General features: G+C 36.4%; 2 protein-coding genes across 5 annotated transcripts; both read right to left on the minus strand.

Annotated features, from left to right (window-relative positions):
• Window positions 1-913: 913 nt before the first annotated feature.
• LOC132563801 (uncharacterized) lies at window positions 914-2,158 on the minus strand. Its single transcript, XM_060228552.1, has one exon. The coding sequence runs from the start codon at window positions 2,156-2,158 to the stop codon at window positions 914-916; it is 1,245 nt and encodes a 414-aa protein (XP_060084535.1).
• Window positions 2,159-22,282: 20,124 nt separating this feature from the next.
• On the minus strand, window positions 22,283-49,240 carry LOC132563813 (uncharacterized). Of its 4 annotated transcripts, none has more exons than XM_060228566.1 (3): window positions 49,048-49,240; window positions 45,761-46,386; window positions 22,283-23,787 (listed from the first exon to the last, which is right to left on the minus strand). In XM_060228566.1, the coding sequence occupies exons 1-3, from the start codon at window positions 49,058-49,060 to the stop codon at window positions 23,674-23,676; spliced, it is 753 nt and encodes a 250-aa protein (XP_060084549.1). In that variant the 5' UTR covers window positions 49,061-49,240; the 3' UTR covers window positions 22,283-23,673. The 4 variants fall into 4 exon arrangements, with proteins under 4 accessions (XP_060084549.1, XP_060084547.1, XP_060084548.1 ...); XM_060228564.1 differs by lacking the exon at window positions 22,283-23,787 and adding an exon at window positions 29,623-29,807; XM_060228565.1 differs by lacking the exon at window positions 22,283-23,787 and adding an exon at window positions 31,458-32,365.
• Window positions 49,241-72,089: the final 22,849 nt, after the last annotated feature.

The raw sequence follows: 72,089 nt of genomic DNA on the forward strand, positions 1-72,089 counted from the left end.
TGTCAGCATCGTCAGGTGGATTCCAACCATCATCGGCCGTTTCGACCCCTATTCCACGACGTTCTCTGGTTGGCGGGTCAGCAGTGGTGATCAACCACTGCTTGCTCTTGTCTGGGCTCCAGTTTGGCTCATCTCGTCTACACCATAGCCAGCATGATGCTCTCTCAGCCCTTTCAGCCAATGTCTTAATAGCTGCTTTCCTCTTTGCTCCTGTCAGTCCCAATTTCTTGAACATATTCCATACTGACTGTGCAGGGAATCCTCTGGCACCGACCTCTACTGGAAACAGCCATGTGTTCCACCCCTTATGTCTGCACAGCTCTAATAGCTCTTGGTATTTGCCAGCTTTCTTCTCATGTGCCTCATCACACCCTTCTTCCCATGGAACTGTCAGCTCCACCAAGATGACCTTCTGGCGCTGTTGCGACCATAGCACAATGTCTGGTCTCAGAGTGGTTTGCACTACATCAGAAAAGACGAAACGCTTGTTGAGGTCTACTCTCATTTCCCAGGATGGTGCTTGGCCGAGTACATTCACACGATATGCAGTAGCAGTTGGTGGCCCCTTCTCTCCAGCTCTCACAAACTGCATGTGAGGTTTATGAGGTTCTATCATTGACCTCTTCTGTCGCCGCTCCTTTTCCAGAATATCTGCTAGGGCAGCTAGAACCTGGTCATGACGCCATCTGTACCGTCCCTGCTGGGGTGGGGTGGGGGGTGGGGGTGGGGGGGGGGGGGGGGCTACTCTACAGCCTGATAGGATATGTGCAAGTGTGCCTCTTCCACCGCACAAGGAACAAGCTGGATCTTCCAGAAGACCCCACCTACACAAGTTTCTTGGAGATGGCAGCGTGTCATACACAGACCTGAGCATGAATGATATCCTGAGAGGTTCCATTTTCCACAAGTCTGTCTATGTAATCTTGCGTTCAGGAAGATTCCACCGCGTCAATGATCCTTGCTGTCCTAACTCAACTGCTCTACTTTTGCGTTGCTGTTCCTCCTCTGTTCTCACCACAGATACAATTCTGTCTCTCTTTTCCTTGCCTTCTGCTTTGCTCCACTGCTGAAAGTGATCGACTCCCAATCCTCGTCTACCAACATAGATGTTTCCCACGATGTCTTGTAACTCCAGCGTACTCTCAGCTTTGCTGACTGTAGCACCAGCTGACCATTTCCGGCCTGTCTTTGTGACCATACCAGCTTTCTGTACCTTGATGTCTGTGAAGTCCTTCAGGGTCATAACCAATCTACACTTGGCCACCTTGAATTCTTCCACGATGGAGGACAATGGTAACTGCAACTGAGATGTCTTGCTGTACAGGCCAACTGCCGTGAAACTAGGTGGTACTCCCAGCCACGATCGTAACTTCCTGATGGTACATCTCTCCAAGGTTTCAACTGCTGTCAGTGGTAGCTCATACAGCATCAGGTTCCAAGACAGTCTAGGAAGAACACCATGTTGATATAGCCAAGCCTTGTATTTCCCTTGTAGTCCTGACTTGTCGATCCTCTTCAGCCATTCAGTTACTTGCTCCTCAACCTTTCTCACATTCTTCTTGTCAAACGGGGTGTTGTCGTACCATCTCCCTAGACATTTCACTGGGTTGTCAGTGATTGATGGTATCTCCTCCCCCTGGACCCGAATGATGAACTGCTTTGTCAACCGCCCTTTCTTGATGATCATACACCGGGATTTCTTCAGTTTAAATTTCATACGGGCCCAGTTGACCACTTCGTCTAGTGCCGATAGTGTCCAACGTGCCTGAACATGGGTTGTTGTTGTGATCGTCAGGTCATTTATAAACCCTCTGTTTGATGGTTGATAAATTCCTGAGTTCATTTTCGGCCCTCTAGTCTTTCTATCAGCAACTTTCATGATGATGTTCATTCCCATCACAAACAGGATAGGTGTTACTGTGCATCCGGTCACTATTCCCTTCTCCAAGTCCTGCCAGGTTGTGGTAAAGTTATTTGTGGTAAACCTAAGCTGCATACCATTAGAATGCTTCTTCAGGATACTGATAACATGTTCTGGGGTGTGATAGTGATGCAAAGCTACCACAATCAGCTTGTGGGGGATACCTCCATAGGCAATTGCCAAGTCAAGCCAAACCATTGTCAAGTCGCTCTTGTCAGCCTTTACCTCGCGAGTCATCTGACTCAGAACGCTGGTGTGTTCTACGCATCCCGAGAAACCAGGTATCGTCCCTTCTGGGCTGACGTGTCGATGTAGTGATTGCTTAACATGTAATCCGTAAGCCGCCTTGCCATCACAGAGAAGAAGATATTACATTCGACACTGAGCAAGGAGATGGTTCTAAACTGCTCTACTGATGTCGAATCCTTCTCTTTTTGGAACAAAACAACCTTCTGCTCGCTTCCATTTGTCAGGAACTGATCCTTTCTTCCATATCCTTTTCAGGAGCATCCACATTCGTATCAATAATTTGGGGCACTTCTTGTACACACCATATGTTAATCCACTTGGGCCAGGTGCTGACTTTGATCTCGCTTTCCTAACTACTTCCTGCACCTCCTTCCACGAGGGTTCTCTCACTTTAAATAGGGTACTTGGTGGATCCTCTTCTATAACCCTTCGGCAGTCTCCTAATGGTGTTGCTCTTTCTTCGTCACATTGTGTATTCCGCAGATGATGTTCTGTCTGTCTTTGAGCTTTTCAGTTGGCCTGAGCGCTCTTCTCCCAACAGGTCTTTCGTAAACTTGAAAGGATCTTTGACAAACTGTGCTCTTTTCCTAACCCTGGTCTTCCTGCCAGCCCGTAGCCTTTCAGCCTTTCTTAGCCTCCTAAGTTTACCTCTGGTGGTATATCTTATCTGCTGGAGACCGATCCTTTCTTCCTCTGGGACTGTTCTAAATCTACGCTTAAGCGTCTTCAGTTCCCTCCTCATACTTTTTATTTCTCTTTTTCTCCTGTTCTCTGTTTGTTCAGTTCTCGGCGGTTTTTGCTCTACAATATCAAATCTCTCTTTCCCCAACTTATATGCAATGGTTGTAAGGATGTTCAGCTTCTTTTCTACACTTCCCTGCATCGTTGTCTCTAATATGCCCCCTAGGTCTTCCTCAAATATCTTCCATTCTTTCTCATCTGACATTCTCGGCCACTTGACCCTCGCTTTCCGTGGTGTTATATCTTCAGTAGCATGAACTTCCTGGTCTTCCTCCACACCATTCAAGTCAGAGCTATTGCTATGAAGTGACTCATTAGCAAAGAGATCTCCAGTACTGTTGTTTGTCTCCTGACGGGTAACCTCCTCCGTCTCATCAAAAGATTCTTTTGTGCGTTGCTTCTGGGAACCTGCAGAGCAACTGCTCGACCTTGCCTGGTGAATTCGGAGTCCCCGAACATTCTTGCAAACTTTTTCACAAGGGCATGTTGTAGTAGAGACACCTCCAGTAAGTTTTAACTGCAACATCCGGCTTTGTGATCTTGTCAGTGTTCTCGGCAAAACCGTTTCCGATATATCCGTCCGAGTGAGCCTCTCATCCTCCCCCCTCTCGGGAGACTCTGGGGGTGTTGTTCATGAAATTTTCTTTTAGGTCGTCTATGAAACTTACACATTACATATACTATTGATGGCAGTGTGCAAAGCCGATCCGTTGGAGTCCGTCATTCACGGAATGTTTCAACCCCTAACTCGGAACACTCTCTTCATCCACATCCAATTGGTGGCACAGCTGCTTGGGAGAGCCCCTCTAATACTCCTTCCCCATAACTCCTAGTGCGCTGAACATTCTCCATACTGATGTACTAGGAAACCCCTACACCCAACTTCAATAGGAAAGTTTCATGTCTGCCATCCATGTCCCTGAAACTCTGTCAACAGGTCCTCGTACTTGGCACGTTTCCTCACATTGGCTTGGCCACAACTTCTCGTTCCACAGTACAGTCAGCTCTGCCAGTATCATCTTCTTCCTCTCATTGGATCACAGTCTGGTCTGAGAACTGTCTGGACAATGTCCGGGAAAGACAATCTACCATTTAGATCCACCTTCATTGTTCACTTGTCTGTCAATTCCAGTAGTACTCCTTTCTGTGGGAGGAAACCAGAGTTTCAGGGGCAAACCCACGTGGTCGGTATTTGACCCCGTGACTTTTCCCGTCCATTTCAGGAATCGAACGTCGGACGTCTAGATGAAGGCAAGTGCTTTTATAACTGTGCCAGTCGATCACCCAGCAATAATTGATCAATTTCAGTTATATTATTCGAAATATCAGGATGTAATTAATCAATACAATTTCAGTGATCTACGCACTTTCCTTGTAATGTATAAATAGGAATGAAACACATACATAACCCGCGCAAGACATCGTGTGCGGGTTTATCCTGAGAAACTTTTCGTTACAAAGTAATTATGAAACTTAAACGTTTAAATATCGGAATCTATGATATCGTTGTTATCGTCTGGCAGAGTTTTGATCGATAGAATTTATCAATTTCGCCAGCACGCCTCTCTGATCCTGATTAAACAGATAAGACGTCGCTGGTGTTTGCTAGATTCACATCTAATGCATATTTCAGAATATCATTTAAGCCAGCAAAGCGAAAGACACCATCAAGATTGAACCCTGTTGGACAAAACATTTATAAGTAAACGATGTTTTGGTCTTTTGGTGTAATATTGCTTTCAGTCCGAAGTTCAAAATGTGTGAAAATATAAAATAAAATCTTTTCCCCTGATAAATTGTTATTTAATCGTGTTTTCTCGTTTCTGTACATTGTGAGATATTTGAATATTTTATGATGTTGTAGTTTCTGAATGATGACGACATATACACCAGTTTTATGTGTTAACAGATATTCACACAAAACATGGAGTTAGAACAGACCCGCTGCAAGGTGGCGTGTTGCCATTGATTCTTCAAATTATTATCAAATTGGGCGGAGCTACATGTTTTTCTTTCTTTTTTCATCGGGAGATAAAAAAATAAAATGCATCATCTATTACTCATTGATTTATTTATTAATTGAAAACCATTGTCCCTTTTTCATGATTGCTAATAATTGGTGACGTTTAAAGGTCTTCTGATAGGTCTCCATGCTGAAAAAGTTCGGAGAGTTTATAGTATGTAACCATATCAATACCGGTAAGTTAAAATAAAATAGAAAAAAAAGTAAATATAACAATATATGATATACATGTAGTTAAACCCGGCTCAGGCGACAATCAGCATTGTCAACTCACTTTTCTTAACATTCTAACTGATCACGCCCTGTGACAGTGTTGTCTTTCTCCTTGTCCTTACTGATCTGGTAAAACGTATATCACACAATTTACCTCTCCAGCCAGGACGCTATTACTAAAGATATGTTGTAAATATCTACATCAATAACAATTCATTCTCTTAACCAGCATCATGATAGAAGAGAGCAACTGTGCGAACTCCATTAGAAGCGTCAACACCATCAGGATGACCTGGCGCTGCTGTGACCACATGTCTAGTCTCGATGTGGTATGCACAACATTTGTAAAGACGAGACGTTAGTTGCCTATCCCCCTGACCATCCCAGCTTCCCGTACCTTGTTCACTTTTGAACCCTTCAGTGTCATGATCAATCTACACTTGACCACTTTGAATTTCTCCACCATGACAACTGTAGTTGGAATGTCTTACTGTATATTCCTTCCGCTGTGAAACTTCCAGCCACGCAACTTCCTGCTGTCACATCTCTCAAGGGATCCAACCGGTGTCAGTTGTAACTTATACAACATTTGGGTCCAATACAGCCAAGGAAGATTACCATGCTGCTACAGACAAGCCTTGAATTTCCAAGACAGTCCTGATTTATCAATCCTACTCAGACATTTGTCAACTTTTCCCCAACCATATCACTCTTCTTGTCGGACAGGACGTTATCATACAATCTTTCTAAGTATTTAACTAGGCTGTGGACAATATATGGTATCCTCTCCCTTTGTATTAGAACGGTGAACAGTTTTGTCAGCTGCTCCTTCTTGATGATCATGCGCTGTGACTTCTTCGCCTTAACTTCATATCATACGAACCCATGTCACGAAATCATCCAATGCAAATAGTATCCACCGTGCTTGAAAATGAACCCTCTGTTCGATGGGTGATAGATTCCGGAGATCATTTTCCTCCCTCTCTCTCTCTCTCTCTCTCTCTCTCTCTCTCTCTCTCTCTCTCTCTCTCTCTCTCTCTCTCTCAAGCAAACCACTATCTCTCTCTCTCTCTCTCTCTCTCTCTCTCTCTCTCTCTCTCTCTCTCTCTCTCTCTCTCTCTCTCTCTCTCTCTCTCTCTCTCTCTCTCTCTCTCTCTCTCTCTCTCTCTCTCTCTCTCTCTCTCTCTCTCTCTCTCTCTCTCTCTCTCTCTCTCTCTCTCTCTCTCTCTCTCTCTCTCTCTCTCTCTCTCTCTCTCTCTCTCTCTCTCTCTCTCTCTCTCTCTCTCTCTCTCTCTCTCTCTCTCTCTCTCTCTCTCTCTCTCTCTCTCTCTCTCTCTCTCTCTCTCTCTCTCTCTCTCTCTCTCTCTCTCTCTCTCTCTCTCTCTCTCTCTCTCTCTCTCTCTCTCTCTCTCTCTCTCTCTCTCTCTCTCTCTCTCTCTCTCTCTCTCTCTCTCTCTCTCTCTCTCTCTCTCTCTCTCTCTCTCTCTCTCTCTAGTCTGAGCGAATGTTGGATAAGCTCTCTCTAAAGGCTCTCATATTTTACTCAGATATGGCTGCTAAAACGACACTTAGTTTAATTGAAAGTATTGAAAATTGCTTAATATGGGTAAAAATTGATATGAATGGTACAGAATCAAATGATATATTCTTATGCTTTTGTTATATCCCACCAGAAAATAGCGTGTTTTACGACTATACTGATGTAGATCTCTTTCAACGTCTTGAAGATTCCTTCGCTAAGTACAGTACCTCTGGAGATGTATATATCGTAGGCGATTTAAACGCTCGAACTGGTAACCTGGTATTGTTCTGGAGGAGTCTATAATAGACTACAAGAATGATGAAACAACAGTTAAACGTAATAGCATGGATCACATTGTAAATAGATTTGGTCGTAGACTCCTTGAATTATGCAAAGCGTCTGGTTTACGTATACTAAATGGCCGGGTTTCAGGAGATAAAGTAGGAAGTTATACCTTTTACAATGCAAACGGCCAAAGTCTCATTGATTATTTATTGACAAGTGCTTCTAACATTTGTAATGTTTTTAATTTTACATCAGGAAAATTCAATACTTTATCCGACCATTCACCTTTATCATTTAAGTTATTTATTTGTCTACCAATATCTGACGTGCAAATTCCACATCAATGTTTAAATATGGGCGATCATTTTAGATCGAAATGCAAGTCACTTAGATGGAATGAAGAAAACTCTAACCTTATTGTGGATAAATTACGACAGAACATTGAAAATATTGAGAAGGAATTAGATGTTGAATTATCAAGTCAGTTGTTGATAAACAAATGTGTTGCAAATATATGTAATATTATTAATGAATGTACTGTGCCTTATGGTGTGAATTGTAGTAGTGTTAGCGCAGCTAGTGAGTACCGTAATAGAAAGAGAAATGATAAGATTGTTGATAAACCTTGGTTTACAGACGAATGTAAAACATTATTTTTTGAATATAAGAGACAAGAAGGTGATATGTTCTTCTATTTAAAAAGATCAAAGCCAAAACAATTCTATAAATTATTTTCCAAGAAAAAAGCAATAACTAATCCTTCCATAATAGGAAATGAAGATTTTTATCAGCATTTCAAGAACCTCATGGATGGTAAAGATGGCAATGATTTAGAACCTGATGTAGATCAGGAAGCCATATACGATGAGCTTGGTGTAGTAATTAGTAGAGATGAAATTTTGAAAGCCATTAGAAAATTGAAGACAAATAAGAGCTGCAGTGAAGATCTTATTTTAAATTAAGTTTTTATCAAGTGTAAGGATATACTGTTGCCTTGCTTGGAGCGTCTTTTCAATGCTATCTACAGTTCTGGTTTTTTCCCAGAGTCTTGGTCTCAATCTTGCATTGTACCAATATATAAAAAAGGAGATGTTAATGACGTTAATAATTATCGAGGAATTTCACTTGTCAGTTGTTTTGGGAAACTTTTTACCAGTATTTTAAATAATAGGATATTAAAATGGGAAAAACAGTATAGTATTTTAACAGACGCACAGTTCGGATTTAGAAATAGAATGTCCACTGTTGATGCAATTTTTGTTTTACAGTCATTAATTAATAGATCATTAAGAAAAAAGAAAAGATTATATTGTTGTTTCATTGACTTTCGTAAAGCATTCGATTTTGTAGACAGGTCTAAGTTATGGGGAAAGTTACTTAATTATGGTAGTCATGGTAAATTTCTGAAAATAGTATAATCATTATATCAAAATGTTAAGTCATGCGTTAAAAACAATGGATGTTATAGCCAGTTCTTCCCTAATAAGTTGGGCCTCTTACAAGGTGAAATTTTATCGCCAATTAGGTTTTCCTTATATGTAAATGACTTTGAAATTAATTTCATAAGTAATAATTGTCCTGGTATCGAATTACAAATGTTTTTATTTTAATGTATGCGGACAATATGGTCTTATTTCCTGAAACTCCAGAAGGGTTGCAGTCAATGTTAGATTGTCTGAGTGTGTATAACAAAAAATGGAATTTGGAAGTAAATACAGAAAAAACTAATATAGTAGTATTTAAAAATGCTGGAACTCTGAAAAACAATGAAAGATGGACTTATGATAACCAGCAGCTCCGAGTCATCGATGAATTTAAATATTTAGGTATTCTTCTGAAATATAACGGTAAATTCGCAAATACTCAGAAACATATAGCAGAACAAGGTAGAAAAGCATTGTATTCATTAATGTCCTCATTACGAGATTACTCTTTAAATCCAGAAACGTTATCTTCTGTTTTTGATACATATATTAGTAGTATTCTTTGTTATGGAGCAGAAATATGGGGTTTCCGTAAGGCTTATGATATAGAAAAAGTACATTTGACATTCTGTAAAAAAATTCTAGGAGTAAGAAAAAGTACAAACAATGATTTAGTCTCTAATGAACCTTTATTAGTAACTAGAAAATTAAGAATTGTTTAAATATTGGTCGAAAATAAAGAGTTCCGATAATTGCATCTTGAAAGCATGTTATGACGAATGTGTGAGTGAAAATGATGTGTGGATGAGTAATATAAAACAAGAGTTGTCAATATTAGGTCTTGAGTATTTATTTGAAAATGATCTTCCAGCTAGTGCTGCGTATAATAGAATAAAACAGAGGTTATTAGATGTAAATAAACAAGAAATTTTAAGTAGAATTAAAGACTCTTCTAAAGGATATTTGTACCAATATCTTACTGATAACTTTAATTTGCAATATTATTTATGTAAGCCAATTGAAACGAAATACACACGTTTAATTACAAAGTTTAGACTATCTGCACATAATCTTAATATAGAAACTGGGCGTCGTAGAAATATTGGAAGAAGAAATAGAGTGTGCATCAGATGTAATGGAGAAGATATTGAAGATGAATTTCATTTTATTTTAAAATGCCCATTTTATGAGGAATTAAGGAGAAAATATATAAAAAAGATTTTACCACAGACGTCCAAGTGTTTTCAAATTAATCAAACTTTTGACTGTAAACAATGTAAAATATTTGTTTTATGCTACCAAAAAACGTGAAAATCTCTAATAATGCCAACTCTCTTTGCTAGGATCATGTATACAGCTATATATGTATGTATGTTATGTGTTCAGCTCTCCCGATATGTCAGCGTGTGTGTGTGTGTGTGTGTGTGTGAGGGTGTGAGGTGGTGTGTGTGTGAGGTGGTGTGTGAGGGTGTGAGTTGGTATGTGTGTGAGGGATGGTGTGTGAGGTGGTGTGTGTCAGCGTAAGCTACATGCATGTATTATATATTTATATGTAAATGTATTACTTTTGTGCCTATGAGCCGTAAGGCTCCTGGCTAATAAGGAATCTAAATCTGTGTTATAAGAGCTTTTATTGACATTACCAACTTTAAGAATCTTTTCCAAAAAATGATGAACTATTATTTGTATGTATTTTTATTGTTGGTTTAGATAAATTGACTGCAAATTAATACAACTACTAGTTGTCTCCGTCTTGTAATTTGTCTAAGAGTTTTTTGACCACAATTTTTCGTTAATCCATATTTCAGCTGAAAATGGTGCAGTCTCTCTCGATACACAGACGACCGCCGGGAAAACTGGCCCGTCACCTTTAGCTTCATCTGATGTATATGTATATTTTGAATGCGAAACGAGGTCATGTGATGCGTGACGTCAAAGTTTTACTTCGGTGATAGTGATACTCTGTTTAACTAATAATACACTACTATACGGGTCACGTCTGTGTTATTTTTATAAACGTTTGAAATCGTTTAAAGTAACATTTTACTTCTCATACAGTGTAGTGTTACATAGTGATGTATGACAGCAACAAATAATGTTTTGTTTTTTTATTTTTTCTTTGCGAGGCACTGTATGCGTTGTAGCGTCATATAGAATATGATGTAACAGAATTTAACGAAAACGAAAATCGTAGTCAAAATCCTTTTCGATATACGATGCAGTATCCTTTGTGCGAATACATACAGTAAGAGCGATAACTCTAACTGACTTTGTTCTTGGTTTCATAACCAATTTGCACTATGCCCGTATTAGATAGTGGAGGTAAACAGTAATCCGTGATGTGTCTTTTACCTTTATTTTCTTATCATCTGCAATTTAAGTATATCACGTTAGTAATTAAATCAATGTTTAATATACACTTACCGGGCACGTGTAAAGATGTAAATTTCAACATGATATCCACACTTTTATTAAAAAAACAAAAAACAAAAAAGTTTTCTTGTTTTTATTATTTTATTTTATCTTTTAAACACATAAACAGTTAAGATTTTAACATTTAAAAAAAAAAAGCAATAATACAACTATCACGAGAAATACGTTATTCTAATATATATGAGATGTAAAGAGATCTTGGATTGGTCAATGAAAATAATTCATATTTATCCTGCATGACAACTGGAAACAACGCCAATGACCCCGAATGACGACCCCCCCCCCTCCACCCCCCCCCCCCAAAAAAAAAAAAAAAAAAAATAGGAAGACCCTCAACGACTGCCTTATGTTATTGGTCTGTTAAACCTATATAAAAACTGCTTTACTACCTCCGCGACACGTGGCCAGTAAAACTCGGGAAAGAAAAAAAAAACATTAAAGAAAGGTTTTGCTCTCAACATTCACCTCTTTATCACAAGGGGTGTATTAGCAAATATTCACCAATTATCTATCCCGTTTGCTGGTTGATTAGGGAAGATACTTGAATGCTTTATAACTAACACAAATATTTCCAAAATACTAGATCTTAACTCGTGGTATGGAACTGGACGCCACTGGTTAACATTCTATCTTGCGGTTACCAGGATTCCTAACAAGTGCAAGAGAATGACATCGACTGTAACATTTTCATATGGAAAAGATTGCCACAAGGATCACCAATACAACAATGCAAACAAGAATACAGGAGACACAGTAAGATGCAGTTGAACTCTTGTTGTTGCCGCTTTCCTGCAAAGAAAAGTTTAAAACATTTGAAATTATACTGTTTAAGTTAAAACGTGAACATTGCCTTAAAATCGTACTTTCAAAAATAGCGTAGTGTGGCGATATAAGCATAATTAACAAAGACACAAGAGAGAAATCAACAACAAAACAAATGGTTTTAGCTCAAAATAACAAAGAAAAACAAGCAAGCAACAAGATAAAATAAAAAGTAGATAAATAAATTAATAGATAATGACAAAAGCATATTAACGAAAAAGAATCTTTGACTGAAAAGATATAGATCTGTGCGGGCAATGTGACATCTTAAAAATGTTTATGCAAGGATAAAAAAAATCTTGATATTTAATTCACACCTTACTAGTTACGAGAGTTTTATTATCAAAATTATTCCCCTTTATAATTTCGTTTTTATTTTACGGCATTTGCTCATAGATAGAGTTTACACATTATTATTGGCAGAATTGCTTCATATAATGTCAATTATCCCGATTTCATGAATATTCATATCCCAACAACAAACGGAAAGAATTATGCGATTAAAAAAAAAAGTGTTTTGGAAGAGTAAGTATTGCCTTTTCCACCGACATCGTGTAAATGTATTATGTAAATACCAGAAATGAGGGGTTCATATTATGAAAACAAACAGAATAACATTTTGTCTGACCAGTAGATCTTGCTTCAAACGAAATATGCTCTTATGATATCGTGATAACTATCATTCTACTTGTAACTACAAACAAAATGCATTATACAAGATCTATATCTAGTTCTTTAACTTTCTCATATTTATATTAATGTTTTTGATGATGTACACAATATGATGGTGTACACATTATGTGATGAATATGAACACAAAAATGTGATAATGTATATTGTGATGACGATGTACACAAGATATGATGATGTACACATCATGTGATCAAAATGTACGTGTACGCAAAATGTGATGATGATATACACAATAGAATGTATGAGTAATGTACAATGTACACAATATGTGATGACGATGTACACAAGATGTGATGATGATATACAACATATCCCACATAATGTCCGTTGAATCCTTTAATAATATCAAAAATAAGAGAAAATGCCTTTCTTTCATTTTGTAAAACATTCCGGCATGATTTACGGTAAGTTGCGAGTCCTATATTGTCCTTCTCTGCATAGATGGCGGTACAAAGCAAAGTGCAGACTTTGTTTCAAAATGATATTACTTCATATTAATGGACCTTATCAACAACAAGTTAAATATCACATCAGGCATAACCTGTAAATCCTTGTCAAAATCGTGGACGTAACAATGGTGAGTTAGCCAATCGCAACCATGTACAAATCCATGCTGGGAAATCATTAGTGACATTAACAACCTTAAAAGGGGCTGTTTAGTCAAGCTTGTTTATTTATTTATTTTTTTTTTTTTTTTGCTAGTTACAAATTCATCCGAAAAATGTAGTTCTATAATCCTTATGAACTATCCTCGCCGATATATTGATACAAGCGCGTGTTTTCCATCGGTTTTTAATAAATTATGTGGGAAATCCTAATCGTCTGTACAGACACGATAAATGCAAATGAGCAAGCCGCCTATGCACACTTTGCGTGCATTTGTTTGCAAACAGTTTTCTTCCCGCCAGAGGGCGCAGCGTTTCGTGCAATATTTGGATTATCGCTATTTTTGGCGGGGGCTTCCCCAGATTTTAAACTGACCACACTTGACATTGGCTACGTAGGAGAAAACTATTATGTACAGATTTGTTAGTCTGGACACATATACTTTCATATCAGCTGAATAGAAAAAAACTTTGCTTGACTAAATAGCCCCTTTAAACTCACAAGCCTTCACTTCTGACTGAAAGAATATTCAACCATAGTAATCGCCACAAAATGTCGATTTAAACATTAACATTTCCTCCCCCCCCCCCTTTCTTTTTTTTCAAATCGTCACATTTTTTTAATCAGTTCGCAAAAGTATGACTTGCGATAAGGCTTTACATATAGGAAGTTGTCATCGACATATGGATGGTGAGGATGTTTATGATGAAGAAGAACACCATGACCATTATGCTTACAAACATACGGCAAAGTGGTGTAGAAGTTGACTGTCAGCTGTTGTTCTGAAACCGATAAAAAGAATAAACAATTTATCGAAACTAGTATTCAAAATCGTGCAAAGTCAGTAATTATTTTAAGATTAGTTTTAAGATTTTCTACTTTAATAACTAACATGTTTCTTAGTGTTGAGAATATCTCTTTGTCTCATTGATACAAAACACTGATTACCAACATCCTCGTAACATTTCAGTTACATGCTGTATACTGTTGTTTGTAAAATTTGGCAACATTTTCTTCAGGTTGGAAATTTCAAAAGAGTAGAAGTTCTCATAACACAGCCAGCAGAATATTCAGTGTGTGACGTTTCGATGACTACATGGTCACCTTAATCAGACAAATGACCAGTGTTGAACGTACTAGTAATGACGTACGTAGTGTTGGAGATGGAAAGGAATCGACTTAACGTTTCCGGCAGTACTATAGTTCTATGTTAATTAAGGTAGAAAATAGTAAGTGTGACGAGATGGTTGGCAGATTGTAGATGAACACATACTCAAGATGGTAACAATGTACTGTAGTCAATTCGGCTACGCTGTGGTTAACGCTTTGGTAGTTTATGAGTTATTCTATAAAAAAAAATATAAGTAAAATGGCAATGTGTACAATGTAGTTTTTGGAGGTAGATATATTCTGTTGATGTCATAGATCTTAGTGAAATTATATGTTTATTTTTCGTAATATTATCATTCTTATTTAAGGCAGTGAATGTACACTTAATAATGTACAATATATGAAATATTAATTACTTGAATATCACGAAAACATCCCATTCCTAAATCTAGTCCGCTCGGCCGATTCCATATTTAGTCACTGCCAAAACAGATTTACCAATGCAATTGGCAAGATAAACGAATCACAACAAATTTTTGTATTTTTTTTTAAATGTAACGTGAGAAAGAGAATGTCTTAATAAATTAAAATCACACAGAAATATCAATTAAATTAGCATGCTAATTTGTGACAAAGTGTTGGCATAAATGATATTGCTATCAACCCTTCCGGATTTCACAAAGTGCACCGCCTTGAGTAGCACCTCGATAATATCAGCAAAAAACAAATAGAACTAAAATTAATATCTTGTCTCTTTTTTATTTCAAATTTTGCGAGTTTGAATTTCTAAAATTTGTTAAATAAAAACCAAAATAAAGATAATTTGTTATCATATATCCCAGACAAGTCGAAATTTGACAAGACGTAAAGTCAAAATGTGGAGGACAAAATGACACGGAGTAGCCATTTTCTTGGACTATTGTCAAATCATGACGTAATGTTATTTTAAATATTATGACATAATACATCTCTGAGTGGTGCAGGCAATGAAACTTTCTTCAGGGTATATTGCTCAAGAGAAATATAAGCAAAACTGTACTTTAAATGGGCAATTTCACGGGATAACACGCCGGTTGTGTGATAAATATCAATAAGTTTCCCCGTTTCTGAATTAGGAAATGCAGTATTACAGAAGGGCAAATTTAAATATCAGGAAAAATATTACATTGTAGAATGTAAAAAGGGATATGTAGTAAACCTATAAGTTTGAAAAGGACTTTACGATTACTGACTGTAAAAAAATTCCAACTTCAGTTCCGGGAAATAGTTTTACCTCACATCATGATCCCCTTAATTTTGGTCATTTATATACTCTTTTGGTATTGTCTACCGTCCTTATTAAGTGTACTGAAGTCTGTGTAAGAATTTCTTGTTATCTTGAAAGGGATGACTTATCACGAATACTTAAAAAAAGAATCCAGTTATATCAAATCAATTTAATCCACAATTTAAGTCCTTGGGAATGTTTTGCAAACACAGTTTGTTCCATTAATACATGTCGCCGTTTAATCATAAAAAAAAAATTGCAAAAGATTTTACCAGCCTCAAATTTGACTTTGTATGCTTATGACAATGCACCAAACGTGTTAGTACTGGTATTTTGAAGGAGTTATTAGTTTGCTATAAATATACCTACACAGATAGGAGTAGCGACAGTTCAGTTGGTAGAGCCTTGGACCTTTCAACCCTATAGGTGAAGTTTCGAAGTTTGTAGTTCGATCCTTTCAAGTTCAAGAGTCATCCTTAGTTGTGGCCATGGGCAAGATATTTCACTCAAATTGCCCTGGATAGTATCTGTCGTGCCTCCCGCATGATTTTCGACAAAACTTATTGCGGACTTCATACCATGACGCGAAGAAAAAATCATGACCGTCGTTTGTTTCTGTTTGTGTTCTTAATAAAGTATTTGTTTGTTTAAACTTCTGAAGGCAACGAGTCTATATTTACTGCTGATAATTAGTTATGAATCAATATTGAATTAAGGCTAGAGGTTAACATTTTGTCAAAATGCTTCACCTGTAAAAAGTTAAAGTAAAAAAAAAATGGATTTTTTCTTTGTCCTTTTTTTTTTATAGAATTTAATTATGTCACGTGACGACATAAATCATGAATCAACGACCACTTCCCTGTTCCTGGAACTTTGTAAAGAAATCTGGAACTTATTGGAACTTATATATCAAGATGTAAAGTTAATAGACGTAATATATTTCTTTTAACCGAGCTAGTGTCGTAAACATCACGACTATACATTAACAATTAACGACAATTGAAGCATATTTAAAAAACATATCACATGTCTGTAATTTGTCTAAATCTTAGAATAAATAGTTTATCTATCCTATGTCCCGGAGATAGCCATTATTACGCCGACAATACATGCGAGAAGTATGATGGCACAACAACAGATACAACAGTCCTGGGTTTTACAGCCACTTCGAGTCTAAAATCAAAGAAAAAATCGGGATAAATACCGCTTAATTTAGAGAAATTAATAAAGAAAGTGTTAAATTATAAAAAAAATAAACAAAAACAAAAATAAATAAATAAATAAACAGTTGAAAGCCACAGAAAGCGAAATGTAACGTTTTTAAACCGAAATATGACAAAGATTTATACTAAATCATTCTTACATATCTAAACTAGCCAGTCAAGAAATCGTCAACTGACGGACAAACTCGTAACACAAGGTTTCAAAAGACGCATGTTGCTGAAATTTATTATCGTCATAGTGACGTCATTAAGAAATGTCATATTTCTTTGTGAGATATGGAGTTGAACCTATTTGATGCTAGCTAGTTTGCCTGTTGGTTCTGTTGTAGTGTAATTTGTTCTCATTTGCGAACTTGACATTACTTACTTGAATTGATCAAGATTTACTGGCAGGTGTCGTTGAGGAAGCAGAAAACGCTTACCTTTTCGGAACACCTGTTGTTCCATTGTACATTTTTTCAGGAGTCTCCGTGTGAATATTTCTTTTGTTCATATTTTGTTGTAGTTTTATGGAATTTGAGTTTGTATTATGATTATATTGACATATTGGTATTTTCTTGTTGTTTTCGTTTATTAATTTTCTCGTTGACTTTATGTGCTGTATAAAGGTTTCGTGATTGATTTTTGTTTCCGCTTTTGGTCGTTTTTTACCTGTCAATTGCTGAAACTCGAATTTGTGTGTGTGTGTGTGTGTGTGTGTGTGTGTGTGTGTGTGAGGTATATTAAGAAAGTAAAAAAAGATGTTGTTAAAGGTATGGTAAAATGGAATCTCAATGTTCATCGTATCTTTCTGATTATAAAACCTCGTATATTCAACAATAATTCGACAAAAATGATGCATTCAACCTTTCCGTATAAACATCTTAGCTTTAAATATGTAATGTCAGCGACGTCCAAGGTAAAATTACAGCTGTCAGGAAACACACGATGACTCAGAATACACACGTACCTGTTGCCATTAGTCATGTTGGTGTTCCAGGTTAAGCTTATTGCGGGAAGGGCCTAACATTAAAATAACCGGTCCTCAACTGACAAAAATCTTAAGTGTTGGAAATGAAATTAATGTCAAGAAACAGAAGGAGATGACCATTAAACCTAAAAATCAGAAACTCTATTTTTTATGATATCGACATGATGTCGTGTACATGTCTTAATTTTGAACAGTGTCACTATTAAAATGAAGTAAAATGTGACTTTCATTAACACATAGTCTTATTTTTACGGTATAAAATAAAACAAAAAGCAGCATATCAACAGAGCCTCATCTCAAATTAAAAAAAAACAAGTAAACAAGGACTACATATCTACATATGACCAAAATAAAAATTTATACAGAGACAAAAAAATGAGAGGAAAAAATACAGAGCGGATAAGACCAAATATTCTGAAAGGGAGAGGGGGGGGGGGCTATTTTACTTCCTCAATGGCACCTGCAATGTCAGTCGTTCTTAATCCGAGTAAGTAAAGTCACGTTCTCAAATGAATAAAATGATTCACAAGAAGGTTATTTTATATATATATATAGGTAATTTAGTAAATCAATGTGATATAATCTGTACTGGGCAGCAGGCAGATACTACAAAAGCACTCGCCGTCCTAGCAAATACATATATTTCTAAGAATGAGTACATGGACGTGTGTTGAACATTTACTATTGTATTAAAACATTCATATAAAGATATGCTTGACAACAGAATTCGATCATAGTATAATATATACAGGTATCGACCTGTTTTCAATTGAGTATGACCATTAAACCACCCGATAAAGCGATGCAGCCCAAGGCCTAACATCGATAGAAATATTTTCGATTTATAATAAATCAAATTATCGCATGACTGTATTTTTCTCGATTTACTTGTATACTTATTCTGTACCGCCCTAACTTGTTCATTCATGCTCAAAAACAAAAGATAACAGGCTCTTATCTAAATATAGTAACAAGGGACTTCCCCATATTCAGTGATATCAAGCAGATCTCCGCTGATATATAAAGGTTAGATGGTAATAAGGCAAATATTTCCCTTTAAACATTGAATTGATTTAAACGGTTACGTTACAAAAGTTGTCAGCTTCATCCATGACAGCTATGAACATGGTTCGATCGCATCTGATTATATGGATGAGGCAAATTTTCAGCTTGTGACGAAACTTTGGCCGTATTGCAACAAAACACTCCTGATTCCCAGAATGCATTCTCCTCCCCAGGTAACACCGGGTCCTTGGTTTTGACTTCCGATGAGCCAACCAATTGCGTCCATATAGAAACACATCATTTAGTATTCTAATTTCTTTTCCTTTGGATTCTTCTCCATGTGCTTTTTGGCTACACCGTCTGACGTTAAAGCAGAGCCAGATCGTGTTGAATTTCTCGCCGCTCGAGTTCCAGTAGTATATATTGAAAATGACGATAAAAACTGCGTTAGATTTAAATTTTCCAGTTGCGTCAAACTAAAATATTTTCAACTTCCGTCTTTAAATATCATAAAAATATCCGCTCGAGGTGTTTAAATCTTTTTCCATGTTGTATGAAGTCCGTTACAAGCTGAACATTTGTCTCATCAAAATAATCAGATATGTTACCTGCTGAAAGATAACAGTAACCGATAAGCTGACTTGAAAATAGGCAATTCCCGTCAAATCAATCCCCCTCCCTCAATTTTCATTTTTTCAATTATCCTATCATATTTTTACAACTTCCAGCTGATAAATTATGTGACGTAAAAATCGTTTAGGTGTATGAAGGCAAATGTTCTTGCTTTTGAAAGGGGTTCCGCGTCGCCCTTTTCAACATCACGAACATTTATCTTAATACAGCTTAACCTTCACTTTTATTCCAACCAATCATAGTCGAGGAACTCCAGCCACAGGAATAAGCTTGCGTGCTAAAATCGCCATCTAAAGCAACTTTACATTTCTAGTTCGTATTTAAATATAATAACGACGGACTTCCCCGTTTTCCATGACGTCTGAACAGGTCGCGGGGTTGTTTTAGAAACACAAGATTTCATCTGATCTAGAATAAGACAAACTCCTGTGAATTCATATTTTGTCCTCTGTACAATACAGCTAAACTTCGTTATCTCGAGCTTGTATAACTAGAAGACCCCATTTAATTCGAAGCATTTCGTCGGTCCCTACCTAACTTTAAACAATCATTCGAACTCACTTCAATCTAATACTCCGTTATCTCGAAGTTTTCCAATAGTCTCGTCGAGATAACGAGGTTTTTTATATCTCTACCATGTTTACATACCACATCACATTATACACTTGAGAATATTAACACTCTATACGTCACGTGCTTCATGGTCCATTCATTTTACACATTTTGCAATGGTTGACACCAGATGAACATTTCAATTATGTTCAGTTTTTGTTGCATTTTGTTGAAAATGAATGAAAGTGTTTTTTTTTTTTATTATTTATTTATTTATTGGAATAGCTAACCATTAAAACTCAAACCCTCAGACTTACTTACAGTGATTGGGGATACTTATTGGTGATTTCAAAGAAAGTAATTCTGTATTGTTACCGTTCACAAAGCAGAAACTTATGGACGGACTGGCAATGGCCCTAGTAATGCTGTTGGAAGAAACGTGACTGGTCATTCTATAAATTAACATATGTCTGGGCTAATGTGTGTTACTATGGATTGCGACGAAAAACATTAAAGGATCACATAATTACCCGTAGTGTAGCAATAACAGTTTGGAACGAATAAATGAAAAGGTTATCAGTATATAGCGGGACAGGATTACACCCTCCCAACCTGACTAACAAAAATAAATTCATTTAATTTTCATAACTCAGATTATTAATAGATTACTCGGAATCCGGATATATAAAAGCTTTACTAGAAGGATTATGAAATTTTATTAGAAGTGATATGAAAATCATGAATCATTGTTTAGTTGTAAAAAAACGTCAGATAGCACTGAGGTGCTAAAATGAGAAGCTTTTGTTATAGTTTAAACGAGTAAATGCAGACTTGAAGATATTATTTAGCAGCTGAGTAAGAAAATTCGAAAATGATACGGAACGAAATATTTGTGTATCAGATATACGTATTTCATTTGATATTTACGTATTTGTAAAACAGGCTGCACGATCCAAAGGTCAGATATGTGAAGTGAAATACAAATGCTTATTTCAAAACTGACAACAACAATGAGTTTAAAATCTGTTTTTAATATAATTTTTCGTATACTTAACATAAAGCATACAACAGCAGCCTAGTAATGAAATTTATCTCATGTACAACAAGTTATGGAAAACAAACAGCAGGAACATTCCACAGAAATAATGTATTGATACAAGTAACAAGTATCGATTAGAATAAATATATTTGTTATGTGTAACACCAAGTTCACATGTCGACTGAATTTCATCACTTTCTTTATCATAATATTGAACAAGAATTTTCTTGTGTTTAAAATACATAATTGTCACTGATATTATTTTCGGGTAACAAAGTAATCAAATTATGGATTAACTATAAATAATAATTTAAATGATAGAAAATAGTTTGGTTTACAGTAGAAAAATACATTGTCATGAAATTTGCTAACTTAATGTTGTGGATCAAAGTTGTCTTCCTTTATACAGAATGTGATGTAGTTGTATCGTACAAGGCAAAAAGTATTTCTGGCTACTAAATTAAAATCTATTTCAACCTTTTTTTACATTCATAATGGTCTAACAATAGAAGATAAGTAATATTCGTAGGGAATTTAATTTCGCGATACTCGTTTTCATTAAAAATAATGCGAAATTAAGTACCCAGCGAACGTTTTTCAGAGCATCAACATTTCTGAAAATATATGCCTTCACAAATGCATAGACGTGCTCGAAATCTACTCAATTTGAACAAACCGAAATCGGCACAACCGCGAAATATTCGCTTCGCGAAATTTTATAACACGTCACTAATCAGGGCTGCGCTTTATCTAAGTAAGCAGATAAGTATCATTTACGAGAACATGCTGGTCAATATAAATGACAGAACTTTGCAGGCGTGCATTATCGCTTGCGCAAGATCAACATAGTATCTTTGTCTGCAAAAGTCTGGCATTTATAACAACTATGAATGTCATAACAAGACAGTTCGATACTTGCATTCACATTCAAATAAAACTTAACTGAATTATACATTATCTAAAAAGAAATCCGTCAAGTGGAAAAGTTGTTCTGACGGGGGACCGTCGAGGTTTCAAGGGCAACTAGCTTGACGTCGGAATCTTCACGTACTTTACGTCATTAAATGATCTAAAGTACTGGGTTTTTTCAATTACAATGTACTTTTTTTCGTTTCCTCTTATTTCACAGGTTGAAGGGACGTTTAGATATAACAAGATACATAGGGTGTCCTTGATCAAACAGAATCAGCTCCCTTTGTCCCGCGAGTATCTTGTCTCACACTCCTTATACGACTATCAATGATATCTGACTTTTTAATTATCATATTATTTGTTTTCGGTATTTCTTTGACTTTCACCAGATACATATGTATCCATTTGATGTATTTCTGCAACATTAACATACATGTATTTTTTTTCTCAGAAAAAATTCTTAGGCCCAAAATCAGTCACTTATTTGTCGCAGCTGATTAATCAATAAGCAAAATGATATATAGTAAGAAACATGTCTTATGAATTACCTACTGAAAAGACACGTTCGAAGTAAGTGATTCGTCAGTTAAATTACAAACTACACAATTTATAAAAAAAATATCTTTGTATAAGTTTCTATTCCACATGAAATCAGAAATATTCATTTTTAACATAAAAAAGGCACGTATAAGTAAAAAATGCAATAAATAGATATTAAATAGTACTTATAGCAAAATATACTTCATAGGCGAAAGACAAAAGCATGAATTCATACGCAAAACAACGAATTCATATGCAAAACCATGATATTCATAAACCAAAGTATGAATTCATATGAAAAACTATGGGTTCATACACAAAACTATGAGTTCATGCGCTAAACATCGAGTCCATGGGTTCCTAAAAACGAACTGCTTTTCGTCACAGTCGAACATAGCAAAAATATATATGGCAGATGTAGTACAACAATGGCAAGATGAGTTGTCTCTACATCTGGCTTAACTAAGATAAGTTGTATATTTTCTTCTGCCCTTCCTTAGAATAGAGACAAAAATCCAAGTTCTAAAATCAGTGTAATTGAAATGCATCATGTAAACTATGCATCAGGCGAATGAACATCTCCAAGCCAAGACGTATGTAAACAGGTATGATCATAAACAAGACAGAACAAAGTATACAAGCAGTAAGACATGGGAATCAAAACAAAAATATTTTTAAACCATTAATCAAAAGAATCTCCAAACATTCTATTTGACACAATGTTGTTTTCATTCATGATGATAACAGAGATTTCAGTAATTGTCCACGTGACGTTTTAGTCAATTATATGACTAGTGATGTCACTTTTGAAGGCTTCGAGATCCTGAACGCCCGAAGAAGAAAGACCTATTTCTTTACAATGATACAGAATGCGATATTTTTCAATGGATTAGTGAGTTAGAGCTATTACCTTTATATCTATATATTATGTAACCAGCGAGATGTGGATGTACATATATCAAACATCTTTACGATTTTTCTTCTTTCATGATATCATGAAAGTTCATTGATGGAGTAATATGGTTTCGTCAAAGACCGGATGTACAATCACTAGCAATATATATATAGAAAAGACACACAAGAAAACTGTACCATTAGATAGAGATACAGAAAGACTACTTAATGAATTAAGTTACTTCACTCTGCTGTTTCGCTCTAATAGAATTCGTTAGTGATACTTGAGACTCAAAGTTATGTATTTTGGAACATGAAACATGACAAAGGCATGAAAATTATCTAAATAAATGGCATTGTACAGAAGGGAAGTTGTGCAGTAATCACATAATTGAATAATATTTATAATTTTCAATTCTTGGATAATTTCAAATGACCGTCCAAGACATTGCATATTTTCAAACATGCCACTATTCAAATCAATCTAAACATAACATGCATATTAACAAACCACAGTGAAAAATCTAAAATAACTTTTTTTTATCAACATTCATAAAAGCATTGATAATGCCGGCGAAAGGTTTTGAACGTAGATTCTATAAATCAGCTATGACCATTATAACGACAGTTATTACAACTCCAAAGAATATCATAAAACAGAGAATATAAATCCCCTTCTCTACACCAATTCCATTTGTAGAGGCATGTATCTGCAATAAAAACAAAAGGTGACGCTGTATTTTTGCAAAAATGATTTACATATCTATTCAGGGTAAATGGTATACCAAATCAAAACATTTTCACAAATCAAAAAATACTTATTTGAAACATGTACTTCACCTTTCGAAAACAAAATTCTAAATTTCTTTTGGTAGCGACCGGTAAAACTAATTAAGCCTTCATAGCAAAGAACATTATGTGCATTTTTACATGATTATAATTCACGATTTGTTTTGATCACAAAACGGTTATTTTATCATCATTGATGTGTTGATTGTTCAAAAACTAATAAATGATCACATTTTGTATCACAATAAAGAAGAAAAACCAAATGCGTGAATTCGTTTCACGACAAGTTTTGATTCAAGAGAGTATAGGTATACTAGATATTGGCATAGACGTCATTTTGAAATTTCCTCTTCAGTGGCTGAAAGTTGGCCTGTAATTACATGAATTACAAGTTATGATGCCATCCTTTGGATTGTTCCAGTCATTTGCTATGGTATAAGACAAAGGTTGCAAATTTTCTGCTTTAAAGTTCGAAATTGACCTATCTCTCAGTTTCTCTTGTGTGTCTTTAAAACAAATTTTCAAAACTGCTTCAATATTGCAAGTATACATGATTTAATACGAACGGTTAAAGTAGGTAGTAGCAGGGTGTTGTTGTTTTAGATTTAAAATTAAGCTTTTTTGATACTTGGGTTTTTCTTACATTAGAAAACAAAGGCTGCATTCCAAAGGCTGGTAACACTTGTTTACCCTATCAGCACAACAGAGAGAGGTTGGTAACATTCGTTTACCCTATCAGTACTTGTTTACCCTCTCAGTACAACAGAGAAGTTGGTAACACTTGTTTACCCTCTCAGTACAACAGAGAGCTTGGTAACATTTGTTTACCCTATCAGTACAACAGAGAGAGGTTGGTAACACTTGTTTACCCTATCAGTACAATAGAGAGCTTGGTAACATTCGTTTACCCTCTCAGTACAACAGAGAGAGGTTGGTAACATTCGTTTACCCTCTCAGTACAACAGAGAGAGCTTGGTAACACTTGTTTACCCTATCAGTACAACAGAGAGCTTGGTAACATTCGTTTATCTTATCAGTACAACAGAGAACTTGGTAACATTCGTTTACCCTCTCAGTACAACAGAGAGAGCTTGGTAACACTTGTTTACCCTATCAGTACAACAGAGAGAGGTTGGTAACATTCGTTTACCCTATCAGTACATCAGAGAGAGGTTGGTAACACTTGTTTACCCTATCAGTACAACAGGGAGCTTGGTAACATTTGTTTACCCTATCAGTACAACAGAGAGAGGTTGGTAACACTTGTTTACCCTATCAGTACAACAGAGAGCTTGGTAACATTCGTTTATCTTATCAGTACAACAGAGAGCTTGGTAACATTCGTTTACCCTCTCAGTACAACAGAGAGAGCTTGGTAACACTTGTTTACCCTATCAGTACAACAGAGAGAGGTTGGTAACATTCGTTTACCCTATCAGTACATCAGAGAGAGGTTGGTAACACTTGTTTACCCTATCAGTACAACAGGGAGCTTGGTAACATTTGTTTACCCTATCAGTACAACAGAGAGAGGTTGTTAACACTTGTTTACCCTATCAGTACAACAGAGAGCTTGGTAACATTCGTTTATCTTATCAGTACAACAGAGAGCTTGGTAACATTCGTTTACCCTTTCAGTACAACAGAGAGAGCTTGGTAACACTTGTTTACCCTATCAGTACAACAGAGAGAGGTTGGTAACATTCGTTTACCCTATCAGTACATCAGAGAGAGGTTGGTAACACTTGTTTACCCTCTCAGTACAACAGAGAGCTTGGTAACATTCGTTTACCCTCTAAGTACAACAGAGAGAGCTTGGTAACACTTGTGTACCCTATCAGTACAACAGAGAGCTTGGTAACACTTGTTTACCCTATCAGTACAACAGAGAGAGCTTGGTAATACTTGTTTACCCTATCAGTACAACAGAGAGCTGAGTTACACTTGTTTACCCTCTCAGTACAACAGAGAGAGCTTGGTAACACTTGTTTACCCTATCAGTGCAACAGAGAGAGCTTGGTAACACTTGTTTACCCTTTCAGTACATCAGAGAGAGGTTGCTAACACTTGTTTACCCTCTCAGTACAACAGAGAGCTTGGTAACATTTGTTTACCCTATCAGTACAACAGAGAGCTTGGTAACATTCGTTTATCCTATCAGTACAACAGAGAGCTTGGTAACACTTGTTTACCCTATCAGCACAATAGAGAGAGCTTGGTAACACTTGTTTACCCTATCAGTACAACAGAGAGAGCTTGGTGACACTCGTGTACCCTATCAGCACAATAGAGAGAGCTTGGTGACACTCGTGTACCCTATCATTACGACAGAGAGAGCTTGGTGACACTTGTGTACCCTATCATTACGACAGAGAGCTTGGTGACACTCGTGTACCCTATCATTACGACAGAGAGAGCTTGGTGACACTTGTTTACCCTATCATTACGACAGAGAGAGCTTGGTGACACTTGTTTACCCTATCAGTACAACAGAGAGAGCTTGGTGACACTCGTGTACCCTATCAGTACAACAGAGAGCTTGGTGACACTCGTGTACCCTATCAGTACAACAGAGAGAGCTTGGTGACACTCGTGTACCCTATCAGTATATCAGAGAGCTTAGTGACACTCGTGTACCCTATCATTACGACAGAGAGCTTGGTGACACTCGTGTACCCTATCATTACGACAGAGAGAGCTTGGTGACACTTGTTTACCCTATCATTACGACAGAGAGAGCTTGGTGACACTTGTTTACCCTATCAGTACAACAGAGAGAGCTTGGTGACACTCGTGTACCCTATCAGTACAACAGAGAGCTTGGTGACACTCATGTACCCTATCAGTACAACAGAGAGAGCTTGGTGACACTTGTTTACCCTATCATTACGACAGAGAGAGCTTGGTGACACTTGTTTACCCTATCATTACGACAGAGAGAGCTTGGTGACACTTGTTTACCCTATCAGTACAACAGAGAGAGCTTGGTGACACTCGTGTACCCTATCAGTACAACAGAGAGCTTGGTGACACTCGTGTACCCTATCAGTACAACAGAGAGCTTGGTGACACTCGTGTACCCTATCAGTACAACAGAGAGAGCTTGGTGACACTCGTGTACCCTATCATTACGACAGAGAGAGCTTGGTGACACTTGTTTACCCTATCATTACGACAGAGAGAGCTTGGTGACACTTGTTTACCCTATCAGTACAACAGAGAGAGCTTGGTGACACTCGTGTACCCTATCAGTACAACAGAGAGCTTGGTGACACTCGTGTACCCTATCAGTACAACAGAGAGCTTGGTGACACTCGTGTACCCTATCAGTACAACAGAGAGCTTGGTGACACTCGTATACCCTATCAGTATATCAGAGAGCTTGGTGACACTCGTGTACCCTATCAGTATATCAGAGAGCTTGGTGACACTCGTGTACCCTATCATTACGACAGAGAGCTTGGTGACACTCGTGTACCCTATCAGTATATCAGAGAGCTTGGTGACACTCGTGTACCCTATCATTACGACAGAGAGCTTGGTGACACTCGTGTACCCTATCAGCACAACAGAGAGCTTGGTGACACTCGTGTACCCTATCATTACAACAGAGAGCTTGGTGACACTCGTGTACCCTATCATTACGACAGAGAGCTTGGTGACACTCGTGTACCCTATCAGTACAACAGAGAGCTTGGTGACACTCGTGTACCCTATCATTACGACAGAGAGCTTGGTGACACTCGTGTACCCTATCAGTACAACAGAGAGAGCTTGGTGACACTCGTGTACCCTATCAGCACAACAGAGAGAGCTTGGTGACACTCGTGTACCCTATCAGTACAACAGAGAGAGCTTGGTGACACTCGTGTACCCTATCAGTACAACAGAGAGCTTGGTGACACTCGTGTACCCTATCAGCACAATAGAGAGAGCTTGGTGACACTCGTGTACCCTATCAGTACAACAGAGAGAGCTTGGTGACACTCGTGTACCCTATCAGTACAACAGAGAGAGCTTGGTGACACTCGTGTACCCTATCATTACGACAGAGAGAGGTTGGTGACACTCGTGTACCCTATCAGTACAACAGAGAGAGCTTGGTGACACTCGTGTACCCTATCAGTACAACAGAGAGAGATTGGTGACACTCGTGTACCCTATCATTACGACAGAGAGCTTGGTGACACTCGTGTACCCTATCAGTACAACAGAGAGCTTGGTGACACTCGTGTACCCTATCAGTACAACAGAGAGCTTGGTGACACTCGTGTACCCTATCATTACGACAGAGAGCTTGGTGACACTCGTGTACCCTCTCATTACGACAGAGAGCTTGGTGACACTCGTGTACCCTATCAGTATATCAGAGAGCTTGGTGACACTCGTGTACCCTATCATTACGACAGAGAGCTTGGTGACACTCGTGTACCCTATCAGTATATCAGAGAGCTTGGTGACACTCGTGTACCCTATCATTACGACAGAGAGCTTGGTGACACTCGTGTACCCTATCATTACGACAGAGAGAGCTTGGTGACACTCGTGTACCCTATCAGTACAACAGAGAGCTTGGTGACACTCGTGTACCCTATCAGTACAACAGAGAGCTTGGTGACACTCGTGTACCCTATCAGTACATCAGAGAGCTTGGTGACACTCGTGTACCCTATCAGTACATCAGAGAGCTTGGTGACACTCGTGTACCCTATCAGTATATCAGAGAGCTTGGTGACACTCGTGTACCCTATCAGTACTACAGAGAGAGCTTTGTGACACTCGTGTACCCTATCATTACGACAGAAAGGCATTTTCTTCTGTTTTGTGTCGTAAAAGAGTTGTCCAGTATAAAGACTGATAATTTACCGGTCAAACGCTCCTGTGTATGAACGACAATGTATTAGGAAATATTAATTATATTCTAAGTGAACTTCAGGAAACGATGATATAGCAGAGTGCGGCATTACAGATTAATGAAATCTAATGAATAACACAACACACGTAGATAACGATCATTTCACTTCATTTTAATAAATTCTTTTTAATTGTGACGCAAAAAGAAAAACGGGAAAAAGCAATGCATATCACTTTCCTAGGACAAAACAATGTATATCAGTACACACATATAGGTATCTGATTGCGCACACCATCATTCTTTGCCAAGAAATGAGATAAAACGCCGTAATTTTCTTCTGAAAATCATTCATAATAGGTCTAAAACTGGTATCAATTGAAGCTATACTTACAATTATATATATCTTCAAATAATTCTCCAAGTGTTCGAGGAGTACTTTTATGATAATGATTACTCGAGACGGTATAAATGTTACGGAAGAGTCTTGCTTGATTCTAATGAATATTCTTGTCCATCCAATGTCACATCCGTTCTTTGACAATACTCTGAGTTATTGTTTTCTTCCAAACAGGTTATGATAACATACTCAGAGACATATACCTAGAAAACGTGCGTATCGATTTTTGTCGAGTTTTCGATGTAATTGACAGGTAGTTTTATAAATACAACATTAGTACGAGTGAGTGAGAGAGAGAGAGGGGAGAGAGAGAGAGAGAGAGAGAGAGAGAGAGAGAGAGAGAGAGAGAGAGAGAGAGAGAGAGAGAGAGAGAGAGAGAGAGAGAGAGAATTAACGACGAAAACACCAGAACCTAATCTCTACTTCAAGATGGACTTAAGAGTTGTATTGAGTTCCACAGACGGCAACAGTAATAAATAAGGGGTATACAAACATCTTCTAACCATATAACACAAGACGGAATTTTCTTTTGTAGTTTTTTTTTTATTATTCTAATTGTATTCTACAATACGCCTGTTTGAGGCAATAAAGATAAAAAACAGAAGTATTATGAATACGAAAGTTCCACAACAGCAAATACGTAAACATCCATGGTGTGAGGTGTCTTCAGGTGTGGTATTGGCCGGTGTCTGCAACAAATACAAAAAATTTCTCGGTTTCAGAAGACTAGTATATATTATGTTTTTGTACCTATATTTTACTTATTCTTTAAATACTAGTTTTTAAATTGGAAAAATGAGGAAAAATAAACATAGAAGAATAGAAGTTTTTGTAACACAACCAGTAGAAAATTAGAGTTTGACGTTTCGATGACTATATGGTCACCTTCATCAGACAAATAACCAGTGTGGAGCGTACTAGCACTGACGTACGTAGTGTACGAGATGGCAAGAAATCGACCATCTTTTTTCGCTGCACAATAATCTTATGTAAACTAATGATGAAAATATTGTGACGAGCTGGTAAACAGGTTATATAGACAACAAACAAACAAACAAATAATAAAAAAAAACAAAAACAAAAACAAACAAAAACAGACGGTAAAAATATTTTGTAGACAATTTAGCTACGCTTTGGTTAACACTTGGTCGTAGATATGCGAGAGCCTGTGGCCCCTTGTCCCTATTAAGTACTGGCCCGTTCAGCGTATCTATACGGTTTCATTTACAAACTCTCTGAAAAGGTTGTTTTACCTGTCGACTATTTTGTAATTTTCCCAGTCAATGATGTAATTTTGCTTTGCGGAATAATCTGTAAGTGCAGATTTATTTATATGGGACTGAATATTTTTTTTGCCTTCTTGGGATTCCACGTCTTTCTGATGTTCATTGAGTCGGACTCCGAATATTCTTCCTGTTTCTCCGATATATGATGCGTCGTGATTCTTTCATCCACATTTGTATACGCAATCTGCGACGTTTTCTTGGATGTTTTATCCTTAGGATGGATTAGGACATTTAAGAGTGTTTTGTGAGGTTTCATGGCCGCTACAATGCCATGACCACAATAAATCCTCTGAATAGTCTCTTACAGGCCTTTGATAGGATGACAACTTGTCCTTTCGTTTTGTTCTTTTCCTTGGTGTTGCGTCTCTTAGTCTTTTTGCTTATATCAAATTCATTGTTTACTTTCTGGATCGCCTGATCAGGACTGCTTCTTGTCTTTTTCTTCTGTGACAATCGTTTCACAACTGTTCAGCAAGGTTCGCACGACACCCAATTTCTGGTGTAAGTGATGATGCAATCGGAAGGTATTGGCCAAGTAATTAATGTAACGTTCTCAAATGAAAACAAGGTCAACAGCAACGGGACCACCAGAAAACCCCATGAGCCGTTGCTATCAACAGCATAGTGAAAAACTATCCCTGTTGGTTTCTTAATAGGAAAATATAGAAGTAAGCGGTTGATGCCGACGAGATTTTTGATGTCCTCGGTTTCCATTTCTGGTGGGTATATAAGATGGAAAATCTTAATAAATATCTTGCTGTTTAACGACAAGACATCATCAATATATCTGAAAGTGAAATTGAATGATTTGGCAAGGTCTTCTACAATTCCAGCCTCGAATGAAAACAAAAAGAAATCAGCTAGAGTTGGGCAGAGTTTGTTCCAACAAGTAAGCCAATAGTCTGTTGGAATAACTTATCATCAAATACCACGAAGATATAGCTAAAGACTAAAGACACAAACAACATCCTGCTTGTCGCCCAAAAAACCGCCATCTTGGAACAACCTCCTCCTTAAGCTTCTACAGCATTAGCAAAAAAATGAACAACAAACGTTGAATGCTTGATCAGTTTATATCACTTAAGCTAATTGTACAATGCAAAACAAATATTTCATCGAGATCTCGTGACACAAAGCTAACGAATTCTAAAACGTGCAACATGTAAATCCTGTAGGATTCGTACATAAGGACATGTCACCTAGGCGTGAGCGAGATACATTGGTTTGGTACATATTACATAATGTAATGATAATTGTTACTGCTGCAATGCTCATTTATTCAAATGCAATAGTAACTCACACATAAGTACAGACTTGATACATTTTCCCTACCAAGAAAAGAATAGTTTTTAATTACCCTGCTATTTATGGCATGCGACTATATCAGTACATATGTGTAATGATGTTATTTGCAACCACCCCAGTCCCACCCCCCGTTCCATGCAGTTGGTCGTTATAAGATAAAAGACATATTCCATATGAAGTGCTTTGATGTCATTTGCAGTGTAATATCTGTTATTATGTAAATGAACACTTCACACCATTAAAGTTTAATACCTAGATAAGAACACTTATAAAAAGGCACCGGTCAGAAAAGTTAGATACAAATGCAGCTGAATAATGTCAGCGTAAGGCATTTTCAGATTAAAACAACATTTTTTTCATTAAAATAACTATTGAAGAAAAAACGGAAATTGACCTGTATTTGTAGACTTTGTAATCCGACCTGTATTCTTGAATCCAGCATGGCGTCGGATTGGACACTTTGTTTTTCACATATAATATCCTTAGCCAGCTAAACGGCTGGACGTCTAAATCTTTTTTACTCTCTCTATATATATATATTACGAATTAGTTGAAACAACTATGATAATTGTCAAAATTATTATGCATATAAAAGTTCCACAGCATATACGACAACATCCGATATTCGAGTCATCATGTGTTGCATTGGGAGGTGTCTGCAACAAAAACAAAATGTTTCTGTTTTAAATTACTGATTTGATTTAAACATATTTTATTGCCAAGAAAACAAGGAAACGGATTGGGCACAAGTTATTACAACATCATCTAAGCCCTCTCCACAAATAAAAACAAACAGTTATGGCGAAAAACAAGAGAGAGGAAACACGAAATATGTTTCCTACAAGGTTCGTTTTTGATTATTCTCCATATTCCAAGAGGTCAAAATCTACCTTCAAAAATATTTAAAAATAAATCAAAATCTAATGCTGCTTTTGATAAACAAATGTACATTTCTAAGTATTCTAATATACGTTAAGGTATAAGGGAAAGTTGTGGTTTCCACAAAGAAGGATGTAGAGGGTGTAGTCTACATTGGCAAACAGTGTATTTAGTATTTGCCTCTGGTGACCAAAGCTTGTAAAGTTGAAAAGGAAGTGATAAGCATTCTCACAGCGATGACCGCAATTACACTCTGAGCTTTCTACGAGATTTGCCCGAAATAATTCACAAATCATTTACTAGTAATACAAACGTACATGTACCAATATTTTACGAACAGGCTTTTAAAAATTGTAAAAAAACATGTAGCAAAACAGATTTCAAACAGCAGATACTATCCTGTCATCCCTCTTATAGAAAGATAGTTATATAAGGAGTCGCCTATTTCGCAAGCAGAAGGTCCGTATGGCTATCATCAGTCATCCGAGTATTTCGGTATTCACATAAAATATTTGTTCACCATTGTCATTTTTTTTTACATACGGAGAGAAGATTTACAAGTTTTGTGATACTTTGTCTATTATGTTCTGCTCTCTTCGTTCATTTAAGTAAGGGTCCCAACCACCACACACACCCTTCCCCCTAAACACCCCTCACACACACGCACACTCACACCACCACCACACACCCTCACACGCACACACACACACACACACACACCCTCACACACACACACGCACACACACAGATGTACGTTGGGGAATAATAGGGTAAATTGGATAACTGGTGAAGCCGAATATGTAAAATTTGTCCAGGTATCAGGTAGTTATACAAGGATATGATCGCCTTTAAAGATTTAATTATAATCCATTTAAAATTAAGAGCAAATACAATAATCAGATGAAAAAAACAAGTGAATCAAAACCTGAAGTCTGCAGCCATTAAAACTATCATTTTATAACAGCCTTTTTAATTTATTGAAAACTCGCACAAGAATGTTAAATATTTCCATTAAAATCATATCTCAAACGAACTCTATTTAGAAGAAGCACTTTAAAATGAGCGGAATTTAAATCTAGCCTTATACGTTAACGTTGCACAGGAGTCTTATATCCATAGAAAGAGATCACTATGCGCATGCGCGATATTAGCATAACCAGCATATAATGATAATGATCATGGCAAATTAGTTATATACAACATTGACTTAAAATATTATATAAATTAAATAATCCTCGCATGATTATAGATATTAACAGATGTTTCGAATTGAAACAAAAAATATACTTTTATATGCCAAGAAGAAAAAATATTTCAAGAAGTAATGTCTTTGACGAAATACTTATTGAAAACACTTTCCACATATGTGTGTTTCACAATCCTTCGTCAAGCGTCCGAGTCAATGAAAAAGTGAAGAACTAGAAATTTTACCTCTCACCGAGTAAAATCGAGCAATATTTGGACTGGTTCTTATTAGTTTTAAATAATTAACTCGTCCACGCAGTTTATCAATAAAATGTATAAATGGTGTTCAAAGTGCCTTGGTGTCCTTTGAAGTACAACCTTTGTTGCTTATATTTGAAGTGACAGTAAATGAAATGCCAAAACGTGATATGAGAACACGTGTATACAGTCAGAAAACAAGATGAACTAAATGTGCAGGTATATTGCAGGCGTTTCAAGATTAAAATTACAAACATAACATGTATTTCTCGTTACAAAGTACTATATTTATTTAAGAAACAGAATACTTTAGATAGAATTACTTATCTAGACCTTACCTCATCAACTCTTTGTAAAAGTGGGGTGTAGGGTCATTGTTCGTAGAAACATAATGCTGATAATCTCAAAGAGTCTTGTTTAAAGAGGCGACTAGTAATATAATCAAATGGACTGGAAAATGGAAAATTAATTGAGTATAACGAATCATGGAGTTTAGACGTTAATAACCTACCTATATAGTCGTTGCTGTTTATTTCGCCCAATTCGTTTTATTTTTCTCCTAATTTCGCTGACCAGTCCTAAATGTGAAAATGTGTAAAATTTATACAGAAAGGTTCTTTTCGCTTGTTTGTCTTTTGTCACATGGAAATTTATTCTCGGGAACATTTATCGTGCAGAAGCAAAATTTTTGTTCTCAATTTCGTTTTCCACTTTAAACGGCACTTCCAGATACACTGTACTTCCAGCACATCCGAAATCACATCATGCTATAGACTTTATTTTGCAAGGATCAAGCAGGCAACTGCATGAATCAGTTTTTTTACTTTCCAGCGTGAATATGTGTTGTCTAGCTTGTCACTTAATGCCAAGAATCCCACGTTATGACGAAAACATTGAAATGCAATTATGAGCATTAAGAATCCTAAGGACCCGTCTTGGAAATACCTAACATGTGACACGATTACCCATGGATGACCGTGCAATTTACTTCAGTAGCAGTTGAATTCAGCAGGTCTCTCAGACGACATTAATAGGTCCAATCAACCGAGGTCGTCGTCCAGTGAAATTCACCGATATCTATTTTCAGAGAAAAAAAAATATCACTAATAGATACGACGTCTTTCTTGTGGCATTTATCCTAGGTTTTCTGAGAGTTAAAAATAGGACGAGAAAGCTTCACCTGATTAACCTAGAATAATAAGTTGTCTGAAACCTGCTAAGGATGTACTGTACTTGACAGGAAACCTGGTACAAGACATCTGAAGAATCCATGAAGCGATATTATATTCACACCACGTTACCACCCAATCAAGAACTACGCTTTATTAAATTTCAGTGGTCAACGATCAAAAATAAAGGTCAAAGGGCACCCTTGACCCCTTTTGTAACAAAAAAAAACTTGTTCACATGCTTTATCATATACTACAAAAGTAAAGGTCATATCCAAAACATTGCATTGCCACACAATGCGATTACAGTTTCGTAGTCATCGGTCAAGGCTAAATGTCGCCCTGAACCAATTTTGGAGTTTTGCAATTTTCAAGTTTGTGTATCTCATTAACTCCTAAACAGTTTTGTTTCAGTTCATATTCATAACATAGCATCACATTATCACTATCTTATCTTTTGGTGTGGTGGTCATCGGTCAAGTTCCAAGGTCAAAAACTCACTGTTGACCACTTTTGAAACGAAATCCTTCTGAACAAGATGTCCTAAAAGCAGAGCACCAACACTGACAGAAAACCTAATAATGATTCAAATTAACTGGTAAACACGATTTAATCATACATTTGAAATGTACACAGGAAGGAATTGATGATGAGTTGGAAAGGCAAACAAAAATAGATGAATCAAGCATTTGATAAGTTTCTAAATCCACGTTTAAGTGAAATACACAAAATAAATATAACGAGTTTCAGTCAGGAAAGAACTGTTTTCTATCGAATAAATGCACCATCCAATGTTTATCTATGGAATAAAAGTAACCCGAAACATATACATGTGTTTCATTAATCATAAATATATATGTATATAATATTCTAACAGGTATTATGTAGCGTATCTCTGATTGTACTTTGCACCGGGGGTACAATTGAGCTGTTGTCCATCTGGCTGCTGGCCGTGCTCGCCGCTACAGTTAATTTCTAAACAAACATGTATGTAGCGGAAATGCACAGATTCATGAAACGTCAAATTATTATCATCAGAGCATACTTAATGTTGTACATGCAAGTATATAAAGTTATCTTGTTTCGTTAAACCTCTGTCATAATCACTTTTTTGGTTTATTTTGTAGAAACACGTTCTCAACCAAGCTCCCCGGTGACATAGATGATAAATACAAAAGCGACGATGATGAAGATTACCATGGAGACGAAACAAGTTTTCCCTGTGCAAGATCCGGTGTTGTTACTTGTCTGGAAAAAAACAGAAGGATTCAACTGTGCATAAATTCCACATGTTAGCCTAGAAGATATAAACATAGTACCTTAACTCCTCTCAGAGAATACATGTTTACTTTCTGTTTTATTCGTATACATATACCTCTTAGCATCCCTCGGATGATATCTCTTTTAATAAAGTTGTAAGTATGCATGTACTGTTAAATCCTGAATTTTCGTGGGCGATTTGTTTTCGTTGATTTCGTGGGTACTTTAAATCCATGGATCTTCGTAGTACTGGATTTTCTGGACAAGATTTACCCGCAAAATCAAGAGTCCGCGAAAATATGTATTTTTGGGAAACAACAAAATTTGATCCCCATGAAAATCTGATGTAAATTCATTGTATTGGGTATAGGAATCTTCTTAATGTACTACCTACTTGCATTCATTTCGGTATAAAAATCCTAGATGACAAGACTGATATTAAAAAATATTATAATGTAGTCGGCCATTTTATTCTAATCTTGTGAAATCGACCTTAATTAGCTAGTAAGATTTAGAAAACGTATTGTCGACTTCTTCAGTGTACATACTTCGTTCAAATTTTCTATCGTCAGCCTAGCCAGTTCGCAAGATGGGCAGGCATCAGACAGGGGGGTTATAGAATGTACCAACTTTTTTGTGAACAAGGTAATGTCCTGCTAATCATCTCTTGGTCATTTTGACTTTTTCACAACGTTTATCAAAAATTGCATTTTACACCATCACATTTGTAATAACCTATTTTTATTCGTCAATTCCGACTTTTTGTAATGCTATGTTATCTCATCTTGTGAGTAAGAATTGATTGTTACGTCATCAGTTTGCATGAGATAATAACGTCGTTTTTAAATTACGGTTCTCTCACAAACAAAACATTAAGAACCAATACCTTCTATATTGTATACTACTCGTATAAAGATAATGTAAAAATATGTCAAATCACTCAGCAATATATACTTAACTCAAATATACCCCACTCTCTCTCTCTCTCTCTCTCTCTCTCTCTCTCTCCCCCCAACCCCCACCCGTCAACCCCTCTCTCTCTCTCTCTCTCTCTCTCTCTCTCTCTCTCTCTCTCTCTCTCTCTCTCTCTCTCTCTCTCTCTCTCTCTCTCTCTCTCTCTCTCTCTCTCTCTCTCTCTCTCTCTCTCTCTCTCTCTCTCTTTTTTCTCTCTCTCTCTCTTCATATATTAATTGTATTTAAACATGTCGTCTTGTCTTGTTAATATATATTTTGTCACACTTTATAGGAAAGGGCTTATTATAAGTTAGAAAACTTGTGTCCAATCCTACCTGTATATTTGATACCAGTTAAATATATTTAAATCAAAACCAATACCTGTTAACAAGGGCAAATAACTTTGCATAGCGAAAAGACTGAATTATTTTAACATAATGTCACTTTTCCAAGCATTGTGTCGTTTCACCTACCCAGGTTGTCCTTGATACTGACCTTGGATGCATATTAATTTTTTATTGTACAAAGGTGGAAGTGACTGTTTGCTTAGGAAGACAGTATCGAGTAAAACGTTTCCGATTTCGGATTTTTTTCATATATTCTTGTTAAGACAACATTCCGCTTCGGACTTAGAATGTTTGTTTCTTTACATCAATGGCACAAATATTCCACAAGGTTGTTTTAAACTCTAGCAAATGAACAAAACACACACATAATTGACAGTAAAAACTTCGTCGATCTATCATCCAATGTGTCAATTACACAAACAGTGCGTTACGCATTTCACCTGAATCAATATGTATTATATTTTTCTGCTAGTAAGTTGTATGAATTGATTTATGTGTACGCCTGTTTATGTAACAAAAGGTATGCGCCCAGAATTGGTAAAGACTACTTTTCTCGGAGTTCACCCATTGCTTTCTGAAACAAGCATTCTGTGACCCGTTCACTTATTATCATTCACACGTATAGATAGGGAAAAGACTGTACTCATTGGTAATTAAACTGGACTATTGAAGGTAGAGTACCCCACTTCTCGGAGTTGTACCTCCAAGACAGACGAGTCACTTGCCTATCGACAGCAGTATCTCTCAATACTTTAAATTTATTGGAAATTTGGTCCCATTTCCATGCTTTTCTGCCGATCGAACTACACACCTATAATCTTCTACTGAGAATGCGAGGAAAATAAATTATCAGCGAAAATTAATAATTTGACAGTAATGCAAAGAAGAGTGATTATTAACTACTTATATAGATTCAGTCAGACACTTCCTTAGCTTGTATTTTTAATTTTTGATTTCTTTTTTACTTATCAGAATAAAAAAAGCGTTTCTTCTTTCCTTTTTTGATTAAACCGTGTATACAACACATTAATCATATAGCTGACAATATCTGCTATGGTAAACGCTAATGTCCTATATAAATTCGCCCCTCATTGGCTGACGTAGACTATACTCGGTTCGTATTCTGGCTTTCTAAAGATTCTTTACATCGTATTATCAGGTGTAAAGATATTATTGTGACGTGACGTCATGCCATTGTCCCGGTATTTAACCTTTTTGATTTGAAATGCTAAGAGAACGTTAGACAAGTGTCCAAGTCATGCTGAAAGTATTACGCAAAAATGTAATAGAACACAAAATAACTGTAATTCTAAAGGGTCGAACAATATATCTGTTTTACTCGTTCAACGAATTCGTCCCATAAATTAAGTGTTCCGTGATCATAGTGATAAGATTCTCTTTGCACTACACATATACCTAACAATTTTTTGAAATCTGTATTTTTTTTTTTTTTTTTATACTCTTTGGTCATGACTTTGTGCCGTCATGATTAAAAATATATGTCAAGGCAATTTTTAGATATACACGCAACATACAATTTCCGTTATCACACACAAATATAAATAGTCAGCATCATCATACACATCGTTTATTCTTTACTTACATGATAATACCTTCGCAATTTTCAAAATTCTTTTATCGTGTATTTTACGTTCCGTCTATCTATACTTTCCATTATGCAGCTTTTTGTAAATATAGTCCACGCTACATATGCTATATATGTACATATCCAGATCCCCCAACAACAGTTTTAACATCTTTTTAATATGTGTATTCTAGACCCTTTTTAACCATTGTATCTTCTTATTAACAGACATTAGAATCTTTCATACCTTAGATAAAAAACGATAATATCAATTTCGTGTTCCAAAAATAACTACAGGTGATAACAACATTCAAGAATGGTACTATTGCCAACGAAATTCCAATCGTTATGACATCACACGGGGTATTATGATGACGTCACACATTTGTAAACGTAACAGAAACTTGCCTTTACATTGTATCTACATTGCACTATTTCTATATCACGAAAATAGATGTTGCCTTTTGACCTTATGACAAGAGAGATTAGCAAATCTGCTGCACGGTTAAAATACAGTCAAACATACTGATTCAAAGACTGAAGGAGTTTTCACCCCTGAAAAAAAAATCCTGGTTTTCCAACTTTAGCTCACGGGAGATTTGATTAGGGAAAGGACATCATCATATCTTATGTACATCTGTTACATGTACATTACAAAATGAGCAATCAGTGAACAACTGGTGTGACCCCAAGATAACAAAGTGTTATCACCAGGTGGATACAACATCTCAAACAACACGACACACATAAAAAAATTCAAGGAACTTTTATATAATAGCTCCAAGCTTATTTTCCCTTACTTTTTATACACATGTTCTATCGCACAAATGTGTAATTATATCGTGTGCACGATAGAAATACTGGGCGAAGTATGTTATCGCACGTTCGTGCGCACGTTGTGCGGTTATATCGCACAAATGTGTGATTCTATCGTGTTTGATATAAATTTAGAAATGACTTATGGATAAGTGATGGATACTGTTTTCTTCAATTTTCTAAATATATAAGAGTACAACTAAGTATATTGCATAATTAAGCTATAGATATATGAATGATTGTTTCTGCAGCAGGGTTGCGTAATAAACAGAAAGGGGAGACAACTATTAAAATTTTAAGAAAAGAAAAAAAACAATTAGTTGTTAATATTTGATGGAGAAATCTGAACCGGAACCGGACGTTTTGTGTCAGTAGTGACAAGAAGTTACTTTTTTGAGATTTCTTCCATGTTTGTTTGTCTTCATCATCAGATTGGGTGTTCCATTTTTTTAGTTCCTGATGAAATAAGTTTTAATTTAATCAAAATATTATAAAAATATGTTGATCCTTTTATCGACTCTAAGAAAAATATTCCACATTGATTGGTATATATGGTTTATATAATCCAAGTAGATGTCTGTTATGCGAAGAAATGAAATCCTTCGATGCGGAAACAAGACCATGATATTGCAAAAGGTTGTCTTTACATGTTTGAATAAATTCATCTAATGTGTAGAATAGGCCAGTGTCGATATATTCCATTAAAACGTTTATCACAAAAATAATCTATTATCGTAGAATTTGCCAAATCCACCAACCTTCATATTTCTGTTGTGCCAAAATGGAACTTTTTCTAATCTTCACGTGAAATATTTTATCATAGTATAAGTACTTACTGTTAAAAGATGCCATAACTTGAGAACATTTCTCCAAAATTCATATCTGCACTTCTTTACATATATACTGATATATGAATATTATTTAGATATTCAGTTCAGCAAATATTTTGAATGTCAAGTGTTTTGTAACTACTACCATAAAGACCTTTATAAAATGTTCTTTAGCGTTCTCTGAAGTTTCAAGCTTCGGTGGAGGTGGGGGGTGGGGGTGGGGGTGGGGGTGGGGGATGTGGGGGGTTAACATTATACATAAGAAACTGTTCTTCCTCGGAGTAAAGTTTCCAAGGATAACTGATAATTAATCGTAAATTGTAGTTCAGAATCAAGAATGTCTGCAATACTATTCCAAACATATACTGGTGCACACTATTGTTTTTTAATAGACCTAATACAAGTATTAACTATATTAAGGTATTCTAAATCTTGTAAAATGTGAATTATGCAGCTTCCAAGTCCCCTTTCCTCTTTTAAATTCATTTAACACAATTTTTCCACCTCCAGATATATCTCGTAATATCTTATATAATATGTAATATGCTGTTCTCTAAATGTATATACCAGACCATTATTATCAGTATTATCAAATACCCTGTCCTTGGCTATCGGATCATCTCCTTTTTATTAAATAAAAATTGCCCTAGTCGATATTCTGATTTAAAAACAAGGTTAAAATCTCCACAGACAATAAAGTAGGCATTATCAAAAATATTTTCTATATCAGAAATCTTATAATAAAAGTCTGGACAATCTTGGTTGAGACCATAAATATTTTCTATTTCGATAGCTAAAGGGTTCCTCGTAACAGCCTTCTTTTGTTTACGAATTTTGAATTCAAAATTATTATTTTTAAAAAATCGCCACCCGCCATGAGAATTTCCGCGATAGGTTGAGAAATAACGGACATATCATCATTCATTTCTAACAAGTTCTGCGGTATCTAGAATATATCTTATACACAGGACGGCTGTCAAGTAAACGAAAAAATAATGTCACTTATACTTGTTTTTATCGAATCTTCTCCGAATATCATATCAGTGTTACTAAAACATGATAAAAATAAACCCGATGTCCGGACCAATATTTCCGAAACCATGAAGTACATGTAACAGGCGTGTTTCAATAGTGAAACAAGTAACAAGCATATTGTTGCTGCTGTGGATGTAGGGAGTAAGACTACATCAAAATATTCCCCTACATATCAGACCTTTCATGATCAAAGGAAAAATCACACACACAATCTCTCTCTTAAAAAAAAACTTTGTTCAGACATTCTAAAAGAGTAATGTGCTCACTAACGTGTTAAATGTCATGGGTCGATACGAAATATGTCTCAAGAAAGATTTAAGTGTAATGAGATTGATAAATAAACACTAGAAACGATAAAGAGAACTGTAAAAATCATGTGCCATCAATAAATCAATAAATTAATAAATTGATAAATTAATAAATTGATAAATCCATAAATTAATAAATTGATAAGTATATAAAAAAGTACATAAGAAAAGCCTATGGAAAACAAAGCTAGCTACACAATTTAAAACACATGGATTCTAGATGAGACACTTTTATATATGTCAAGGTATATCACCAACAAGCAAAACCTCGTTATATTGTCATAATGTGTTCGAAAGGCTTAACATATAGCAATTCTGTTTAGTTATATTTATCGACAAAGGAAAAAACACTATGTACTATTCTACTCAAGTGAGTATTTTAAGTATGAAAAGGTATTCAACATTTGAAATCTAGAAAAGTTCACCTCTCACAAATTAAAGGACTAGTTTGAAAGTGTTAACTCAAAATGGTGACACTATGTCACGAGACAGATAAAGGAGTGGCATTATATCGAGGTTTTATTGTACATTAATCTAAAATGTTTTCAATCCAATTTTTATCACAAAAACCTCTCTATAAAGGTCCCTTTTCAATTCCCTTTTTTTTTCTTTTTAGATCTTTTAATGGGAGGGGATGATTTCAGCGCCTTTATAGATAGGTCTTAATGCATTTCGAAAGGTCAAAGGTAGCAATCCAAATATATACATTTGTATATATATTTCCTGTATAAGCTAGAGTCCATATAATGTACTGCCATACCTGCCTAAAAGACCACCTGTGTATAACGATAACGTGATTACACACTAAAAGCCCAAAGTTGTCTCGAGACCCAAAGTAAAAACAAATCATTATATGTGAACCTCTGTATAAAGGTCACTGCCAATAAAGGCCACTTTTCTCTTTTCCCTTAGTGATATTTATAGACAGGTTCGAACGAGTGAGTATGTACGTGTAGGTTATGGCATCGCATTCAAGGCGTTTATAACACACTGCGTCATACGTCGGTATGCAATATGTGAGAGACAATTGATCTGATTGGTTGATCATGTGTGTGGCATGTAAGTAAAAGAACTGTCTTGATTGGTAGAAGAAAGATATATAAGACTGACAACTGATCTGATTGGAAGTTTAAGTTAACGTGAGTATGCCTAAAACTAACCCTCTGGCAATAGTGTTTTCCCTTGTGTAGTCGTTTTCGGAGATGGTAAATTGAGTTTTGAAAAAAAATTGAAAGACATTCTTTCGAAAAATACATTTATATAATAACCACAGGTATTGCTTTTCAGCAATCGGCACCTTTGATATCTCCACAAAATCCCATGGCTGTAAAATTACTTTTGTGTTCATATGCCCAATTTACTGAAAAACTGTCAGTTATATTTACCGCTTCACTTGGATAAGCTCTTGCTGTGCAGATATCTGGATTGCTACCATTCCACAACATTTAAAACATGTACGAGCTCATCCTGTCAGCAAAAGCTATAGGCGGGAGCCGTTTCAGTCTGTTTTTTATCATGATATATTTTTATCCGTTAGCAATCTAAAAATAATCTGATTTTTATAAGAGTAACCTCCCTTCCCTTGTGTTTGACTAAATAAAGACATGGATGAGCTCTCATGACAGGGAAACCACCTCGGTTGTGAAATGTCCATGTATATCCTGTGCCTTCATGAGGTGTTTAGTGTAGCGACTTCAAGTTCAGTTGCGTTTAATTTCAAATGCTGGTGAAATTTTAAATTTGTCTAGCTGGAAACACTGTGGTATACTTATAGCATCCGTGGTATATAGCGATTTTGTGTAATCACACTTCCGGTGTCTAATCTGATGACCTACCTACATGTACGTTATACTGTACAAGTGTTGTCAAGTCTCGTTTGATGACGAACATACATGTACGTTATACTGTACAGGTGTTGTCAAGTCTCGTCTGATGACCTACCTACATGTACATTATACTGTACAGGTGTTGTCAAGTCTCGTTTGATGACGTACATACATGTACGTTATACTGTACAGGTGTTGTCAAGTCTCGTCTTATGACCTACCTACATGTACATTATACTGTACAGGTGTTGTCAAGTCTCGTTTGATGACGTACATACATGTATGTTATACTGTACAGGTCTTACGAAGTCTCGTTTGATTACGTACTTATATGTACGTAATACTGTACAGGTGTTGTCTGATGACCTACCTACATGTACGTTATACCGTACAGGTGTTGTCAAGTCTCGTCTTATGACCTACCTACATGTACGTTAAACTGTACAGGTGTTGTCAAGTCTCGTCTGATGACCTACCTACATGTATGTTATACTGTACAGGTGTTGTCAAGTCTCGTCTGATGACCTACCTACATGTATGTTATACTGTACAGGTGTTGTCAAGTCTCGTCTGATGACGTACCTACATGTACATTATACTGTACAGGTGTTGTCAAGTCTCGTTTGATGACCTACCTACATGTACGTTATACAGTACAGGTGTTGTCAAGTCTCGTTTGATTACGTACCTACATTTACGTTATACCGTACAGGTGTTGTCAAGTCTCGTCTGATGACCTACCTACATGTACGTTATACTGTACAGGTGTTGTCAAGTCCCGTCTGATAACGTACCTACATGTACATTATACTGTACAGGTGTTGCCAAGTCTCGTCTGATGACCTACCTACATGTATGTTATACTGTACAGGTCTTGTCAAGTCTCGTTTGATGACCTACCTACATGTACGTTATACAGTACAGGTGTTGTCAAGTCTCGTCTGATGACCTACCTACATGTACGTTATACTGTACAGGTGTTGTCACGTCTCGTTTGATGACCTACCTACATGTACCTTATACTGTACAGGTGTTGTCACGTCTCGTTTGATGACCTACCTACATGTACGTTATACCGTACAGGTGTTGTCAAGTCTCGTTTGATTACGTACCTACATTTACGTTATACTGTACAGGTGTTGTCAAGTCTCGTCTGATGACCTACCTACATGTACGTTATACTGTACAGGTGTTGTCAAGTCCCGTCTGATAACGTACCTACATGTACATTATACTGTACAGGTGTTGCCAATTCTCGTCTGATGACCTACCTACATGTACGTTAAACTGTACAGGTGTTGCCAAGTCTCGTTTGATGACCTACCTACATGTACGTTAAACTGTACAGGTGTTGTCAAGTCTCGTCTGATGACCTACCTACATGTACGTTAAACTGTACAGGTGTTGTCAAGTCTCGTCTGATAACGTACCTACAATTTAGTACGGAGCTGTACAAGTCTTTACTAGAATGACGTACCCAAATTATGGTGAAAAAAATTTTCGTCTGGAAAACATTTTGTATACTTAAGTGCATAACATGGGCATTTCACAACCGATTTGGTTAACTTACCAGTGTACGGGAAGAAGTGTAAGACTTACCTCGGAGTCATTCTGACTAGTAGCGGGTTGTGATTGCACTGTTCCTTGGTTAGAATTGTAGTGTACTGCTACGTTACATTGTTGCTGTGAGGGTACAATCCCACTAGCTGGTAGGGACGGGGGGTAACCTGGCTGCTGCCCCGCCGTTATCATGTAAGTAGGGGCCGTAACTTCGGGCCCGCGGGGCTGAGGTGAGTAAAAGTTTATGCCGCTATCGCGGGCTTGCATACTAATAACTTGAGTCTTTGGTAAGAACGAGTATTGTCCAATTTGTTGCCTTGCTCCACAACTGTGACATGTAATAACGGGTACATGTCCTGGGGGGATGGGAATAGAGGTTGGGCCATCTGTGTCCGTTGTCGACGGTACAGACCCTGCAGTCCCGGAAGTGACGTTTGTGAATGATGTGCCGCCCATGTTTGAAGACGCAGCGACCGTGCTTGCAGGAAAAGCTCCAAACTGACCAAAATTCCGATTCTGTGGATCTGGTGTCGGTGTACTTCCGCCGATCTCACCGAGGAGGGGCGTTGACGCAGGGGTGTCGCCACTATCGTCTGTGGCACTAGTAGGGCCACTTATCTGAAGTCCTTGGGCCTCCTCATAGGATGGAGGAGGAGGCAGTGCACCTAATAATAACATAAACAAATATTTATTTTTTTTATTTGCTTAGTTTTTTTTAATCATTCAATCTTTTGTTGTCTTGATAAAGGGGCAGATCGCTTTGAAAATTTGTGTAAGATTTTCGTCCACACTTTTGATATTCCAGCTCTGTTATGTAACTATTACAGCGATCTAACGAATCGTGGTAAGTTGAGATCAAATGTCCGTATCTGATTTATACAGCGTCGAAATTACTTACCAGAACCTAATTGTTTGTTTGGGAGCTGACTAACTGCCGCATAGCGACCAATTAATAATCGTGTTCCACATCAACATTCAGGCGAATGTCAAACAAATTATTAGAAAAGTTCACGAAATTTAATATATATCATGGCCTCAGATGTAACATCATATTACTCATAAATACAGGAAAATAAAAAAATAAAATGTATTGCACTCAACGACATGTGAATTTTCGAGTCCGAAAATGCCCCATGCATCATATATATGTATAACGTCTAGAGTTGACATCATATACATATATAATGTCACACGTTTACATCATATACATATATATTGTCCCACGTTTACAACATATACATGTATAATGTCTGACGTTTACATCATATACATATATAATGTCCCACGTTGACATTATATACATATATAATGTCCCACGTTGACATCATATACATATATAATGTCACACGTTTACATCATATACATGTGTAATGTCACACGTTGACATTATATACATGTATAATAGATCACGTTTACATCATATACATATATAATGTCTCACGTGTACATCATATACATGTATAATGTCACACGTTGACATCATATACATGTATAATGTCACACGTTTACATCATATACATGTATAATGTCTGACGTTGACATCATATACATGTATAATGTCCCACGTGTACATCATATACATGTATAATGTCACACGTTTACATCATATACATGTATAATGTCACACGTTTACATCATATACATGTATAATGTCCCACGTGTGACATCATATACATGTATAATGTCACACGTTTACATCATATACATGTATAATGTCACACGTTTACATCATATACATGTATAATGTCCCACGTTTACATCATATACATGTATAATGTCCCACGTTTACATCATATACATGTATAATGTCCCACGTTTACATCATATACATGTATAATGTCCCACGTTTACATCATATACATGTATAATGTCCCACGTTTACATCATATACATGTATAATGTCCCACGTTTACATCATATACATGTATAATGTCACACGTTTACATCATATACATGTATAATGTCTGACGTTTACACCATATACATGTATAATGTCCCACGTGTGCATCATATACATGTATAATGTCACACGTTTACATCATATACATGTATAATGTCACACGTTTACATCATATACATGTATAATGTCCCACGTTTACATCATATACATGTATAATGTCACACGTTTACATCATATACATGTATAATGTCCCACGTTTACATCATATACATGTATAATGTCCCACGTGTACATCATATACATGTATATTGTCCCACGTTTACATATACATATATAATGTCTCACGTTTACATATACATATATAATGTCTCACGTTCATAGTATCTACATATACAATACCTCAAGATATAATGAAACCTACATATAACACCTCTAGTGTACGAGTAAAACCTCGATACCATATCATAGTTTATATTACTTTGTAAAACTCGAGGTACCCCCTCGGTCATATTATATTAAAAAACTTGAAAAAAATGTTATGATCATAAAAATGAAATATTCCTTCATATCTTAATGTAACTCAATAACTTAAAACAAATATTTACTGTGTTTACTTATTTATATAATTGACGTGACATATCAGTCTTTTGGACGACGAGTTTTCTTTATTACGGGTGCTGTTTACACAACACAGACACAATTCTGCAATCCTGTCCCATTTTACATGTGAAACAATATCTCTCGTTATATCTCATTACGTTCGTATTGATTTAATATCGGATTATTTATTCGAAAAAAATTCAATATATTAATTTACCAATTGTCCCTTTACAGAAAATTTAAGGTAATGGCAATAATAAATTGATAAATCAAAATTCCCCCTCGCACACACACACACACACACACATACACACACACACACACACGCACGCATGCACATACACTCAGTCTACTCCTCATCACACACTTCCCCACACCATACATTCTTTCAATAAGGCCGTTTACCGCACGATAAACAACATTTTGCTATCATAATCAGTATATTACGAAACAGTATATCTGCAAATGTAGAAGCCATTTTAGATCACTTTCATCTGCTTTAGTAATCTATTTTACATCCATTTGCTTGTTTCAACACGTCCACGTCCCCCAGATACCCCCAGGGGACCCGAGTCACAGAGCACACCACTGACCACGCCACGAAACTGAACTTGACAATGGCAGCTGCACGTTGTATTTGCTTTGCCTTATGTTCCTTTGCCAAAAAAAACCCCATTAAAATACACTGAAATATGCTAGAACTGTGCGTGATGGTACAACGGTTTTCTGTGTGTTGCTGATAAAGCCACTCCTATAGAACGATACACGAACGCTGATCGCTATTATAATGACTGTATGAGTGTGTAAGCGTGTGTGGTGGTCTTACCTTGTCTGTCCATGTTTACTACACACAAAACGTAGCAGTTACACCTGAAGATTGCTTATTTATCACACCTGGCAAACTCCCTCATGGCTCACATGTTCGGGTGCTATTTAAAAAACCTGTACATGTTGGTCGAATCGTCTTAATCGAAATGGTAATCAATTCGACCTTCCTCAGATAAGTACGGCTACTACTACTGCTGCTGACGCTGAGAGCAGGGGAGATCACTCTAACGAACAATGTATCGATTAGCGAGGTCGTCAAGCACGTTTTTAGCTTCGATCGATTTTCATCGCTGGTGCATGGAATAAAGAATGCGATTTACGAATTTATACCGGTATCCCTACAATCTATTGTATTATATTCTGCTACAGGCTGTAACACGTTAAAAATAAACGTTGTGGTGGTGCGAGATGAGCAACGATCGAGATTTTATAAATGTGATGTCGATTTGTTGATTAATGTGGTAATTCTTATAAAGAATATATATATATATTATTGATTTCATGAAATATCTGAGTTTAATCGTTTTGTTTTCTTATAACATTTTTTTTTCTTTTTCTCCATAGGTTTTTTTTCGAAATTTCCCACAAAATGAATTACATACCAAAGACAATTACACGTTTGATGAATTCAGTTGGAAGAAAAATTACATGTACATTCAATATTGAATATTTAGTCATACCATTTGAGTGCTAATACATGTATATTACAATGGTATCATTAATCCAATATTAAGCACAAAAACAGAATAAAAAATTCGACGTGTAAGTATTTATTCGCTCCTAAATGAGACGATTGTTATCCAGCCATCGTCCTAAGACGATACACGCCTTCTCTTCAATGGGTCATGTCTATCGTTTTTTTCTATTTTTGTAAGACTTTGCCGTGAAACCCAGTGGTATACCCAATTTGCCTTTAGTGATTCGCCAGGATGGATTTTTGATAAATTCCTAAAGTCCTGCAATTAACATTAATCAAATCCTTGATAACTGCGTTTATCACATATTGCGATATTCAGTGAATATGTGATTTCTTAATGTTAGGTTTACACATTGGAATAACTTCAATTACTTATACAGATTGAATTTCACTTAACGATCACGATCATAGATAAAAAAAAAACTCTGACGAGACAACAAATTTGCCTGAAAAATCAATCACGTGTTAAACAGGATCTCGAATTCGTTTCCATTTCACATGGTCTTACATTCATTTCATAAATCACTTATCAATTTCAAACTCGTTGAAGATCTTATATAATCAAATGTGAATGCACTAGAATGAGAGAAATAAATTTGATCTCGTATCGAGAAATATCTATCATATATCATTGTATGTTTTTATTCATCTTTCTTGTTCTTGGAAGAATTTAATCTGACCAAGAACACTTGAAGTGGGAGGGGGGAGGCGGCTAAACAAGCGTACATATTTAGCTGATAAATTATTTACAGAAAGCGGACCAGACAGTCTAGATTAAATTCAGTTATATATAGTTTTGCATTGTCTTTCCAGGCTGGCGCGTACTGATTTTAAGACCTCTGCATGGCATTTGACATTGATTGAGCGAATCAAGAATAAATACAGCCAGCTGGAACTCTTTCTTTTAAAGGCATGACGTAAAATAGGTTAAGGACATATACTGGTAATCCACATTTCAACCGAACATTTTGCGTCAAAACAAGAACCACTATTTTGGGTGTGGGGATATGTTGCAACTTGTTATTCAAGCTCAGTCTAGCTATTTTAATCAGTTGGAAAATATCATCCATTGCTGTTTCACATCTCCGCCGAACAGTTTGTGTGATGTTGCATTATGGGAAGGCAGCGTCAATACAGGAACGGCTATTTTTGGGTGTTGAGGTATTCATGAAGCTCATTTTCAAGTTCAGTCAAACCATTTTCGTCACTCCCGAAATATCATTTAGTGGTAATCACATATGCCCTGTTATATTAGCATTTACAAGTCTATCTACTTTTAAGTTGTTTTTAATTATTTTGGCATCAATTTAGTTTAGCCCTCAATAGCCTTACAGTGTATCTTATGTTTAACATGTAAATAACCAAAAATGTATAGAGTTTCTATTGAAGGGGCACTTTCTATTAGTTTGGAAACTTTCTTAAATGACAACATTCTACATAACTTCTTAGCCCGGTTTTCCTTTCACATGTCAAATAATATGTAGACGTCACCGTTTCCATAGCATGTAACTATAAAAACAACAGAGAGCAGTATCTGTCTGACCCGACGATTAACAGTACAACAAATTATAAACCGCAAGTATGTTAAGAGACCTAAGGACAAGTAGTAAAGGACGGTTGTTACAGATGTCACACTCAAAAAGGATTTAGATATCATAATAATAGATGCAAAACTGTAAACTTAAAATGCTTGGACCAATATGATATTTGAAGTTGTATCTTATTTTTACTAACACAATAATAGTCAAATGTTTGTCACACGGTATACCTTATCTGGGCAAAAACACACAATGATAGTCAAAGGTTTGTCACACGCTATACCTTATCTGGGCAAAAACACACAATAATAGTCAAATGTTTGTCACACGCTTTTCTGGACAAAAACACACAATAATAGTCAAATGTTTGTCACACGCTTTTCTGGGCATTTTCCTTGTTTCCCTCTAGCCATGTATACCATCCGTCGTTTTTTTTTTATTTTGCACCTTGGTGATACAATTTGAAATCATTTGAACTTTCTACAAAAAATTGTCAATTTTATCAGACAAGCTTTTCCTTTAAAAAAAAAAAAAACGATCTTTTCCACAGGTTTGTTTTCCGGTTATCCCTTCGTTCATTTCCGGATCAACTTCCTTAGTCAAAAGCTTGATTTCCGACACATTTCCTGTTAATGTATTTAAATATAAATGTTATATATCTTATGTTGGGAAATTTAAAACCGTATTTGACAATCCGTTTTTGCAACTTTTCTTCATCATATATGTGTAGGTATGTTATTTCCATAAACAGGAGTTTGTCCTTTCAAAATGGTATACGCTTGTTCCAGAAAACTATACCATGTAACAAATGTAACCATGTATTCGATAACTTCGCCCCTTGACGCTGTAATGAATATGATATCAAATTCAGAGCAGAGTATGCAATGTGACTTAATATATTAACATAGAGCAATATTAATACTACCCTATAGATCCACAAATCAACTGTCGAATTCTTTAAATCTCTGTACAGAAATGTACTATTTTGATACATCTTAATTAATTTTCCTGTCAAACTATGTATTCGCAAACTTTTCAAATGATTAGAATATTGAAATCGTGTTACTGTATTATTTCATTCCATGGGTGTTTAAATCTGAATATTAAGACTGACAACCATTCAGCTCAAGTTATAATGAAAGAATATACATAATATGTTTCAAATTCATATATCCTTGCTGTTAATGAAACATCTATAATCCAACTCATCTTGGAGAATTTCGATGTTCTGAAATCGTGGCTACAGGTAACCGACGGTATGATTGTGGATATTGGTTTCAGGGACATCTGAAATGTTCCTGATGAGCTAGGACATGATGATAGAATGCCGTTGTTTGAACCAGCTGGAAAATCACAATTGGACTCTCAAACAGCCACTAGCAATCGCTATTGTGCCAAAAACACGATGGGTTGTAGAGTTCTAATATGGACGTCTAAATAACTGGGTACTTATCAAGGATCAACCTCCATCATATTACTTCAATGAGATCATTGGAAAGTTGGTTCGCATTGAAAATACATGTCTGAATGCCTCCATAGGACCCACATATGTTTCAGACCCACTTCAAGTAGAACGAGATTCTAAAATTGCTCAATGAATGCTTTTGCTCCTACGAAAAGACAAGGTTTTGGCATAGCAAGTTGGCGACGACTATAACCTGGCACGCTAAAATAAATGTCAGAACCTTGAAGCTTCTGATATCTCATTCTCTTCTGCGGATCTGGAATACCTTTATCACATCATAAACGATACGTTCCAAATCAAGCAGTCACCTGGTTACATTGTGGAACACCACACAGATAACGGTGATTATGAGATTTAAGTTTACTAGCACGAAGATGATCTCATTCGAGGACAGATTCATTCTGGTCACAATTTTCAAACAAAGTACAATGTTTGGATTCAATTTGACGAGAATGAATCTGACGATCCTGTGAAGGCATACTTTTGTTTATGTCCCGCAGGAAAGAGATTATATGTGTTACCACGTTGCATCAAAAGTATATTACTTGGGGCATCATGTGCATTTGGAACATCCTAAACCATTGCAACCACACAGATTCTATTTTATGAAATGTCTGCAATTGTCGCGATGAAAGAAAGAGAAAATAAGTACCAAAAATTTGAATTGACAAAAGTAATTAACATTTGTGAATTATTATCGTTTTATGCCTGAAGTATGGCAACAATCATTATCAGATATTATTTTGGATTATAAATTTATAGTTTTAAAAAGTCAGTGTCTTAGCACATATGTGTAATAGCCATGCCGTTAGTTTCTGTTCAATAATGAAAAGAAAAACATGCTGATAAAATTCAATATATTTCAATGATTCTTCCATCACAAGAAAATCTGCCGCTGAAACAATTTTACCGGTCCCGAAATCTGATGGAATTTTCACTTCTTTTAGTACATGTATGTGGCCAAAAATATGATTTTGTTGATGTTATAATATAGGTTTGTTTTTTATGTTCCAATTTTTGGTTGTATTTTACACTCCATCTTTTTGTGACTCTCATGCTCCGTCGTTTTGGCTTTATTAAAATTATGATATTGTTTATGTTAAAAATATGATTTATAACATGGTTGACATTGTTGTTACCATGTCTACCATGTTATCCGTAATTTTATAAAATGTTGTTACTGGATATATTTCTTTCTTTCTTGTTATTGATATACAATATACCAAAAACAAAGCTAAAGTAGTGACTCTATTATCGCGATGGAAATTATAACACAAATCTCAGATTGGTACTGTTATTTATTCACTAAAGCAGATCAATAAAAACAGACATCTCGGAGAGGCATCGGCATGAGATCGTGACGGGAGACTCATCCGAACCTGTCAGTAAGTTTCTTTTAAATGGAGATTGGGAATTTTGAATTAATCTCTATATTATTATCCAGTTAAGGTAGGAAACAATGCCATGTGACATGATTTTATTTGGTTGTGATATTGAAACTGAAATTGATACCTCGATTGGGAATATCACATACTGTAACGATTAGGCACAGCGTATCTTCTTTACAGACATTCCGACATTACAGACAAACTCACTGGAAGAGAAGAAAAGAATATATCGGGAATTAGTTCATGACAAGTATCCACTAAAAAAACGCGTTACATAACCATTATATTAAAAGACTGTTATAATGTTATGATGTCTGAAAGTTCTGGTACTTTGTTAATGTATCTTGCTTCTGGTATTATGCACCCCAGTCAATCGTTCTTATCTCCCTTTGTATATAACGGTCTGTTCAGTTGTAATTTATAACATTCAGAATCGACCAAAAATTTTGAAACTCAAACAGCTTATAATTTCGTTGATTAATAAATTAACCAAGTTAATTAGAACTTAGCTTTGTAAGGCCATTACTTTTTTGGTTGTTTACTGGTGTTTGAAAAACATCTTTAATGATATGTTCAGTTTCTTTTTTTAATTTTCACTTTTTTTTTTCACTAGAATAGCAAAATAGCTGATTTCTATTTTGCGGGGAAGTGAACAGAAAATTAACAACAGCAATGTCAACTCTCAATAATTTTTTGTGAGATGTTTTAATTATTTTACATTCCAATTCACATAAATCATTATTAATACAAAACAAATTAATAAAATAGCGGATGCACACTTATTACTTTTGGATTCAGGAGTTACCTTAGCGTCCTATCGTTTTACATGATGCTATAATGAACTGGATTTCGCTTGTATTGTTTACGTTCCAGGTACATATGCCTGTGGTTTTATTAAGATAATTCTAGATTATGTATTCATAGGATGATAAAGGTCGCTGCTGGACGACATACCATTTCCATTATACGGTAGCATGCCGCATTTAAATGACTGATATCTCAAGGTTTGCCGACAGAACTCGGATATCTTCAATAAGACTAACTAACACCAATTCAAGAAGTGGGACAGTTAGACAGAAACATTCGAAGGAAAAGCATAACATATAGAAAGAAAGGATAACCAGTTTTATTTAAATGTTAATAGATATAACTCTGAATTCGTGTCTGCAAAAAAGAAACAGTCATGATATTTAAAGTCGAAAGTTTGATATATGTAATAATATTATTTGGGGAAGTTCGGTCTTGCTAGATGATTCTTATCTATGAAAGTAAATAGAGGCAGGTGGACTTCAACTTTACGATGAACACCAATGATAGAACAAAGTGAGACTTACCTTGTCTGAAGGGTGATTCGAAGAAAGTGAGACTTACCTTGTCTGAAGATCGATTTGAAGAAAGTGAGACTTACTTGTCTGAAGGTCGATTTGAAGAAAGTGAAGACTAGCATGGTCCAAAGAGCAGTTGCCGTTTCAGGTCTACTATGGTGGTTCGAAGAAACTGAGACTGACGTGGTCCGAGTGGCGGTTGCCGTTTCAGGTCTACTATGGTGGTTTAAAGAAAACATCACCGAAGAGTCCTACAAAGACGAAACAGTTGTGTGGTGCAGTTTAATTCATTGATTGGTTCCACTGTCTCTAAATCTGAATTATCTAAAGGTGTTATTTAATTGTGTGTCTTTTTTTTTTACAATTTTGAGATACTTTCATTTTATTTACATACTCATTAAAGTTATTTGCAAAACAATTTTTACAAAAATCGGTATCAACCGTCTTTTGTTGGTTCTATCAATTTCTATTGTGCCGAGCAAAATGCGGACATCCACTTAACAGAGGCAGCCCCCATTCCAAGGCACGCAATATGCGAAAGACGAACCGCATATCTGTGAACATTAACCACCAATGGTTTCTCTCCTGGCATATCTCTATTGTCCAAAACGTAGGTCAAATCAATGACCAAATGACCGTTAATGCATTTGACATCAAACCAATATATATCTTTGTAACCCAGCTCGAAAGACGTCGTCTTTAGGGGAGAAAACATAACATGCCGGAGGCGATCACAGTTTCTCAACTCTGATAAATCTGCTGTATTTAGGTTAGAACAGCAGTGAAAACCACAGGTGATTTTTTGAACGCTCACTCAATCGCCATTCCTTCGCTCTCGTAAAATACGCCACGTCATTTTTCAGGGACAAGCAAATGTTGCATGCCAGCTGAATCATAAATGCGATAATAAAAAAGACACGTAACACGATTTTAATGATAAATAATAAACAAGCCTTTAATCCGCGACAGAACTAAAACAATCCCATGATGCTTTTTTGCCAATCCCTAATATCTCTATATACAAAAATAGGTAAAGATCGGATAATATCGAAATTTAACCATTAAGAGACAACAGTTAGCCCCAGCGTAATTGTCTGGACAATTAAATATATACAGCGCTGTTTGATATCCCCCATTACCACTATAATCAAAATTTGGTCAAAATCGGACAATATTTGAATTTCATTCAATCAGAGGCCACCATTTGCCTAAGTATAGTTGCCATGGCAATGAAACAAGTACAGTTATATTTTTCATTCCCTTATACCCCTATATATCAAATTTGATCAAAATCGCATTATCTCTACGTTTTGACCGATCAGACCATTAGATAAAGGAATCTACCATCAATTTTACCGTAATTGAATGTACTTAAGATGAATTACAGAGGCCGGTAGTTCTTCTTGTACTCACACGTCTTCTGTCTTACCATCTATTACAGCCATCCTGGTAAAGTACACGGATTCACAGTAAGCTCCCAGACAAAGACCTCGAATTGAAAATAGGACGATGACCTCCTTCTAAAAAACCTGTAAAGAACGGCCAAGTATGACTATGAGTATGGTGTTGACATATTGTTGTTCATTTGATGATAGTGATATTTTGCTGTGATCGATATGATAATTCACGAACGAGCTAGAAAAATAGGCACAAACACCTAACACGAGCCAACACGAAATCTTGATGTTTCAAATGCAATTATCATACTTTGAATTCTACAGGGAAAACATGTCCATCTGTACCCATCTGTTGTCTACTGCTAGCAATTGTGCCCTTGTCTCGTCTCCTGACGACATTGTTTATGACGTACTATGCCTGTTTGATCTGTCTCCACAAGATCACAAGATACACAGATGTGATTAGGGAAGGTTGAACTCACTATGTTGTCAACAAGAGTTTGATATGTGCATTGTGACTAAACATGTTACCCTTACATAAGAGTAGTTACAGACATTTTCTCTATGGCTAATTTGTGGCATATGTAACTTCATATCAATATATTTAACTATAGAAGTGATAACCAGTGAAATGATTGGAAATATTTTCGTTTATATTTACGTATCAGACAGAGTCGATGATATCTCGCCCCCGCAGTATCGGGGTGGTGATTACAAGTCGATATATACCATTATCACTGAACACAATGCTTATGGCGTATCCATTAGCTTCTAAGAAAATTAAGACACAAAACAAAAACAGACTATAAATATATCATATCAAGAGGTATCCTTTTCAGGCTGGCTGAAAATTTCCAAAGGAGTAAGACTTCAAAGTAATCTCCGAATTTCTTCCTCCAACAAACTATCATAAAAGAACCCTTTTGTTGTCAATATCTTTATCAATATTGATTTATCAATAATGTCAATCAATTGTCAGTATTAATGACATTCGTTCAGAATGGTGTGATGACTGTTTCAGATATAACTGGTCATTTTTACTGACTCCATTGTTCCAAAAGAGTAAGACTTCAAAGTGATCTTCGACTTTCTTCCTCTGATAAGCTTTACTAGAAATCTTTTGTTATCTTTGTTGATATTCTATAGTAAATTGTAACTATGTTGTCAATGTCTTTAACAACAATGTATGAATATACGGAGCAGATGCTATCGACCGTTGCTAAGGCACCAAGATGTAAAGATGTAAATGGGACATTACACAGTTAAATAAAATATCCTAGGTCAAGGTCATGTATGCAATATAGACGTAGGAATATCTTAATGTTTCTGACTGATTTCTATTCTTTTGTTATTCTGACTATGCCTTATGATGATACTTGGTTGATACGGATTTATGGAACACTTTCATTTTTTGTTTTTGTCTCAGCTTGATTGTAATAGAGAAAAGACAATGCTACAATACATTATTATTTATTTATTTTTTTTTTTTTAATTTGATAATTTGTAAAATATCTTAATTACACATGTTTGGAATAAAACATGGATTACACAATCATCAACACTTCTAAACTATTGACTTCTGAACTTCGGGGCAGGCTTGAAAAGTAAAAACGTCTACAGTTACTAGTCGAATGCTGCAGGGATTGTCTCCCTATCAGATTTTCGTCTGAAGCACATTTAATTCTAAATATTCCTGTCCGTGTAACGTCTCCCCATGTCATAGGTGGATGTTTATGTAAACCCCGCATACGAAGATGAATAGTGTAGTGTTACATATACACCATCAATGAATTTACTGTTTTGTGTGTTGGTATGTCCGTGTTTCCGTATCGTCTCAATGTTGGTTCTTGTTTTAGTTGTGCTTTACCTTTTACCGAAATAAAATTGAAGAGTTTGAGAAACACGTGTTTTAGTTAAACAACTCACGCCAAGCTCCCCAAACACAATTCTCTATACAACAATAGTACCATAAAGCCACAAAGTGTTTACCATAGTTCCCGTGTTATCTTGCCCTAGCTATGTTGTACTTCAGAGTGTTTCTAGTTCCGTCCCAGTTATCGAGTCACCTTATAGGATGATTACCGTTACCGTCACGGTTGAGTTCTCGTTGTTTTGCTCTAAGGACGTCTTGAAGTTGTGAAAACTCGTTACTGGTAGCAAGACTGTAAATATATCTGAATCTACGTAGCTGGCGACCATAAATACCCACGAAACCCCTGAGTGAACTGGGTTCATAATTAGAACCACTGGATTTCCTGACAGTGATAAACAAGTTGCAAAGCAGCGAGCACTCCTCTAATAGTTAGATATGGTGACTGGGCCTTTCCTTATTTTCCCTTGACACAAACATTTTCAAAATCTTCAAGTCATAAAATGCTTGCTTCAAGTATTTTTATATGCTTGTGCATCTACTGAATCGATTCATCGGGAAGATCAGAAAATCAAGATACTTTATCTTTACCGTAAGTTGCCCTGCCACCTCCGGTCTATGTCGTCTGCTTCGACGGGACGTTTTCAACAGTTTTGCGCAGGCTTAATCTATCACTGCTAAACTCAATCTCAGTCAGTTTCATCACACAGAACTCTATACAGAGGACATGCAGTTGATTGAATTTGATGTCACTTTGTGCCACCTAAGATATGTCATTACCGCTTTATTTATTCTGCAACTGGTGTTACGATCCTCGGAACACACATGTTACATATCTTTGGTTGTCTTCGGCAGTGGCGGAAAACAGCTGTATTTTTTAGCACGACAGAATTCGACAGAATTTGTTTCCATAATTTTATTTAAAAATTGACAATAAAATTATAAATATCTGTTGAAAGAAGCGATCGGGATTTTATGCTGTAGTGAACAATGTTATTTATAAAATTCATAATAATTTTGCTGTCATAACCGTTGAATTTTGGAACTATGTTTCTGCGCGGAACAATTATTCTGGTGTACTTCATCAGGCAAAATTCAGCGAATAATGGGAAATTCCCACTAGCAAATGCTAGTTATGAGACCTTGACTATCAACTCATACATTATAGTGATGTACATAAATATAAAATGGAGTACAATATGTATATTTATGTGCTCACAATGCCTTGTCATCGTGATAACATAAACCAAAATCTAAATGAATATGTCTATTCTTTTTCCAGTTGGCGTCAGAAGCAGTAATATACATGAACATTTTGACAAACCCTAATTAACTCTGGATAATGTAGCGTAAAGTAAGTGATTTGAGTGATGACCACGGGATGACCACTTGATATATCACCTTAATTACTTTTTCCCCAAAGGCTAACAATAGGTCTTTGATGAGCGACCTTTTACAAACGATTGACTGACAGTACAGACAGTACAAAAGAAGATAATAACATGCATCAGTACTAAATTAGAAAATATCTATTACCGTTCGACAGAGAATTATATTAATGAATTATCTTCGATTCAGTAAGAAAATGTAAATCACTGACCATGCAATCATCGTTATAACACTTATTCTCCTTCTTAGATAAGTCTCGTGATCCAATCCCCGATATACTCACGAGTACTGGCGCTAGCCGATAGATGGCGCCAGAGGCATATGATCAACATGACAATGGAGAAATTTAATATGTCGACATGATGAAATGTGCCACAAAAAAATGAGAACAAGATGGTAATCTTTATGAAATATTCCGATTGACTTTTCTCCGCTCCAAGTAAGTTTGTCGATAATGTCAAAATGTCGATAAAAGCTGTGCCCAATCGTTAGAGTCGGTGATATTCTCAACCCACGGATCAACCTCCCTTATGATATCACAACTAGATAAGATCAAATCACATTATGCTGTCTGTTACCTTCGCTTAATAATGATATTGAGTATGACACATAAATCCCAGTTCCTAACTTTGAGTGAGGTCTCCTGTCATAATGTTTTGTCGATGCCTCTCCTCGATGTCTATCGTTTATCGATCTACTTTGAACAAATACCTTTACCATTCAGAGATAAAATAATTTCACTTATTTAAAAATATTGATAGGATGCTTGGTTTTTTTTTACATATACTGAATAATTGATCATGGCTTTTTGTTGCTTTAACATTCAAGTGCGTTTCGTCTTATAACCAAAAGTCATGATCTAATTTCAAGTTTATTTATAATAACAAGTAAACTATCCCTTAATTTCATTATTTGTCACAAATATACTTGTTCCTTGCAACATTTATTACTGGTTTTTTAAATAGAAATTGCTATTTCTAAATGTAATATACATGCAAATTCTAAAGGCTACTTCAGCCGAATTAATACACTTGTTTCATCGCATCTGTTTTCCAGAACTACGGAATACAATAAAAATTTAAGTGATGATTAACAGGATAAAGCGCCAGGAACATCTAAATGTGAGATTTTCATGTTTATAGTGTGGCTGTGATTGCTCAGTAAAAGGTTATATCTCACCTCCTATTGACAATCGGAGCATGTCTGGATTACGCGAGTCTTGATGCTAACCTGGCTGTTTTTGCTACCTGTAGATTGTTTACACTTGGAAACTTTAACAGTTGTAAATGCCCTGTTTTATTAATTATTTTCTGACGCATTGAAAGTCTTTCTTGGTCTTGGTTGGTTTATGAATCAATACTGCCATGTTATGTAGCTGTTGATGAAATATTTCGACCTTTAAGGATTTGGCTTTCTGGAAATCTGGGATACGCGATACATGATACAGAGAGTTGTTAAAAAAAACAAAAAAACCCCAAAAACAAAAACAAACAAAAAACAAAAACAAAAAAAACAATAAAAAAAAAACAAACAAACAAACAAAAACAAACAAACAAACAAATAGCTAATGACAAAAACAATTTTTGACGCAAATTTAGAATTAGATCCAAATTCCGTATCGGCATTCGTTTGGAATACTGTTGGAAAACAGCACAAGACATAATTAAGTTTTGAATGTTAATGCCAAATATACCTGTTAATTGTTAATACCGAGTCTGTTATATGGTTAATAGAGGTTTGCAATTACTCGGATAATTCGGAATATAAGTAGAAATTGCTAGGTAGACATTATTCTGTCATTTTGTCATGTTTTCCTTTCGTTCGTAATGGATACCTCGATACATGTACACTATATATGTACATGTTACTATCTCCAATTGCATATTACCATCAACGAGCTCACTTTCTTTAACAACAACCACCATTTTTTCCTATGCTGTTGATGGTTGATGTATGCCGTGGCCGGTCTCGGAGACCTTGTCCAAAACAACATCAGGAAGTAGTTTGTAACAGTGTTTGTTTTGTAATGTTGACAGTGCAAGGATGTTTGTTGTGTAATGTTGACAGTGTAACGATGTTTGTTGTGTACTGTTGACAGTGTAACGATGTTTTGTTGTGTAATGTTGACAGTGTAACGATGTTTGTTGTGTAAAGTTGACAGTGTAACGATGTTTGTTGTGTAATGTTGACATTGTAACGATATTTGTTGTGTAATGTTGACAGTGTAATTGTTGTTGTAATGTTTGACGATGTTTGATGTGTAATGTTGACAAAAGATGTTTGTCCTTTGTTGACAGTGTAAGGATGTTTGTTGTGTAATGTTGACAGTGTAACGATGTTTGTTGTGTAATGTTGTGTAAGGATATGTAAGGACAGTATTGTGTGTAACGATGTTTGTTGTGTAATGTTGACATTGTAACGACGTTTATTGTCCAGTGTTGACAGTGTAACGATGTTTGTTGTGTAATGTTGACAGTGTAAGGATGTTTGTTGTATAATATTGACAGTGTAAGGATGTTTGTTGTCCAGTATTGACAGTGTAACGACGGTTGTTGTCCAGTATTGACAGTGTAACGACGGTTGTTGTGTAATGTTGACAGTGTAACGATGTTTGTTGTGTAATGTTGACAGTGTAACGATGTTTGTTGTTTAATGTTGACATTGTAACGATATTTGTTGTGTAATGTTGACAGTGTAACGATTGTTGTTGTGTAATGTTGACAGTGTAACGATGTTTGATGTGTAATGTTGACAATGTAAGGATGTTTGTCCTTCAGTGTTGACAGTGTAAGGATGTTTGTTGTGTAATGTTGACAGTGTAACGATGTTTGTTGTGTAATGTTGACAGTGTAAGGATGTTTGTTGTCCAGTATTGACAGTGTAACGATGTTTGTTGTGTAATGTTGACATTGTAACGACGTTTATTGTCCAGTGTTGACAGTGTAACGATGTTTGTTGTGTAATGTTGACAGTGTAAAGATGTTTGTTGTTCAGTGTTGACAGTGTAACGATGTTTATTGTGTAAATATTGACAGTGTAAGGATGTTTGTCCTTCAGTGTTGACAGTGTAAGGATGTTTGTTGTCCAGTATTGACAGTGTAACGACGGTTGTTTGTTGTGTAATGTTGACAGTGTAACGATGTTTGTTGTGTAATGTTGACAGTGTAACGATGTTTGTTGTGTAATTTTGACATTATAACGATGTTTGTTGTGTAATGTTGACAGTGTAACGATGTTTGTTGTGTAATGTTGACAGTGTAACGATGTTTGTTGTGTAATGTTGACAGTGTAACGATATTTGTTGTGTAATGTTGACAGTGTAACGATGTTTGTTGTGTAATGTTGACAGTGTAACGATGTTTGTTGTGTAATGTTGACAGTGTAACGATGTTTGTTGTGTAATGTTGACAGTGTAACGATATTTGTTGTGTAATGTTGACAGTGTAACGATGTTTGTTGTGTAATGTTGACAGTGTAACGATGTTTGTTGTGTAATGTTGACAGTGTAACGATATTTGTTGTGTAATGTTGACTATGTAAGTATTTGTTGTCCCGTGTTGACAGTGTAAGGACTTTTATTTAGTCATCTTGTCAGTGTAAAATGTTTGTTTTTTCTATATTGGTAATATAATGTACTCTTGGCAGTATAAGAGGTTTGATATTTGACAGCGATAACGATTTAAAATGTTTGTGATATAACGATTTGTAGTGCAGAGTTGTTGATGTAACGAAGTGTGTGCAGTTATTACTGTTATTTCGTTATTCTGACAATATAGCGACATTTCATTTTCTTTTATATGATAAAACGGAAGCAGAACGACGTATGGCGAGATGTCCGAAGTGTAATAAGGTGTTCTTTATACTGTCAGGTGTAAAACGAAATTTTAATTTTGATGTTTGAAGCATATCGATTTTTATTGGCAATGTAACGAATTATTTTTATAGAACTGGTGTATAACGAAGTCCTCATTTTGATGCTGGAAGCATAACGATTTTTTTCTGGTACTGAGGTAGGACTTTTTAACTCTTGGCAGTGTAAAGAAGTATTTCTGTAATTCCGGAAATATTACGAAATTTTCTTCATGACATCGCGAGTACATATAGTTGCTTCATAAATATTGACAGTATAAGGTAAATATGCAGCTTTTGTGTTCCGATGTATATGGGCCGGTAAAAAAAAAGACAATGCGATAAATTGAGATTTTTATTGATGATATAAAATAAAGGGAGATAATATTTATCATAGATTATGGTAAGAGTGATTCACTAAATATATAGTTGTATTGTATTCACAATAAGGAAAAAGTCGAGCTCAAATTCGATAGAACAAGGGCAAGATAGGCAGAAAACAAAGATGGAGACATAGGAAATATTACCATCGAAGTAAAACCATGTGATCCGGAAGGGTAAGCGTCTTCTACTTCTACAGAGACACATATCACGTGAATGTCGGTGAATAAAAATATGAAATTCATTTTCCCAAATGAGAACAATTTAAACAACAACGTAAACGCCAGGGACACTAACGAGTACTTGTGACCACAGAACGTTACAGATTCGCCGTATCGTTATGTAACAAGTGAGCTCTGAGTTTGAACAGTGTAGTGAGACTGGCTTCATGATCATTGGTTGCTTAACAACACAGTATTGATGGTACAACTTCAATTGCTAGAACACAGCTGGTACAGTAAATTTCGTCAACTATATCAAATTGTGCTGATAAACGTTTATGCGATTGAATCCAATGGTGACTTGAACCAAGATAACTGTCCTCAAGCATAGCCGATTCGCAGGCTATGTATTTTGATAAAGCTCTGTTGGCTCCAGAATGCTTGGAATTAAATTCAAATTTATGAATAATTCAAAATAATTGGATCATTCGGGTTATCCATGAAGTTTCCTATGTCTTAGGGATAAATGTGGGCTTGTAGAGCGCACTTCCGCTCAGTCACTTGGCTCCCTGGGGTACGTACATGGATATTAGGCCATTCTAGGTCTTTTTAAGATCCCAGTACATAGCAGAAGGCCAGGTCTACGGGAGAGCATTAGGGCCAAGCGGAGAAAAAAATATTTCGTTTTTTCATTTAAGTAACTCGAATTTTCGACTTATTAATAAGACATTTCGAGATAGTAACACGAAATTTCTCACCGTGTCACTAATGCTCTTCAAATAAAAGGAACAAGTTTCGGAGTGGTATTGATAATATCGGAAATTTCGAGTTATTATGTCGAAATTTCGAGATAGGTCGACATTTCTCAATAACTTAAATGAAGGCCGTAACCCAGTTCATCAGCTCTATTTCTGACCTTTAAGCAGTTCATTTAAAACCATCAGCGGTCATTAATAAATTTTACGCAAGTATTTTACTTCAATACCTCAATTTCAAATTCATGTAGTATCAGTTACCAGGTTCAGGTATCAGTCAACTACTTTCGGAATTGGATGTTTCATGTGGCTTAACATGATGTCGATGTTATTTACAAAAGGTATATATCATAAGTGAGATTTTGTAAATATAAGAATTCATCTTTTATTTTTGTTAACTTTATTTAAATTATAATTCTTGTGTTTTGAACATTTTAAAAAACCAAAGAAAACGTCGCAGAATGCGTATATAAAATCGGATGCAAGAATTACGACGTTTCATATATCAGAGAAACAGGCAGGAGATTCGGGATCCTACTCAGTGAACACCAGAAAGACGCGGAATCCCAAGATGGTTAAAAATGCACTAGACCAGAGCGAAAATATTTACATAACTAGATCAATAAATCTGCACTTACAGATAATTCATCCAGCAAAACATATTACTGACTGGGAAAATTCCAACAAAATAACATTTTCAGGCGGTTTGTTAAGGAAGCCATCGGAATACTCCGCATCGTGTCTGTAATTAACAGCGACGAGGGGGCCCACAGACTCTCCCACATCTATGACCGAGTGTAACACAAAGCATAGCCGAATTGACTACAGTACATTGTTGTACAGTGGTACAATCTGATGTATTTCTTGGTCTATACTCTGTTTACCATCTCGTAATACTATTTTCGACCTAAGTATATATAGGATTATAGTACAGCCGAAAAAGTCGATCGATTCCCTACCATTTCGTATACTACATACGTCAGTGCTAGTACGCTCCACACTGGTCATTTGTCTGATGAAGGTGACCGTATAGTCAGCGAAACGTCACACTCTAATCTTCTGCCAGTTGTGTTATATGAACTTCTATTCTATTCTATATAATTCGTATGGCTTCGCGTTTCCGTAATTTCCATCGTTCTGGTCTGGATTTATGACATCATAAATAAAAAAAAAATAAATTGATGAAAGAAAATGAAAAATTAGGTCAATACTTGAATGTAAGTAGGTCACTCCTTCTCTGTGCCGGCGGCTTTACGATCAGCATATTGACAGTGAAACCTTAACGTCGGTGGATATTATCGATATATCGACCATGAGTTAAATTACTATAGTAAATTACAAAACTATTTCGGATTTACATCAGATCAATATTTAATCTTATCTAGATGCAAATGACGTCCGTATCACTTCATAAAATACATGAATACGATCTCATTAACAATGTAAACCAGAAGAGGCCCTGTGTATTTCATATGGCGGTCATAATGCGATCACATCAAACCCTGACACCAGATAAATGCATTTCATTGTAGGCATAGGCCATCAATTTAAAACACCGACAGAAGATGTCAAGGGCCTATACAGTAGTGATGTAGGTAATTAAAACTGTTGCTGTATCCAATCCCTCATTGCTTGTGAGAATAAACGAGACTTGGTCGCGAGTTGTCCCTCTGGGTTTGTTCCATTGGCGGCTATTTCCGTCAGATACTGTACACACGCGCTGAACAGACAGGGTCTTTTTTATAAACAGTACACTACTAAGGAATTATCCACTCACATCATACATATAATTTGAATATTACAGTATAGAAAAACCTGTAGTTTACGTGGACGTACGAGGGGGATTTGATAGAAAAGTCAGAAGAGTTCAAGTGCTCAGAGCTGGCAGTTAATGTAGGTGGTGCTAAGTAAAAGAGAGTTCAAGTGCTCAGAGCTGACTGTTAATGTAGATAGTGCTCAGTAGAGGTGACCGTTAATGTAGGTGGTGATCAGTAGCGGTGACCGTTAATGTATGTTGTGTTAAGTAGAAGTGACCGTTAATGTAGGTAGTGTTCAGTAGACGTCACCGTTAATGTAGATAGTGCTCAGTAGAGGTGACCGTTAATGTAGGTGGTGATCAGTAGCGGTGACCGTTAATGTAGGTGGTGAACAGTAGCGGTGACCGTTAATGTAGGTAGTGTTCAGTAGAAGTGACCGTTAATGTAGGTAGTGTTCAGTAGACGTCACCGTTAATGTAGGTAGTGTTCAGTAGAGGTCACCGTTAATGTAAGTAGTGTTCAGTAGAGGTCACCGTTAATGTAGGTAGTGCTCAGTAGAGGTGACCTTTATGTAGGTGTTGCTCAGTGGAGGTCACCATTAATGTAGGTGGTGCTCAGTAGAGGTGACCGTTAATGTTGATGGTGACCGTTAATGTTGGTTGTGCTTAGTAGAGGTGACCGTTAATGTAGGTGGTGCTAAGTAGAGGTGACCGTTAATGTCGCTGGTGCTCAGTAGAGGTGACCGTTAATGTAGGTGGTGCTCAGTAGATGTGACCGTTAATGTAGCTGGTGCTCAGTAAAGGTGACCGTTAATGTAGCTGGTGCTCAGTAGATGTGACCGTTAATGTAGCTGGTGCTCAGTAAAGGTGACCGTTAATGTAGCTGGTGCTCAGTAGATGTGACCGTTAATGTAGCTGGTGCTCAGTAGATGTGACCGTTAATGTAGCTGGTGCTCAGTAGATGTGACCGTTAATGTAGGTGGTGCTCAGTAGATGTGACCGTTAATGTAGCTGGTGCTCAGTAAAGGTGACCGTTAATGTAGCTGGTGCTCAGTAGATGTGACCGTTAATGTAGCTGGTGCTCAGTAAAGGTGACCGTTAATGTAGCTGGTGCTCAGTAGATGTGACCGTTAATGTAGGTGGTGCTCAGTAGATGTGACCGTTAATGTAGCTGGTGCTCAGTAGATGTGACCGTTAATGTAGCTGGTGCTCAGTAGAGGTGACCATTAATGTAGGTGGTGCTCAGTAGAGGTGACCGTTAATGTCGCTGGTGCTCAGTAGAGGTGACCGTTAATGTAGGTGGTGCTCAGTAGAGGTGACCGTTAATGTCGCTGGTGCTCAGTAGAGGTGACCGTTAATGTAGATAGTGCTCAGTAGAGGTGACCGTTAATGTAGGTGATGCTAAATAGAGATGACCGTTAATGTACGTGGTGCTCAGTAGAGGTGACCGTTAATGTAGGTGGTGCTCAGTAGAGGTGACCGTTAATGTCGCTGGTGCTCAGTAGAGGTGACCATTAATGTAGGTGGTGCTCAGTAGATGTGACCGTTAATGTAGGTGGTGCTCAGTAGAGGTGACCGTTAATGTCGCTGGTGCTCAGTAGATGTGACCGTTAATGTAGGTGGTGCTCAGTAGAGGTGACCGTTAATGTCGCTGGTGCTCAGTAGAGGTGACCGTTAATGTAGATAGTGCTCAGTAGAGGTGACCGTTAATGTAGGTGATGCTAAATAGAGATGACCGTTAATGTACGTGGTGCTCAGTAGAGGTGACCGTTAATGTAGATAGTAATCAGTAGAGGTGACCGTTCATGTAGGTGGTGATCAGTAGCGGTGACCGTTAATGTATGTTGTGTTAAGTAGAAGTGACGTTAATGTAGGTAGTGTTCAGTAGAGGTCACCGTTAAAGTAGGTGGTGTTAAGTAGAGGTCACCATTAATGTAGGTAGTGTTCAGTAGAGGTCACCGTTAATGTAGGTAGTGCTCAGTAGAGGTGACCGTTAATGTAGGTTGTGCTCAGAAGAGGTCACCGTTAATGTAGGTGGTGCTCAGTAGAGGTGACCGTTAATGTTGATGGTGACTGTTAATGTTGGTTGTGCTTAGTAGAAGTGACCGTTAATGTAGGTTGTGCTAAGTAGAGATGACCGTTAATGTCGCTGGTGCTCAGTAGAGGTGACCGTTAATGTAGGTGATGCTCAGTAGAGGTGACCGTTAATGTCGCTGGTGCTCAGTAGAGGTGACCGTTAATGTAGATAGTGCTCAGTAGAGGTGACCGTTAATGTAGGTGATGCTAAATAGAGATGACCGTTAATGTAGGTGGTGCTCAGTAGATGTGACCGTTAATGTAGGTGGTGCTCAGTAGATGTGACCGTTAATGTTGATGATGCTCAGTAGAGGTGACCGTTAATGTAGGTGGTGCTAAGTAGAGGTGACCGTTAATGTTGGCTGTGCTCAGTAGAGGTGATCGTTAATGTCGCTGGTGCTCAGTAGAGGTGACCGTTAATGTCGCTGGTGCTCAGTAAAGGTGACCATTAATGTAGGTGGTGCTCAGTGGAGGTGACCGTTAATGTCGTTGGTGCTCAGTAGATGTGACCGTTAATGTAGGTGGTGCTCAGAAGAGGTGACCGTTAATGTCGCTGGTGCTCAGTAGAGGTGACCGTTAATGTAGGTGGTGCTAAGTAAAGGTGACCGCTAATGTAGGTGGTGCTCAGTAGAGGTGACCGTTAATGTAGGTGGTGCTAAGTAGAGGTGACCGTTAATGTCGCTGGTGCTCAGTAGAGGTGACCGTTAATGTAGGTGGTGCTCAGTAGAGGTGACCGTTAATGTAGGTGATTTGTGCACACTGTGATAGAAGGACGATAATGCTTAATGATATGTCTTTCACACAATATTCATCGTAGGTCGTAGGAGGCATATCACTGACGAATCGTCGATCGGGAAAACAACTGTATAGTGCAATTTAATCCATTACATGACTCTATTTCTTTCTAAATTTGTATTGAAAACTGCCTATTCTCTTTATTGTCTTGTCCTCTTCAAATGACAAAATCTTAATATGAATGATTAAGTTATGTATGGATATCAGTAGAAAAAAATTCTTTAAGAAGTATTCATAAATTCTTCATATCTCGAAAGATCGCGCGTGATTTCAACAGTTAAAACAGGGATTGGCATTTCAAACGTATAAAATTTGCTAGGATCAGCCGTCTGAAACAAGATAATCTGATTTTGCATTGAAAACGTGCATTCAAAGAAGGAAAAAAAGGCTTTGTTAGAAATCTCAATCATTTTTTGTTATTTTCTATTTCCGATTCCAACACATTTCAATTACTTTTGTAAAATGAAACTGATTAAGCGTCACAGTCAAAACTTTCAGTAAAACGCGCGTGGCAATGATAATTAATTTGGTGAAATCTGTTTCAACTGTGGCCTCCGATGGAAAGCGTTCGCGTGAGAGCGATCAGCGACAGAAGCATTACTTGTTGAGCTGTGCTAAGGGCTACAGCTGAAGGTTACCATGGCAGAGTCGAGTTGAAATAGACGCCTTTGTTCAGTTTCATGTTTACTCTGTTTGCTTTCATCTTACCGGGCGGACTTTCCTGAATGGGTGCTGACTAAAACAAAGTATTCCTAATTCCTATCTTTGGTTTCGACGTGTGAATATGTTTCAAGGATCACCGGACCTCTGAAACAAAATGACGGATTAACAGGGATAATCCAACGAATGGATTGTCGCGAATGGACTGCACTTCAGTTGGATCATAACTAACATTATTTCTCACTGTCGAAGTTATCAGTTAAAGTTGATAAATATTTTATTTCCCTCTTGAAAAAGTACGGAATTAATTTTGGCAGTGAAATGGGTACGAACTTTTTGACTTGGAAATTCCAGTGATTGACAGTATTTGTGGATTAAAATGGGGATTTATGTGCGTGGATGACAGGGAAATGTGTATGTGGTCCTTACAGTGGATCTGAGCAAGCAAGTATTCTATGAAGTTTATACGTACACGTGTGTATTAAGTTTTATTTCTATCCTTGACAGGTGCATCAAAAGTTTAGCTTTGTGCTTAGCAGTGGGCGATTTATTTTGTCCCTCCTATTACTCCTATCAAGAAACATTAAAAAATATATTTTTTAATAACGTTTTTTTTAATTAGAATTACATAAATGTCAATGTAACATTGTATAAATCTTAATGATTGAAATTATTCAATATTTCTCGATTATCTACAAGGGAAACATGTATCCACTTCCATACATGAAAAACGGTTCTGACTCAGATATTACACTCGGTAGAAAACCATCTCATAACGTCATTTACTGATGACGTCAGATGTATATAGGCCCTTACATAGATTCTGTTATTTATGTGAATTCATGAAACGAGTTTGAGAAATTCATTTTAATGAAAAATTCGTTACGATTTTCATTAATCTGAAACATATCAACTGGAAACGAATTCCATATCCTTTTTATCACTTGATCGATTTTTCAAACAAATATGTTAGAAAATGGACTTTTCTTCGTCAGAGTCTTGCCCGCGCTTTATCTCTGGTTTTCATAGTTACGTCACATTGTGATATGTGAATGTATTGACGTCATAAAGTTATATTACACATGGTAACACGCAAAAATATTACAGAGATATATGGACTGAATAACAAGGCAGTTGTGTGATAAATGTATATATAGATATAAGTCTTTCATAAGTGCTTGTACCAATATCAAATGTAATTTCCAGCAAGTTCAAGAACACGACCGTACAATGTACGAGCCTGCGCACAAAGGTGAAATTTTATTTTGCACATAAAGCTGCTATTGGAACATAAGTCTAATTACTTCGAAAATGATTTGGATGACTGAGCGGATTTGTGATAACGCCCGTGGATTTACTATAAGTAATTGGGGATCGATGTCCTGATCAAACGAGAGACAACGTGTGTTACAACATGGACTAAGAAGGTTTCCCGCTATTACGGTGAAAATAGATATGATCTGCAGTCTATAAGCGATAGGACTATTGGCAAGCAACAATAGTAATGTGATGTCAGTTCATTTTGTGGCAAAAAGTAA

The sequence above is a fragment of the Ylistrum balloti genome, unplaced genomic scaffold (assembly GCF_031769215.1).
Source record: "Ylistrum balloti isolate Yb309-2 unplaced genomic scaffold, AGI_CSIRO_Ybal_v1 Utg371872, whole genome shotgun sequence".
In the NCBI taxonomy this organism is placed as follows: Eukaryota; Metazoa; Mollusca; class Bivalvia; order Pectinida; family Pectinidae; genus Ylistrum; species Ylistrum balloti.

Coding starts and splice junctions, on each gene's coding strand:
- LOC132563801 (XM_060228552.1), bottom strand. CDS start 2,158: ATGACTCGCGAGGTAAAGGCTGACAAGAGCGACTTGACAATGGTTTGG.
- LOC132563813 (XM_060228564.1), bottom strand. Junction 29,808..45,760: donor CTAGTCAGAATGACTCCGAG/GTAAGTCTTACA, acceptor TATTTGTTGCAG/ACACCGGCCAATACCACACC.